Source organism: Panicum virgatum, chromosome 3N (genome assembly GCF_016808335.1).
Source record: "Panicum virgatum strain AP13 chromosome 3N, P.virgatum_v5, whole genome shotgun sequence".
In the NCBI taxonomy this organism is placed as follows: Eukaryota; Viridiplantae; Streptophyta; class Magnoliopsida; order Poales; family Poaceae; genus Panicum; species Panicum virgatum.
This window is the reverse complement of record NC_053147.1, coordinates 21,110,809-21,182,086: the sequence shown is the minus strand read 5'-3', so window position 1 is coordinate 21,182,086 and position 71,278 is coordinate 21,110,809. Positions and strand designations below refer to the sequence as shown.

The following is a 71,278-nucleotide window of genomic DNA, read 5'->3' as shown; positions in this document are numbered from 1 at the left end:
CGCAACTGGGAAGCCGAGGGTAGAATTGCCAAATGGTCTGTGGAGCTGATGGGAGAAACACTCACTTACGCCCCTCGCAAGGCAATCAAGTCCCAAATCTTGGCTGACTTCATGGCTGAGTGGACGGACACTCAGCTACCCCCATCGCAAATCCAGGGCGAATGCTGGACTATGTACTTCGACGGGTCGGTGATGAAAACCGGCGCCGGTGCCGGCCTCCTCTTCATCTCACCCCTCGGAGAACACATGCGGTACGTGATCCGCCTGCATTTCCCTGCTTCGAACAACATGGCGGAGTATGAGGCCCTCCTCGGTGGCCTCCGCATTGCCGTCGAACTTGGCGTCAAGCGCCTCGACATACGCGGGGACTCTCAACTCGTCGTCGATCAAGTCATGAAGGAGTCTAACTGTCACGACCCAAAGATGGAGGCGTACTGCAACGCAGTACGCCGCCTCGAGGACAAATTCGACGGCCTTGAGCTCAATCATGTCTCGCGCAAGTATAACGAGGACGCCGACGAACTGGCCAAGATAGCTTCGGGGCGGACCACCGTCCCCCCGAACATCTTCGCTCGCGACATCTCCAAGCCCTCCGTCGAGTTCAATCAACCGACGGAGCCAGGCCCCTCGTCCGCCGGGCCCTCCGGTGGGAACCCCCCGGCGGACGGGGTCGAGCCCATGGACTTTGACCTCGGGACCACCTCCGCGGACGAGGCCGAAGCAATGGAAGTTGACGAGGCCCCCACTCCGCAAGACTGGCGCGTCCAGTACCTTGACTGGATAGTTCAAGGGATCTTACCCTCGGACCACGCTCAGGCGCGACGCCTCGCCAGGCGGGCCAAGTCCTTCGTCCTAATCGACAATGAGCTACACAAGCGTAGCCCCTCGGGTGTCCTGCAACGATGCATCCCCATCCCCGAGGGCAAGGAGCTGATCCGCGACATCCATGCCGGCGTCTGCGGCCATCATGCCGCGCCACGCACTCTCGTGGGTAATGCGTTTCGACAAGGCTTTTACTGGCCCACCGTGGTCGCCGACGCCACTGACGTTGTGCGGACCTGCGAGGGGTGCCAGTTCTATGCTCGAAAAACACATCTTCCGGCCCATGCTCTGCAGACCATCCCCATCACGTGGCCGTTCGCCGTGTGGGGGCTGGACCTCGTCGATCCATTGAAGAAGGCGCCGGGGGGCTTCACCCACTTGCTGGTAGCGGTCGACAAGTTCTCCAAATGGATCGAGGCTCGACCCATCGGCAAGATCAAATCCGAGCAAGCAGTCCAATTCTTCACTGACATCGTCTTCAGGTTCGGGGTCTCGAACTCGATCATCACCGACAACGGCACCCAGTTCACAGGCAAGAAGTTCTTGGCGTTCTGCGACAGCTTCCACATACGTGTGGACTGGTCGGCTGTGGCACACCCACAGACGAACGGGCAAGTGTAGCGTGCCAACGGCATGATCCTCCAAGGACTAAAGCCAAGAATCTTCAACAAGCTGAACAAGTTCGGCCGGAGGTGGCTCACGGAGCTACCCTCGGTCATCTGGAGCCTGAGGACGACCCCAAGCAGAGCTACAGGTTTTTCTCCGTTCTTCCTCGTCTATGGCGTCGAGGCCATCCTCCCCACCGACTTGGAATACGGATCGCCAAGGCTCAAGGCATATCAAGAACAACGAAACCAGCGAGTTCACGAAGACTTGCTGGACCAAGTGGACGAGGCTCGAGACATGGCACTCCTTGACTCTGCGCGCTACCAGCAGTCTTTGCGAAGGTATCAAGCGCAGAGAGTCCGGCGTCGAGACCTCAACGAAGGGGACTTGGTGCTAAGGCTTCGACAGGACAACAAGGGCCGCCACAAGCTCTCACCTCCATGGGAAGGACCGTACATAATCGCCGAGGTGCTCAAACCCGGCACGTACAAGCTGGCCAACGAAAAAGGCGAAGTCCTCACCGACGCTTGGAATATACAACAGCTACGTCGTTTCTATCCCTAGAAATTTCAAGTTTTTTGTACATTTGCCTGTACTCGCATCTTCAATTTCCCGATATAATAAAGTACACTTTAACTGGTTTATTTTTGGGAACCATCCGAGCCCTCGAAGGCTAGGATGCGCGTGAACTCTGAGGTACGCTCGGCTTTACCCTTGGCAAAGCCGAGCCTCCCTCGGGGGCTACCACGGGGGGAACCCCCGAACGTCCCCAAAAAGTCGCCACTGTTTTTCGAAATATTTCCGTCTCGACCCTAAGTTTCTCGTATCCTTGGAAAAAAACGGACGCGAGGCGTAAGCAACTACGGTACGGGGTCGGCCGAGTCGTGGGGCCGCCTACGCCTCCGGGATACGGCACCCCCCTCACCACCCTACGCCTACGTTGCTTATGAACGCAAGCTTCCCCGCAGACGTTCGTCCAAGTCGCATACAAGAACACGGGAATAAAGGAAAGGAACACAGGCTCTAACACGCGAGGCCTTGACGGGCCACACATTCAAATTATGAAAATAAAATCTCTTATACTCATATACTCATAGGATGCGATTACAAAGTGCGACTATGACATAAACACTAATCTATTTACATGGGCTTCGAGGCCCAACTGTCCTACAGGCTACCATCCCCCCCTTGCGGGTCTTCAGGGGCGTCGAATTCGGCGATGGGAGGGATGTCCGCCTCGAGCTTCTCGGTGAGGACGGTGGCGAACTCCTCCGCGGCCGCGTCGGCTTCATCCATGATGGCCGATGCGGCGTCCGCGTCAGCATCATCGGGCACGACGTACCCCGACGACACCCTCTGGAGATCCATGAGGTAATGCATCGAGGCCACGGCGAGAGCCCACAGGACACCGAGGTGGAAGGTACTGTTGGCGTGTTCGGCAATCCGGCCGCCTAGCGCGCGCAGGCGGCTGATCACCGAACTGCCCGAGACGGCACCTTCCCCCTCGAGCTCTTGACACACACTCACGGCGGTCTGCTCCAGCTCAGCAAACTCCATCTGTGCCGCCGTGAGTGCGGTGTGGACCGCTTCCTTCGCCGCGGTCTCGTCCGCCACCTTTTGCCTCAGCTCTGAGTAAAGGAAATCAACATTAGCTACGAAAAGAAACAAATCGACGGAAAATCGAAGGTACTCACCCGACATGTTCTTCTGCGCCTCCTCCCTCTGGGTACGGGCGGCCTCCTCGAGCGAGGACAAGGAGGCTTCTTTTTACTTAAGGCTAGCCCCCATGTTCTGGAGGGCCACCTCCCTCTCTTCGAGGGCCACACCCTGTTCCTGGAGGGTCCCGGCGAGCGCAACCACGGCCACCTCTTTGTGGAGGAGCTCGGCCTTCTGCTGCTCGAGAGTGGCGCTGAGGCATTACAGCTCGGCGCTCTGCGCCTCAGCCTCCCGAGCTCTTCCCTCGAGCGCCGTCCGAAGGCGCTGCAGCTCGGCGGCTTGCGCCTCGGCCTCCTGGGCCTTCTGCTCCGCTGCCGCCCTCTGGGCGTTCCGCTCATCGGTGACCCGGGCCAGTTCCTCCTCCAGCGCCTACTGACGCGCCCCCAGATCGGCCATTTTTGTGTTGGCATCGATATTTTTGAGCACCAGCTCGGCGTTGTGTTGCCCGAGCTGGCTCATCTGGGAGTACAGCCTGTTCATCTCGGCGCTCTTCTCGCGCGAGATTTCCCTCAGCTGCTGCAAAGGGGGACGGCGTGGGTGAAGACGCGCAAAAACTAAAACCAAATCCGATCAATTTTCGGCGGGAAATATTTACCTGGCTGACCTGGTAATCCACGTTCTGATGAAGCTGATAAGCGCGGTCGAGGGCTTGCAAGATCTCGTGCCCAACGCCCATCTGCTTGTTCCAGGCCTCCTCCTCCTCCTGCTCCTTGCGAAGGAACTTTGAGGGGACACCGGACGGGACGATAACCCCGAGGTGGCTCCCCTCCGACGCCCCCGCTTCGAGCATGCCCGCGCTGGCCGACGCGAACTCGGCAATGTGTGCGGCGGCGCTCGCCGCAGCAATGGGGTCGATATCCATCGAGTCCCCGTACTCCTCGCTGCTGTCCGGCAGCTCCACCACCGCCGTCGCGCCCTACTGCGCCATTGGCACGGGCACTATCGCGACGGTACCCTCGTCCCGGGCCTCGGTGGGCTGCGAGATGGGGGCTCCTTCTATCTCTGGCGCCTCTTGTGCCATGCCCTCTGCGAGGCCCTCGCCCTCGGCCCTCGAGGGCTCGAAGACGAGGGCCTCCTCCGCAGCTTGGCCGGCAGGGCGCTCCTGCGCGCCCCCGCCAGTTTCTCCTTCTATGTCCGGTCGGGCGGCACTGTCCGCGTCGCCCTGACCGACCTCAACATCAATGGCCACTTGGGCGGCGCCACCGGCACCGCCCTGGCCGGTCTCCTCGGCGTTGGCCGCCTGAGCAGCCGCCTCGGCGCCACGCTGGCTGGCGTCGCTCTGACCGGCGTCACCCTCCTTCTCCCGGGCTTGTTGCGCCGCCTGGGCCCCTCGGGCCACGGCCTCCCATAGCCTAGCGGCCGCCGCCTCGAGATCCACGGCAGGCGGGGGCTGCGGCGCCGTGTGCGGAGTGCTGCGAGCCCCGGTCTTGAGAGCCTTGGCCGGGGCAAGCCGCACTGCATCCTTGGGAACGGCCCCGGGGCTGGAAATCAAGAGACGCGAGTTGAGCAGGATCGAGATATCCGCCAAATACGTAACAAAAACGAGATCCGAAATACTTACCCAGATCGAGCACTCATACTCCGCTTCCTCGTGGCGGTCTTTCGGGCTCGGGGCATCGTGCTGTCCCTCGAAGACTGCCCCGAAGCCGCCCCCCTCGTGTCGGCCCGGTGGCTCGAGGCTGCCAGCACGGGCGACTCCTCTCCCGCCGCGGCCTCGTGGCCATGGATCAGCACTTGAGGCGCAGGCGACTCCTCGCCGGCCACCGGCAAGGATGACCCCCGCGCCGCACCCTCGAGGGAGAGATTCGCCAATGACCCCCCTGCGGCCCTCGGCTCCTCTGGCGCCACGGTCGCTCCCTCCTCTTCGTCCCACAGGTAGAACGGTGGGGGGCTCACGCCCTCCCCGTCCCCCCCTCGGAGCGTGGTCCTCGGCATCTGAGGCCTCCTCCTCGTCCTCCTCTGAGGACTCGGGCGTGGCAGGCTGTGCCTTCCCCTCCGCTCGAGCGAGCTTGCACGCCTTGTCGTGCCTCGCCTTTCTTTTCCTTTTCCTCTCGGCCTTCGTCTCCGCCGCATCCTTCCGCCTCTTCATCTTCTCCGCATGGAGGCGATTGATCAGGCGCTATTCTGGGACCGGGGGCCTCGAGGTGCCGCATCTCAAACCCTGTACAACGCACCCGGATGGGGTCAGGAAAAAGGAACTACACGACGCCCGACGAGTTCGAAGCCAAAACTTACCAAGGAAATATACCCCGGCTCGGGGCGCATCTTGATCCTCCAAAGATCCGTGGGATCTTGGGGAAACTCCGCCACCGCGCACTTCACCCTCCGGGCGGCGTTGGTGTGGGAGAGAAGCTTGCTCGACGTCCTCGAGCCCTCAACCTTGCTCCCGGGGAAGAGCTCGAAAATCGGCAGGGCCCTTTCCACGAGAGGGATAACCCTCTGCCGGTGGAAGTTCGCGATGACGGCCGCCGTTGTCAGCCCCTTCCTCGCCAAGCGCACCAGCGCGTCGGTGAGATCCTCGAGCCTGGCCTGTTGCGCTGGGGGCGACACCCCCCAGTCCCACTTCGGCAGTCACTCCCGGAGAACTTTGTTGGTGAACTCCGGAAGTGCGCCCTTGTGGTTCCGAAGGTAGAACCACCCTCGGCTCCACCCGGAGTTGTTCGTCGTCATCTTGCTTGTGATGTAAAAGTTCCTCCGGGTCGGGCGGACGTGGAACGTCAGGCCACCGGCGCGCGCGTACCGCCTCGGCTGGTTCCGCGCGTTCTCGACGAAGAGCTTGCCGCGGAACAGATGGATCCAGAGGTCCCAATGGACCTCGATGCCGAGGTACCCCTCGCAGACGGCGACGAAGACCGCCGCCTGCGAGATGGAGTTGGGGCTGAAATTATGCAGCTCCACCTCGTAGTAGTCGCACAAGGCCCGCATGAACCTGCTGGCGGGAACGCCGAAGCCTCGCTCGTGGAGGCGCACGAAGCTCACGACATAGCCTTGTGGGGGCTTCGGCTCGATCTCGTCCGGGCGCGGGGAAATCCACGCCGGCGCCCCCAAGTCCGGGTTCTGTGGCAGCAGCCTGTCGGCGACCAGCTGCTCCAGCACCGCCACGGTGGCGGAGGACTTCCCCCATGGCAAGGGCTCCTGGATGTCCGACATCTCCGAGAGTCGAGGGGGGATGCGGAAAGGAAGGCTCCGAAATGGCTAAGTCTCTCTCTCTCTCTCTTTCTCCTTTCTCCTTCTCGCTCTTGGCTATGGGTTCAGGAGGCGACGGAGGCGGAGAAGGCGAAGCAGGATGGACTCAAATGGCCAGGTGAACCCAAAGCGTCCCCTTTCTCTTCATATTTATTCACCTAGTCGGGCGCATCCGTAGCCACAGCCTAAATCTACCTTATTGAATGCGGTAGATTTTGCTATCGCTGACGGATAGGCCCCACGACCGCGGAGTCTCCCACGCGCGCACGCCGTAATAAATGCGGCACGGTAACCGGCGGGCGCGGCGCGACTGTTGCGCTATCCCATCCGTCAGCCGCCGCCCACGCCGCTTCGTCTGCCCGAGGCTGTCGCCTGAAAAGGCGCGCCCACACCGCGCCGCACAAATCGGGCCACACCGCCCGCTACCGGCGGAAGACCCGCGCACGCGCGTGGCTCGCGACTCTGCGACGTTTTCAGATCACGACGGAATATTCCTTCATGGGGTCTCTTTACCCTCGAAGAAGTCGCGTTTCGAGGCCTTACTGATCAGGGGGTCGAAGCCTGGCCCTTCAGGGGGTTCGACAGGCGCCCCAGATCACCGGAGTCAGGGACTGCAGGGATGTGCCGTACAAGCTACCCTCGAACGCGGAGTTCGAGACATCCTACGCAGTGTTCAGGGCCAGTCGACGGTGCCTAGAAGGGGGATCCCATCGAGGGAGAGCATCGAGCCCTCGAACCCTACCGAATGGGTTCGAGCCCCGCCTAGCGAACCCTCGCGAGCGCTTTATGAGACGTGTCCATGGACCACGAGCCGACCCTTATCGAACAGGGCACGGACGTCCGCTTGAACAACCCGCTAATAGCTCACAGAAGCAGCCATGGCTCGCGGCCCGGGCATGGGTAGCATGGTGCGCTTCACCCCTCCTCCCTGCGGAAGGGCGACGAGGGTCGTAATCGAAGTCGAGGGTTCCCCTAAATGCCTTCACACGGGCCTGGGCTCGGGGGGGCTCCCCGCACACCACGTTTCAAACCACACCCTCGAATAAGTCGACGACCGTCAATCGTGAAGACTCCACGTGTCTAAACCAAACCCTCCGCTGTTGACGTGCGCTCTTCTGATGGTTAAGCTAAGCACCGGGCCGCTGTACCAGCACTGAGAGTGCCGAGGCCGGCTGAAAGTGTGCCGATGCCGGCTGAAAAAGTCGCTGGACAGCCGCCCCAGTAAAGCTACCCAGTGGGACAACGTTCATAGTCCTTGGACGAGCACAAGCTCTCCTCCAAGGCCTCGGGGGCTACACCCGCGGGTGCGCTGACGCGCCCCCGCGAATGAGACTTCACACATATTCGAGGGTCGTAACTCTATGTACACCCCTATACCCTCGGTAATCCTCCCCGCAGAGGAGAAAGGGGACTTTATTGCTCAATGCGAATAAAGATTACAAACGATTACCGGCGCGAAGCCATCGAAAGATACAAACACGTTGCCACCTACGTGGCAATTTTCCCTGTCTTGGGGAGGAGCGAGCGGCGAAGAAAGGCACCGAGCCCCTAGCTGACGCAACAGCGAGGCTGCTAGGGATGCGAGGACCAGCCCCCAGACCACACGGGTCCAGCGGGATGCTTTCCTCGCAAGCCTTCTTCTAGCGTCTCCTCCACCGAAGACCATGCGGGGGGTCGAGCTGGCGGACAGCGCCCTCCGCACCGTCTCCCCGAGAGCAACCTTGTCGCCTGGGGGGACGATGCAAAGGACAGCCGCCCAACCTGGCACGAGCGCCATGGTCAGGCGTCTCCATCCCCCTTCAGGCTAGGGGACATCGCAGAAGCAGGACCCCACGGGCCCAATGCTCTTCTGCTGATCCCACTGAACCTAAGGGATGGAGCGCACGCCCACTCCGGTCTTCCCCAACCGCTCGCAAGCATTCCTCTAGCACCAAAGTCCTAAAAAAGCCAGGCCACCCCGTCTGGGGGCCGGTCAGAAAAAGGCAAAGGAAACATTACAAGAGTTGGGCGACGCTGGAAGAAAAAGCTGGGAGGTTGGAGAGGAAAGGGAACCTCACGGTCCCTATTTATAGCTGCGCCGGGCACAAAGCTTCAAGCTTGGCGAAGAGCGGAGGCTTGTGTTGCCCGTGACGGCGCGACAATCCACAAGCAAAGGATGCCCTCGGTCACCGCACCGAGACACGACCGAACGAAATAAAGAGGAGCTGAGCCCTTGGATGCTAAGCGGTGCAGCGTCGGCTCTGGCCGGCTGCCCTCGAACGGCGCGCTGCAAAGCGACCAGGAACGCTGGGGCCAAGGCTCTGCGTGCGGGACAGCGTGATGAAAGCTCCAGCTGCCAAGCAGCGGGCGCCGCCGTCGCCCTGGCCCCCCCTCAGCACGCGGACACGTCTTGTCCTTCAAACAAACAAACAAAAGGGCACGTGCCTCGAAGCACTCTGCCCGCAGGCGCACTACCCTGTCTGACGAGTTGTCACATCCGCCGGGCCGGCGCCCAGGCGCGCCTGGCGGGGGCACGGCAGTCTCCGATCACGTCAAGGGAGAAATCGCCGAAATACCCTTTGGCCGAATCCCTTGACTCGACCAAAGCCTCGGGGGCTACTGTCGGGTACCACAATTAGGGACACCCTAATTGGGGTACTAAGATCGCTTTGAAAACACAAACACCTGCTAGGGCAACTGGGCCCACGAAGGCCCACGGCCTACTTCTCATTCGGAAGAAAGGAAAGGACTCAAAGAAGCCCAGCGTGCGGCCCATTTACATTCCCCTCGAACCCGCGGAACAATCTCCGCCTCGTTCGAGGGTCCCTCTCGGGTCCGCTGGGCAATCTACGCCTCGCTCGAGGGTAGCGGAACTACCCTCGAGCAGGTGACCAATCTCCGCCTCGCTCGAGGGTAGCGGATATACCCTCGAGCGGGTAACTCATTCCCTGCCTCGCTCAAGGGTCCCTCTCGGGACCCTCGATCACGCAACACACCTCCACCTCGCTCGAGGGTAGCGGATCTACCCTCAAGCGGTGACTCATCTCCGCCTCACTCGAGGCCGTCTCTCGGCACAAGGGACAAACGGCTCCGCCGCCCAACCGCTCGCCGTACGAAGGCATTAAAAGCCAGCCACTCCACCACGGCTCAAAGGACGGGCGGCATCAGGCCGCCACTCCCACAGTAGATATGACCGGGGTCCCATCCGCTGACTCTGGTCACCACTCCGCCATCCCGGACGCTGTAGCAGCGCCTTGGGACCTGCGACGCGGGACAAGACAGGCTCGGTACTGCTCCCGCCGACCTCCCGGACTCGCCTCCCACTGGGGAAGGGGTCCGGCGATGTCACGTGTCCTTCCGGAAGGGGCGCTCATCACACACGGTCGGAGTCCCGGACCTCCCCCCTCCTCTCAGAGGTCCGGGACCTCCACGTGTCCCCCGGGCCTTCTAGTATGCACGCCTGCACTCCGACCAGGGGGTCCGGGGCCATCCCGCGCCATTACTACCGCCGGAACACTGCAGGACGTGCGGCGCAATCCTCACAGGACGAAGGACGAAATCCAGGACGACAGCGACGCACGCCGCCTTCCCACAGTGTACTTACTACAGTATCCGACCACTGTACCCCGCGATTCAGGGGAAAACGACGACTTCCATGTCCCACTCATGTACGCCGCCCCTCCTTGTTACTATAAAAGGAGGAGGCGGGCTTCCTTTAGCGGGGGCGGGCTGGTTTTTCTGGTCTGGACGCTCGTCTGGACTCTAGTCTGCTTGGTCTCTCGGTTCTGGTTTCTTTCGCTTCTCTCTCAGAGAACGCTCAGGACTGCTGAACACTCATCTCAACCGACTCCACTTCTAGCAGAGACTTGGGAGCTTCCCTCCCTCTCTCGCCTCGCTTGTATCCCCTACAACAAGCACTCCGGATGCGAGATAATACAGTGCCCTCGCACACCCCCTTTGCTGGACGTACGGCCCCGCGGCCGGAACCAGGATAAACCGTGCGTTACTGTGATTGCCTCTTGCATCATCATCTGGGACGAGAAAACACGCGGCATTCACTAGTTGGGATCCGGGCCCCCGGGTCGGGACACCGACAGGTACCATAGTTGTGGAGGTTGTTTTATAATTAGACTTCATTTAATACCTCTAATTAGTGATCAAAATGACAGAAAAATTTTCATGAAATTTTGCTCAAGGACAACCAAACACGGCCCAAACACAATTCGGTCTTGAGATTTTGACTCCACACCTAGTGATTCATCTAGCTTCTGCAGACGCCATGCGCTGATACGAAGCTGGGATATGCTAGAGCTTTACTAACCAAACAGTGGAAAGCGAAAACCCAAAACAGACAAATACATGAGTATCAGACTAGCTGGGGCGTCGTCCCTGCGCCAGCGGTTCTTTCTTCGATAAGATCATCAATCAGGCGCTGCAGGTCGCAGTGCGAGGATCCACCTTCCGCCATGGCCGCATGGGCCTTCACGGAGAGCTCCTTGACCCTGCTCCTCGCGGCATCCCCTGCCCCTCCGGGCTCCATGAACCTAGCCACAGCTCGTGCCACTGCCTCGCCCGGGACCAGCTCGTGCTCTTGGAACGTCGTGCTCCTCACCCCGGCACCCTCCGGCCACAGCCGATCGCCGATCTCCAGCACCTCTGTCAGGAAGCTCTCAGTGATGAACTGCTCGTATACCATCGGCCACGTCAGCACCGGCACGCCGGCCACGACGGTCTCCAGGACCGAGTTCCACCCGCACTGCGTCACGAACGCCCCCACAGCCGGGTGCGCAAGGATCGCCGTCTGTTGGGCCCACCCCGTGACGAGCATTCCCCTGTCCCCGACGCGCTCTTTCCACCCCTCCGGCGGCGCCCAGGCCTCCGACCTGACCACCCACAGGAACGGCTTCCCGGAGGCTTCTAACCCGAGGGCGAGCTCGTGGAGTTGAAGCTCGGATATGTGAGTCAAGCTGCCGAAGCATAAGTACACGACCGATCGGGCTGGCTTCCTGTCCAGCCAGTCGATGCACCGTGAGCCGGCTTCGCCGGCGGCCAGCTGCGATGGTGGCGGCAGCGACAGGGGCCCGACGAAGTAGGCCCGCTTCGCGTACCCATGGCGCACATACATGTCGCAGTACCTGTCCTCCAAATCGAAGAAAGTGTTCACGACGAGTCCGTTGTACACTACCCGAGCTGCTCCTGTGGCAAGGGCGTCATCCGGTCGCTGGTTCCTCACAATCTCAGGCAGCTCGGTAACTGGGACCCGTACTTTAGGGCCTGGAAGCCCAGGAAGAGCCACCACGCCGCCGCCGGCGGCGGCGGCGGCCACCGTCGCGTGAGCACCTAGTAAATTGAAGATGGCCAGCATCGGGAACGCCCCTATAACGTGGAAGGTGACGCACGGCACGCCGAGACCAGCAGCGACCTCAGCATTCCAGATGAACTGGACGTCGGAGACGACCGCGTCGGGCAAACGGTCCCTTATGAGACTCTCATGCCCCGGCCGCATCAGCCGCTCGTCGCTGCCGGCGGCGTCGATGCGCCACGCGTCCGCGGCCCTGGCGGTGGAGTGGTTCTCCACCCCCGGTGGGAGGCCGTCCACATGCGGGAACGCGTACGTTGTGACTTCGACTGCGGCATGGCCGCGCCGCCGCGCGAGAGCTGATTGGACGACTGGGACATTTGCCGGGGTGACGGCGATAGTGGCCTCGACGACGCCCGGGCGGGCCGCGGCGAGGTGGAAGGCGAGCTCGGTGAAGGGGCGGATGTGGCTGGTGGCGAAGAAGGGGATAAGAAGGATGCGGAACTTCTCGTGCTGCGGCGAAGGGGAAGCCATGGTTCCCTGCGATTCTTGGTGGTGGGAATCGTTTGGTGCTTTGGGCTAGGGGTGGGCAAAATATAACCGAAACCGATTAACCGAACCGAACCGCTTTAACCGTAAAAGTCGGTTAATTCGGTTAACGGTTAATTTTGCGGTTAAATTTTTTGAGATATTCTTTAACCACATATTATTTCGGTTTTGATGTGCCACTAACCGATTTAACCGAATTAACCGATTTAGCAAGTTGAGTGTAATATGTATTTATTTTATGTCTTAAATATATGTATAATCATGTGAGATATCAAGAATTCTTGGTTTTCATAATTAAGATATCTAAGTGAGGCTACATTAATTGTTTTTCTAGCTTTCTAAGCTTATTTTAGTGGCCAATAGCTTGTAGTTGATGTCATAATTTCATTCTAATTTGCTTGTTATTTATGTATTGTATACATTACGGTTAACCGCAAAACCGAACCGATTTAACCGCAACCGAATTTACGTGGTTAAAAGATTTCTAGCTACAATTTCGGTTAAGAGTTTGTCATAACCGAAATATTTCAAAATCGAATTAACCGAACCGATTTAACCGCACTAACCGAATGCCCAGCCCTACTTTGGGCTTGGCTGTGGGGAGCCGGATGGGAGCCATCATGTTACTTTAAACACACGGATCTATCGTTTTAATTTATTATGGGTTGTAAACAATGCAACGCGTGCATCACGTGGCAGATATAAAAACGGGGTGTCTATTCTGCGCACTGCTCAATCACAATGCGCACAACCACCTCACGTACGTGGCTACTTATCACCCACCAAACTAGACATCCAGTGGCAATTTTAGCTGAAGCTCAGTTACAACCTGATGTATAACGTAATTACTTTAAACAGACTGATCTATCGGTTTATTTAAGAAAAAATCCATTTTTCGACCTCAAACTATCACGTTCGCTCTCAAACTACAAAACCAGATAGCCCATGTCAGTAAACTATCCAAACCGGACACTTTACTCCCCCGAGGCAATACCACCCTGGTTTTGGTACAGATCACAGTCGCACGTGGCAAAGCTTGCACAGTCAGCAGCCGACGTGGTACTCTGCATCCGATGAGCCTTAATAAGCCTAGTTCCAGCCCACACCATCCCCATCTCTCTCCCCGTGATCTCCTCTGAAACCCATCCAAAACCTTAGGGGAGGCGGGAGGCGACACACCCGGCGGCGTTCCTGTTGGAGAAATAGACAACTATAAGTTTAAATTCCGGACTAGATTTATCGTGACCAGAATTAAACCTAGCATGTATGACTCTAACATACTAGACAATACGTATATCATAAACATGATCTCAGAAAACATGATTATGGAACAGATCTGATCACAAAATACGTACTGTGCGGGAGCCGCCGGGAAGACGAAAGGCGCAGACGAGACGAAGACGGTCCTTCGAATGGAGCGCAGCAACCGACGTTGCAGACGACGGTACGCCGCAGCTCCTGACTTGGACGGAGGACGAGCCATGGCGAAGAAGATGAGCAGTCGCGTTTAGCGCTTCCCAAAAACCTTATTCGCCCTCTCCCGGTGCAGGATCACAAGAGCGAGCGGTTCCGGAGACCTGCTCTCCCATTCGCCGGTGCACGCAGGCGTTCGGGATGGAGCAACTACGAAGGCGGCGCAGCAGCGAGGAGAGGAAAAACCCTAACTCGATTAGATCGTCTTATGAATTCCCAAACCTAGGGGACTCCACGTATAACGATCTATGGTGCGCTTTTTCCATGAGGGAGGTGGTCCGTATTTAAAGGGAGAAAAACCCCTACACCCTTGTCCATTAGCAATACGGGACTAATAGATTGTGTACCTCCTCTTAGCGCGAATGGGCATTTGAGATTTATTAGGATTATTTATATGGTCGAAGTCCATAAATCTAACAATCCCCCATCAGATCTCAAATGTCCATAAGAGATTTTGCCTGTTTCTCACTACTGTTTATATACCAGTGTTTCAGCAAGGACTGTTAAGTTGAACTCTCGCTTAGAGCTTCAAGTTACACTCATTCACAACTTAAACAATGGACTAAGCCTTGAATTGCAAGTTTTGTGCGAACAAGATTCACTCAAAGCCCACACCAGTACAAGGCAGCCAGTAGTCTGCTCCGCGGTTGGAGCATATACGTCGTACTCCCTGGTCTCTTCCTGAGTTTACTAGAGATTACCTAAATCTCACAGACTGCGACGTTAGACAGTCAGACTCATATAGGTGTGTTCTTTCAAGAATGCTCTGTAGGACATCACCTTTGCTCATTAGAGCCAACAGAAACACATTAAGACAAATAGCCAACCTGCCTTATAGCAATTGAGAGTATTGCATCTTTTCTTAGAGAAGGTTTAACCATTACTCTCCTCAGTTCACCATCAGTGTAACATCCCAGTTTTCATCACGATTAAGGGGGAGCGTTGAAATTTATAATGCAAACTTCTAGAAGGTTCTATAAAAATAAGGATAAACCATGGCATAATTTTGTTCACCATGACAAGGTTCTAGAATGTTCCACAAGAATCATAAGAAGACAAGAAGTTTGGATATTTTCTTGTCATGGTAAAATTTAGAATTTTCTAGAATTAGATATTTGTAGGGAACTTAGATATTTGTATGGAACTTTCTAGATTGTGACAAGTGTCACTCATCCAAGAGGGTATGGGTGCCTATATAAGGAGGGTGCCACCCCTTGCCATGCCATACTACTCCACTCCATCCCACACACATCCAAGGGCATGGTAGAAGAGAGCATAGGTAGAGTGTGCTAGGTGTGTGTTCCTTTGTTCCTTCAATAAGGTAAGCGTCTTATAAGTGTTAGTCTTCCGGTTAAATTTAAGTACTTAGTGTATAAGTTGTGATCCATCGAAGGTTGGCTCTGCCACCCGGGATCACAAAAGGGTCTGGGCTTCATCGAAGGTTGGCTCTGCCACCCGGAAGCCAGCTTCATCTGTTGGTAGGCTCTGCCTCCCGGAAGCTAAAGGCGGCTCTGCCGTCAAAAGGACCCGGTACACTAAGTAACTAGAAGCTGACCGACTCTGAAGTGAGTTGGTGTAGATCCTCAACTTAGTAGGGCCACCTAAATTTCCAACAATCACTAAAATAAAACTTATGTTGCAATTAAACTAGTAACGTAAAATAATACTAACGTTATTTGAGGTGTTACATAACTACTAGGTAAACTATTTTATACTCTTGCTTTGCGATAGTACATTCGTTCCCTCCAGTAACCAGCATACGCATGCTTGCACCCACGACAAAAATCATTTCGTTTCCATAAAAGTCTCTCAAGTCACCGTACCATGCCATAATTCCTAGACAATCATGACAGCGCTTACCTCCTTTGCCATAACTTCATCATTCCCTGGAAACCACATAGTACCCACACCATTGACCTTGAAAAGTCCCGTCATGGCAGCACCCACCTCCCTAAAAATCGGGGTCGCCACGCACAGTGCCGGCCGAGATTTTTTCCGCCGAACCGCCTCACCCGCTCGCTCTCGCTCGCGCACGCGCGACATGCCGGCCCCACGACGGGACCGCGCACTGCTGCCGGCATCACGCCGTGCCGCCCACTCTCGCGTCCCCACCTCGCCCACGCCGCTGCAGCGCCCTCGCCGGCTTTGCCGCCTCGGCGCTCGCACCTTCAGCGCTGCCACTGTTCGCGTTGACGACAAGCTGCCACAGCCCACGCCGTCGTCGTCCTTGCGCAACACCGCTGCTGCTCTCCTCGCCTATAAAAGGAGCAAGGCCGTGATGAGCCCCGTCACCAGCCGAAGCACACCGAGCCGCTTCGCTCCGTTAGCTGAACCACTCCTCCTGAGCCCAGCTCACTCACGAAACGAAGCTCCAACAATTGATCCTCTTCCTCGAGCTGTTCCGCGCCAAGGTGAGATGGCAGGCAGCTCCCCCGACCATTAACTCCACTAATAAAGGCCCAAAACACCCCCAGGCCGTGAGCACTTAATCCAAATCATTCTACCAACTCAATATCTCCTTCATATCAACTCCTTTTCACGTAACTCTTTTTCCTCATATTTTCATCTCCATTTGAGCTTATTTTATTGCTTGCTTGTGTTTGTTTGCCGGTTGTGCCGTTCTCGCCCGTAGATCACGGAGTGACCGAGGAGGAGCCTGCCAAGGAGCCAGAAGACCCGTACCACGAGCAGGAAGCCGCCGCCGCCGACGCGTACGAAAGCGAAGGCAAGTTTCATCGACCCCTACGTGAGCGGTTGCATCCATGTGAGGACGTTTTGCTGTAGCCTGGGTCTAGGATCGATTACATATACTATTACTTGAGTGATTGAGTGTGCTCATGCATGCATCTGAGTAGTCATGCATATCCAGAGCTGAGAATAGGATAAGAAGGGATCTGGCTGAGACCAGGGCAGCTGGGTATGCTGGAGCCGGCGCTACCGTGGTGGTAGACTGGCAGGTGAGTGCTACCGTGGTGGTAGGCTCGAGTTGACATGTTGAGGGATGGTTGCTGCCCTGGTGAACCATAAGGACCGAGTTGTTTTGACATCTCACCTAGCTTACTTTCAGTACGACCACATGAGTTTGTATGGGCAAACCTTAGCCTAATCCCACTGGCTAACCTGGTAGTCGTCCGAGGTGGATATGTTTTGGGGAGAGACCTGGAATGGTCCAGACCCGAGGGTTTGGGGGCGACTAGTCGGGGTTGAGCCACGGCTGGGTGTCGGCTATGACGGAGCCGTCTCTGGATGGTGAAGTGCGTGTGGGTAAAGCGTACAACCTCTGCAGAGTGTATAATCCATTCGAATGGTCCGTGTCCACGATTTGGACAGGCTACGGTGTGGTCCTGACAACTAGTGAGCTACCTATTATGGGTTGTGTCGGGAAGGATTGCATATCATTAGTTGCATTGTTAGTAGAATGTGCTTATTATGTGTCGTGCATGTCAGTCCCCTCCCGTAGGGTGAGGTGGAGCTTGCTGAGTACTTTTGTACTCACCCCCGTTGATTTTTCTCCAGAGGATCCTGACTTTGTGCCAGAAGACTACGAGTAGATCGTGTCCGCACCCAAGCTGATCGAGTGGAGCCGTGATGGATGAAGAGCTAGTCCTGTATGTCGCTATGCTAGTTGTTATCCTATGGTTGTTCTGTGTAGCTTTGTGTTGTCATTTTACTCCTCATGTACGTGTTAAATAAAGCTCTGTATGACTCTGGACTCCACTTGATGTAACATGTATTATGCCAGAGACCTTATTCGGTAATTAATACATGGTTTAGCCTTGATCTTCGGGTCGGGGCGCTTCAATCAGCTTGTTCTCCCCATGTCCTAATTCACGGGATCTCCGATCACATAGGTTGGGTTACCACTGTGGCAACTTATACGGGTCTCATACCCATCTCCCTTGATGCACTATCTATCACATTCTGTGATAATCCTTTTGTAAAGGGATCTGCCAGTTTTTTGTCTGTTTGAATATAAGTCACACTTATCACTCAGGAGTTTCTCAACTTCCTGATAGACTTCAGGCGTCTTTTAACATGTCTTGATGACTTTGCATTATCCTTAGCACTGTTCACTTTGACTATCACCGTTTGATTGTCACAGTTCATAAGGATGGCTGTCACTGGTTTCTCAACCACAGGCAAGTCCATCAAGAGCTCACGCAGCCACTCTGCCACAACAGTGGCTGTGTCCAAAGCAGTAAGTTCTTCTTCCATGGTTGACCGCGTCAAAATGGTCTGTTTGCAAGACCTCCATGATATCGCACCACCTCCAAGGGTAAACACATACCCACTCGTGCCATATAGGTCATTAGCGTCAGATATCCAGTTTGAGTCACTATATCCCTCAAGCACAGCAGGGTGCCTAGAATAGTGAATCCCATAACTCATAGTACCTGCTAGATAGCGCATAACCCTTTCAAGTGCATGCCAATGATCAGTACCCGGGTTTGACATGAACCTGCTCAATTTGCTCACAGCAAAAGATATATCGGGTCTCGTTGCGCTAGCTAAGTACATGAGTGAACCAATAATCTGCGAATATCTCAGTTGATCTTTGGCAATTTTCCTGTTCTTTCTCAACATCACACTGGGGTCATAAGGTGTTGGAGAAGGCTTGCTGTCGATATAGTCAAAACAGCTCAAGACCTTTTCCACATAATGGGATTGTGAAAGAGTAATCTCATTCTCAACCTTAATAAGCTTGATGTTAAGGATAACATCAGCTTCTCCTAGATCCTTCGTATCAAAGCTCTTTGAAAGAAAGGACATGACCTCATTAATCACATCAATGTTTGTGCCAAAGATCAGTATGTCGTCCACATACAAGCATAATATCACTCATCCACCCCCACCATAGCGATAGTACACACATCTATCAGCCTCATTAATGACAAAGCCTGCAGAAGTTAAAGTTCCGTCGAACTTCTCATGCCATTGCTTAGGTGCTTGTTTCAACCCATACAAAGACTTCAAAAGCTTACACACCTTGTTTTCTTGACCTTTCATTACAAATCCATCGGGCTGATCCATGTAGATCTCCTTATCCAACTCTCCATTTAGGAAAGATGTCTTAACATCCATCTGATGAATGATAAGACCATATGAGGCAGCCAAGGAAATTAATGCTCGAATAGTGGTCAATCTAGCGACAGGTGAATAAGTATCAAAGAAGTCTTCGCCTTCCTTTTGTGTGTACCCTTTAGCAACAAACCGAGCCTTGTACTTGTCAATAGTACCGTCAGGCTTAAGCTTCTTCTTAAATATACACTTACATCCTACTGGCTTGCAACCATATGGTCGTTCAGTGAGCTCCCATGTTCCATTAGAAAGAATTGAGTCCATCTCACTTTGGACTGCTTCTTTCCAATCATCTGCATCTGAAGATGCATATGCCTCTGCAATGGATGTGGGACTATTGTCCACAAGGTACACAGTGAAATCGTCACCAAAGGATTTTACAATCCTTTGTCTCTTGCTCCTTCTAGGAGCTTCACTGTCATCCTTCTCTAGGACATGCTCATGTTCATCGGATTGTTCAGAAGACTCGATAGGTACTACAAGTTGAGGAGTTATCTCTGTCGAAAATCTAGAATTGCTATGCATATCTTTCATAGGAAAAATATTCTCAAAAAATGTTGCATCACGAGATTCCATAATAGTATCAACATGCACATCTGGTATCTCAGATTTAACCACTAAGAATCTATAAGCAATGCTCCTCTGAGTATATCCTAGAAAGACACAATCCACTGTCTTAGGTCCCAACTTGCGCTTCTTTGGAATAGGCACATTAACTTTCGCTAAGCACCCCCACGTGCGCAGTTAAGAAAGTGATGGTTTTCTCCCATTCCACATCTCATATGGAGTTTGATCTTGATTCTTGTTTGGAACTTTATTCAAGACATGACACGAAGTCAATACAGCCTCCTCCCACCATGCCTTAGAAAGACCAGCTGTGTCTAACATGGAGTTAGCCAAGTTAGTCACCGTGCGGTTTTTCCTCTCGGCAATCCCGTTTGATTCGGGAGAATAGGGAGGCGTCCTCTCATGAATAATTCCATGCTCCTCACAGAATTCATCAAATATTTTGGGAAAATACTCGCCACCATGATCTGACCTTAGACGCTTGATCTTTCTCTCTAGTTGATTCTCAACTTCAGCTTTATAGATTTTAAAGTAGTCTAACGCTTCGTCCTTAGTTCGCAACAAATAAACATAGCAAAATCTAGTCGCATCGTCAATTAACCATGTTGACATCCTTGGACTCACTTGCTTTCTTGGCCCTGCGGTCTGCCCGATCTGGGCACTCCTTGGAGAAGTGTCCAAGCTTACCACATGCATAGCACTTTTCCAAAGCCTTGTTCTTCTTCTTCTTGTTGAAGGTAGTGGTCTTGTTAGGCTTATTGTTCCCTTTGTTCTTGCCACGTGGGAACTTCTGGACCAGGTTGGCTCTGGACTGACCTTGATCTCCTTCCTCAGGCACGTCCTTCTTCCGAGCCTTCTCCTCAACATCAAGAGTCGCTATCAGATTTTCAACTGATATCTCCTGTCTCTTGTGTTTCAGAGTTGTGGCGAAATTCCTCCACTGGGAAGGCAACTTTGCAATAATGCAACCAGCAACAAACTTGTCGGGAATAGGACACTTAAGGAGATCAATATCCTTGACAATGTACTGCACCTCATGCGCCTGTTCCACCACAGAACGGTTATTCACCATCCTGTAGTCATGGAAACTCTCCATGAGGTAAAGTTCATTGCCCGCATCTGTTGCATCATACTTTGCAACCAGAGCATCCCACAGCGTCTTCGCATCTGTCTCATCAATGTACACACGGACTAATCCGTCTGACAGATTGCTAATGATACATCCGACAAAGAGATTATTGGCCTCATCGTACTTCTTCTGCTCTTCAGCAGTAAGTACGCCCTCAGGCTTGCCAAGTCTCATGTCCCAGATGTGCATAGCAGTAAACCAGAGGCGAACCTTGGACTTCCAGATCTTAAAGTTCACGCCAGTAAACTTTTCTTACCTCAGTGACTCAGCGAAACCAACCATTGTTAAATCAACAGATTGCCTATAATAAGGTTTTTGGATTGTTGGAGAAATAGACAACTGTAAGTTTAAATTCCGAACTAGATTTATCATGATGAGAATTAAACCTAGCATGAATGACTCTAACATACTAGACAATACGTATATCATAAACATGATCTCAGAAAATATGATTATGAAACAGATCTGATCACAAAATACGTACTGTGCGGGAGCCGCCGGGAAGACGAAAGGCGCAGACGAGACGAAGACGGTCCTTCGAACAGAGCGCAGCAACCGGCATTGCAGACGACGGTACGCCGCAGCTCTTGACTTGGACGGATGTCGAGCTGTGGCGAAGAAGATGAGCAGTTGCGCTTAGCGCTTCCCAAAAACCTTATTCGCACTCTCCCGGTGCAGGATCACAAGAGCGAGCGGTTCCGGAGACCTACTCTCCCGTTCGCCGGTGCACGCCGGCGTTCGGGATGGAGCAACTACAAAGGCGGCGCAACAGCGAGGAGAGGCAAAACCCTAACTCGATTATATCGTCTTATGAATTCCCAAACCTAGGGGACTCCACGTATAACGATCTATGGTGCGCTTTTTCCATGAGGGAGGTGGTCCATATTTAAAGGGAGAAAAACCCCCTACACCCTCGTCCATTAGCAATAAGGGACTAATAGATGGTGTACCTCCTCCTAGCGCTAATTAGCCTTTGAGATTTATTAGGATTATTTATATGGGCCAAGCCCATAAATCTAACAGTTCCTCGGCCGGTGCCCCAGGTTGATGGTGAACGAGGCTTGAACGTTCCACAGTAGAGGTGAGTGCTGAACGAGATCTCGCGAAAAAGATGGCGTAGGTCTTAGGGATTTGATTATTTAGGGTTAGCTTGATTTCGGGTTTGTTTTTTTCCTCCAATTTTATTAGCCCCTATCACATGAAAATGAATCTTACCAATTCACGAGACGAATCTAATGAACCAAATTAATCCATAATTTGCTACAATGATGCTACAGTAACCATTTGCTAATCATGAATTAATATATATCATTAGATTCATCTCGTATTTTTGCCCCGGGGTTTTGGAATTAGTTTTGTAAGTAGACTTCATTTAATACTTCTAAATACTAAGATTCTCTTTAATGTGACATAGTCTAAAGTCTAGTCCCTAGATCCAAACAACCCCTTCATCAATTTGGGTGCGATTCATTTGTTTAAGCTTACAGATTGCATGGAATAGGATGTGCTGAGTTGTTTATATCTAGGGATTAGGAGGATTAGCTGTTTATGTGTACAGACTGGGCGGATTAGGATGCGCTCTGCTGTTTAGGCATAGGGATTGTATCCCTTGTATTTTTGTTGGAATGGGATATCTTTTTATTCAGCTTTAGCAATTGTTTATGCCAGGCATTGTCCTTGGGTCAATTATTTATGTCGGTTGCTTTGCTTTGCTTGCACAGCTACGACATGGATATGTTGGGGATTATGCCAGTTAAATTCCATTACAATGGGGAGTTTATTCATGCTGAGAAGAAGCTGCACTATTGTTGTGGAAGTGAGGCAATGTCATATATTGACCGTGACAAGGCGTCGCTTCCAGAGGTTGTTGGTCATTTGAAGGACCACTGTGTGGTCATGGATGGAACATTTTTGCATTGGCTTGTCTTTGAGAAGGATCTTACAACTGGACTATGAGCAATGGTGGATGATAAGACTTGCTTAGAGATGGAGAGTACAACTGAAGAAGGTTGTGTGGCAGAGATATGTGTTGAGGCAGCAACAACGCAAGATTTGTCAGATGATGAGCGTGCAGCATGTGAAGGTGATGACGAAGACACAACTGAAGAAGGTTGTGTGGCAGAGATATGTGTTGAGGCAGCAACAACGCAAGATTTGTCAGATGATGAGCGTGCAGCGTGTGAAGGTGATGACGAAGACAATGACTATGAGAACAAGTTTGAGGCAGAAATGGAAGAGGAGGATGAGGAAGAAGAAGAAGAAGTGGGTCTTGAAGATGTAGACATTGGATTAGGGAAGGCATTGCAGCCAAGTATTAGTGAACCTAGAGAGAAAGAAGAGAAGCAGATTCGGTTGTTACAAGAGTTCTATAGCCCTAGCAAGGGGAAGGCACAGTTGGGTCATCATGGTGGAAGTGAACAATTTGATGCAGATATTGTTGAGAAAACAAGGTCTGATAGTGAATATTTGCCTGGTGATAGATGCACATCAGAAGAAGATGAAGAAGCCAAGGAGATTCTAAAGAACTTCATGCAATTCAAGAAGAAGGTGAGGTCACAAACATGAACACTACCCTTTCTTTCTCTAACTTGTTCACCCTACCAACCAGTTCAGCATTTTGACCATAAAGGACAAAAACTTGGTTCCTCAGCTGGGCTTCCATTGCTACCTGCGCATCCATCCTTGCTGCAGCATTACCAAGCAGTGCTTTGAGTTCCTTGTTCTCTTTCTTCAGCGCCCTCACAGCATCACACAAGTCCACTAGCAGCTCAGCTATGAACTACAACTCGGCTATGAACGACGTTGCCATTTTAGCTTCATACCACTGCCAGAAATCACACCCACCCGACCGAAAGTGAAGCAAATTAGAGCACAAAAAAACTTGATGGAACAATTTTTCCTAATCAGTACATCCAATGCTGACTCACCCATGCAAAGAAGCACTTCAGATACCTTTTACCTAGGTTGTCGTCGATCCAAGAGATCCACCATGCGGCCTTCCTGCCGCATTTACAATTAACCACGGGCTCATAGTTTAGAGGCCGAACACGGTAGCGGATGGGCGACGAGTACTCCTCGCCATTGTCGTCGTCGCTCCATGGCCTAGAGCTACTCGAGCTCTTTGTCCTAGAGCTGCTCAAGCTCCTCGATGTGGCCATCTCGACCACCGCCTCCACCCACGTTGCCCGCCGCTGCAGTCGCCCGCGGCCATCGCCGATGCGCAGGTCACCAAACATCGGCACCCTGGTAGCCTCACTCGATGTACAGTTGGAGTCCTACCTGGCGCGCCAGCTGTCGGTGTTTACCGCCAAGCCTGCTCAGGGATACCCTTAGCAGTAGAGTTTGTAGGTTGTTAGCGAGGCACTGGCGCCTGAACGCCCTTTTCTGGTTGAGCTGGCGACGACACTCATAGAGGTCTTCTGCTGGATGCTGCTCTTCTAGTTGGACAGTGACAGTCACTGCCGGGGGAGGAGCAGGCGAGTCTTGCTTGGTAGTAGCATGGGGCTCTGTGATTGTGGGAGGAGTAATTTCCATGTTGTCGGAAAGGTACTCGTCGAAATCATCAGAGTTGTAGTCGTCGAGGTTGAGACGCTCCGAGGGGTCACCCTCAGGTTCTTCGGAGATACAAACCATGAGGATTTCATGGCAGAGATCTTGGACTTCTTGGTCATGTTTGCTTGAGGACGGGTCTAGAGGAGTGCTCTGTTGGTAAGGCAGATCCGCTTGTTGTGAGCCGGAGGTGTTGGGATCTTGAGTCTTCCTTAGATGCACTGTCCGTCCTTGCGGCGTTGTATATATGACCAAGTTAGGGAGTGAGTCCTGATCGGACTTAGAGTTCTTAGCCGAGTTGGACTCAACTTGCTTACTGTACTTGATTAGGTGATCCAGCTTATCCTCCGAGTCAGAGGAATACTCGGATTCGGAATCGGTTAGCCCCCCAATTTTACAGTATGTATGTTTTGGGTGAGCGAGAAGCGGCATGCCCATCGCTACACGGAGGACGTTCTCGTTCATCCAGTACAGCCATGATTGAGTGGGAGTTAACCCCTCAGGCTCCTTAGTCTTGGGTTTGTCAAAAATTGAATCACTGGATTGTTCTGGAGCTTTGGCTTTTTCTTTTTTATGCTTGGCCAGTTCCCCAAGGGCCTCAGCGTGTTTGGGTGGGCTGGCCATAGCATCTATGAACAGCTCTATGTTGTCTTACCATTCTTCGAGATCGTCGAATGGTTCAAAGTTCTCGAGACCGTTCATGAAACGATCAAAGTCCTGATCGAACATGGACTCGACTGGTCCTAGAATCTGAGTGTGAGCAGGTTTCGGTGAAGGACTCTGAGGTATCCTGGAGATAGACGGTCCCATCCGAACAAGCCGGGGGTCTGTCTCACCAGATCCCCCGCAGATTCCTCCTCCCGATTTCTGCTCTTTGTTTTGCAGAGTGTTTTTAGCTATCTTGATGCAGTCGATGAGCTTCGAATTCACCTGATCAATCCATGAGAGCATATCTCCCGACCTTTTCTGTGGTGGGTTCAATGCTTCGGGGTTCTGTTGTGATGTAGATGAGCTGAGAGCAGTTTCTGCTAGTTTGATGCAGCCCTCAATTGACCGTGAAACTTGATCTACTCTGGCGAGTAGTTCGGAATTTTTGATCTTGGGGCGTTTGATCATCTTGTGATGAGTCAAGTATTTTCCAAGAGTTTTGGAAAAGTAAGGCTTTTCGGAGTCTGGATTTGTGTCGAACTCGACTGATCCTAGAGTCCGGGTCGGAGTTGACATGTTTCTTGAGTTGTCCGAGTCGAGTTCGAGTAGAACTCTTTTTTCTCCGAGGTCCGCGGACTTGCGGGTGTCGGCGAGTTGGGAGCAGGTTTTCGGTTTAGGCGATCTAGGCGTGACAAGGTGGCCGGAGAAGCCTCTCGTTCCGTCAGCCGTGCATGCCCAGGAAACGAAAACGAGGGTTGTGCCTTTCGGCACCTTGTTGGCGTCGCTTGATCCGGCCATCGAATTCGCTGATGAACTCGTTGAATCCCCTACCTGGCGTGCCAGCTGTCAGAGTTTACCGCCAAGCCTGCTCAGGGATACCCTTAGCAGTAGGGTTTGTAGGTAGGGATCAACTGCTCTAGAACTCGATGGTACAAGGAACACAAAGATTTAGACAGGTCGGGCCGCGAGTTTGCGTAATACTCTACGTCCTGTGTGGTTTGTATTGCCTTAGGTGTTATGATTTTTTGGAGGGGGTCTCTGCCCGCCCTTATATATCCGGGGGGACAGGGTTACATGGAAAGTCCTAACCGAGTATAGTTGGAGTCCTACTACAACACAATCGGGAAGTTTCCTTTGTACTGCAGCTAGTTCTACGCCTATGCGAGTAATTACAAAAAGAGGTAAGGTACATCCATGAGCTATCCCTTACTCTAGAACGTTCTATGTCTATAAGCAGTCCCGCTGCCCCGGGTCAGAGAGAGAGAGAGAGAGAGAGAGAGAGAGAGAGAGAGAGAGAGAGAGATGGGGAAGGTGTGGACTGGAACTAGGCTTATTAAGGCCCATCGGATGCAGAGTGCCACGTCGGCTGCTGACTGTGCAAGCTTTGCCACGTGCGATTGTGATCTGTACCAAAAACCTGGGTGGTATTGCCTCAGGGGGGAGGGGGGTAAAGTGTCTGGTTTTGATAGTTGACTGACATGGGCTGTCTGGTTTTATAGTTCGAGGGCAAAAATCGGATGACCATGATAGTTGGAGGTTGAAAAATGGACTTTCCTCTTTTATCTATTATCTATTGTAAACAATGTGACGCGCGCATCTTATACCAGATATAAAACAGCCTCGATCATCGCCTTCAGAAGCGGCTGACTGCCACTAGTGCGGACGGTGGCACGCTTGTGCCACACTGTGGATCCCGTAATGGCAACCTCTTCGAGATGTGCGAAACTGCCGCAATGCTGAGTCTACGGTTGACCGCAGACTCAGCAACTTACGGTCGACTGAGCACGCCATCCCTGTCTACCCCTTCCGCTTTCCTCCCTCCTCTTCTCATTTCCTTCCCTTTTTCCTCTCGCTGAGCACACCTTTTTCCTCCCCCCGTTCCCCCTTCCTCTCCCCACCCTTTCCTCTCGATAGATCTAGCGGGATCCTGACCAACGGCTTCCTTTTTTCCGGCTTCCTTTTTTCCTCTCGATGGATCTAGATGGAAGCTCCGCTCCAGGGGCACGCGGTGGCGGCGGCGGGGGACCTCCGTCCCCCCAGGCGAGCGGTGCGGCGGCGGGGGACCTCGCGGCGGCGCTGGGGAGCTCCACCCCCTGGGCGAGCGGCACGGCGACAGCACTGGGGAGCTGCAGCCCCAGGGCGAGCGGTGCGGCGGCGGCGCTGGGGAGCTCCGCCCCCAGGGCGACCGGCGACGGCGGTGGCGGCGAGGAGCGGAGGCGGCGCAGCAAGCCGGTGGTGGGGAGGAGGCGCCGCCGCTCGTCGCCGGGTTGTTTTTTTTTCTTTATTTTTTATAATTTGAATTAAAAAATTCTACCTTTAATTTTTTTGATGTAATTTTTTCAATTGATTTTTGCACAAATTTTTTCTCGTTAATTTTTTTCATATCTCTTCAGATTTTTTCTCATCTCTCTCAATTTTTTTTATCTATCTAAAATTTTTCTTGAAATTTTTCCTCTCCCCCTAAAATTCCCCTTGAAATTTTTTCTATCTCTCCGAAAATGTTTTCTAAAATTTTTTTCTAAACCTTTTTTATCACAAAACGACAAAAACATACTAAAAAAAGAAAAAAACGGTCGGGAGATCGACCGTAGGAAGCCTCTCCCTACGGTTGACCGTAAACTAGCGAGACCCGAAACTGCTTATTCACTCGTGCCAACCCCTCTAATCTACTTCTCACCTTAATTTTTCTCTATCCTTATAAATCTATCAGTTTTATCTTTCTTAGGTCCACCCCATTCAATTGAGATGTCATTCCTCCATCCACCTCGTTTCATACACCCAACAAAATAACTCCATCAAAATCGAGCGTCAAGATTGATTTTCATATCTTCTCTCTCTTCCTCACTCAAATCCAACAACTGTTGTTATTTGGATCATCGCACAGCTTCGTTTGTCGGCGCATCCCACGCCCCCGTAGACCCGCACACCTAGCGGCCAGCGCACATGCCCCTGGCCCCGACTCCTCGACTCCTCGCTCCTCACCCGTCCTCGCATTTCTCTCGCGTACCTCACTCTCCTCTCCAGTCTCCCCTTCAAATCTGGCGACTGGAGAGGCGAGAGCACGGTCGGCGGTGGCCGGTTCTGGTGGCTGGTGGCGTTGCTAGGACGCGGCCATTGCCACGCGGATCTGCCTTGGGGCGGGCTCACCGGTGGCATGACAATGAGCACAGGCCCCACGATTACGACTAGCAGGAGGCTCGCCTCGCTCGACTCTACAGTGCGGTGCGGCCGACGAGGGGGCTAAAGCCGTGGATGGGCGCGGCAGGACTCGCCTCGCTTAACTCAACGACGCGACATGGGCAACGAGCACGTAAGCCTGATGCGGTGCGGGGCCAGGGTGAGGGTGCGGAGGCGGCGGTAGAGGAGACGATGATTAGGTCCGGGCCGCCTCCATTGGGGTCCGGCGCGACGATGCCGCGGTCGCGAAGCACGAGGTTCGAGCCGCCGCTATCATTGTCGACCATCAAGCCGTCACCGTCTACCTCTCTTCTCCGCCATTCACCTTCTGCCCTTCCCTTGATGCGGCAACACCCGAGGATGTGCGCGCCTCACCGATTCAGAGAAGCGTCAGTTGGGTTTGCGATGCACTGCTGGCGGGAACATCACCTTGTAGAAGCGGCCGACTGCTAGCGAGGATGGCGGCTTGCGTGTGCCACACCAGGGATCCCTTAATAGCAACCTCTTCGAGATGTGCGGAACCGCTTCACCCGTGCGACCTCTGATTAACTTCTCACCTGAATTTTTCTCTGCTCCTATAAAAATCCACCATTTTTATCTTTCTTAGGTCCACCCCATTCAATAACCCCAGTGAGATGTCATTCCTCCATCCACCCCATTTCTTACACCCAACAAAACAACTCCATCGATTCTTAGATCTTCTGTCTCTTCCTCACTAAAACCCAACGGCTACTGTTATTTGGATCATCCCACCGTTTCTGGCGCTGTTTGGATCCCAACTTTTTTCAGAAGTCCCTATCACATCAAAAGGAATCTTACTATTTTATAGTATTAAATAAAATCTGTTTATAAATGTTTTTTGACAGCTGAGTGCTTTTTCGCGAGACGAATCTAATGAGTCTAATTAATTCATAATTTGATATAGTGATGCTACAGTAACTATTCGCTAATCATGGATTAAGATACCTCATTAGATTCGTCTCGCAGTTTAGCCCCAGGGTTCTGCAGTTAGTTTTATAATTAACATTTATTTAATACTTCTAAATACTAAAAAGTCCCTGAGACTTTTTTTAAGTCCCTATTCCAAAACACCCCCTCTTTCACTTGCGCATCCCTCGCCCCCGCAAGCCCGCACACTCGGTGGCCAGCGCACGCGCCCTTGCCCTCGACTCCTCAACTCCTTGCCCATCCACCCATTTCCCTTCGTCCCTCCCTTTCCTCTCCCGTCTCCCCGTCTCCTCTCCCTCAAATATGGCGACTAGCAAGGTGAGAGCACTGCCGGTGGTGACCGTTTCCAGCGTCCATCGGCATGCGGATATGCCTCGGGAGGGGGGGGGGTGGCGGCTCTGGCGGCATGACAAGGACCACATCGTCTTCCACTGCCCAGTGGCGGTGGCCTTCTGGCGACAAGTTGGTTTTGAGCTAAATGCACATGCAACCGTCGAAGCACTACAATCTCTCACAGCATCAAGCCCCGCCCCGAATCCCCACGGGTCGGTTTTCCTCTTCCTATGCTGTTGGAACATCTGGAAGCACCGCAACCGGGTTGTGTTCGACGGCGCCGAGCCTTGCCTACAACGACTCTTGCGCAACTGCAACGAAGATGTGCGCCTCTGGTCATGGCGCCTGCCTAGGGCGGACGCTGGAGTAATCGAGTCCTGGTGTAACCTGTGTTTCCCCCATGTAACAAACTGTAATAGATTTCACCCCCCCCCCCCCCCCCCCGATGCCCCATTTCTGCTGTACAATCTGACTCATGAGTCAAATGAATGAAATATGAAAATCAGGTGGGGAACCCCCCCCCCCGTTTGGCTGTCAAAAAAAACAATGAGCATAGGCCCCGCGACGACGGCTAGCGGGAAGCTCGCCTTGCTAGACTCTATGGCGCGGTGCGGCCGATGAGGGGGCTGAAGCCGTGGGCGGGCGCACCAGGACTTGCCTTGCAAAACTCGATATCTTGACGTGGGCAACGAGGGAGCCCACAACGGTCGTGAAAGCCTAATGCTGTGCGGGGCCAGGGTAAGGGTGCAGAGGCGGCAGTAGAGGAGATGGTCATTAGGGCCCCGCCGCCTCCGTTGGGATCCGGCGCGACGACACCGAGGACGAAAAACACGAGGTACGCGCCGCCGCTATCTCGTCGACCATGAAGCTGTCACTGTCTACCTCTCTTCTCCCCCATTCACCTTCTGCCCTTCCCTCGATACGGCAACACCCGAGGATGTGTGCACCTCACCGATTCAAAGGAGCGTCAGCTGGATCCGTGGTGTACGAGCGGGAGCATCGCCTTGCGGAAGCGGCCTTCAAGATGTGTTCTTCCTGTTGTATGGCACTAAGAGTGCCTACAAGCATTGCTTTTAAACCGTTTGGAAAACACATTTGCAATATATTATTTGGTTGTTTTGAAAACACATTTGCAGACGCCATGCACTGATGCCAAGCTCGGATATGCTTAGGGGTGGTAATGGGCCATGGCCCTAATGGCCTCTTCACAGCCCAATAAAGCCCTTAAAATTTTTAGTTCAAAAATACATATGTTTAGAGCCCGGCCCTTTTAGGACCCGATCCTTAGATTTTCTAGTTCAAAATGTTGGGCCCTTTACCACCCCTAGATATGCTAGAGCTTACTAACCAAACAGTGGAAAACGAAAAACGAAAATAGATAAAAAGCTACGGTGCCATGCATGAAGGTATACAAGCAGTTGCTGCCATGACGTCTCATCAGTCCGACTCGTGACTACCCACCTCTACGTACGTTCGAGATCGAAGAGACTGGACGACTCACGCGGATGCTGTTGATATCCCAGCTGCGCTACACCCGTCCCATGAACTGACGAAGCTATGGATGACGATGATGCCATCTACACCACCACCACCACACATGGAGAACGAGAAGGCCGAAGTTGACGATCACAGTGATAGAATTGTAGGTACTCTAGCAAGTTAGACTTGCGGAGATAATTAATCGGGAGCTTTTTGAGGCTCTACAAATCAGAAGACCACATCGCCCAAATCAGATCACCACCGGCACCAGGCAACCTGTGGAGCGCATATATATCGGGAACCTTATTTGTATTTTTCTAAAATATGAGTAAAATCTGTATTCCTGTCTCTTTGTTTAATTTCTGTTGTGTACTTTGTACACAGCCATGCCCGCATGTATTCAACCGAGCACAGAAAATTGGTATATGCTCGAATTTTGTCCCTAAAAAATGGGATGGTTAGCAGTACTCCGTAAGTTGCTGGCATAAGGGTACCCATTGATTGCACAATGGCAAGCAACTGTTGGTCACCAGAGATCAATAAAATCTCATTTTAGAAAATCTATTGCATATTATTCCGTGACATTACATTCCATAGTCTAAAAAGAAGATGTGATAGCTGTTTAAACCCGTGCTGGTACGTTACCTGATGCCAAGCTTAGATGTACTGGACCTTACTAACCAAACAGTGGAAAATCCAAACCGAAAACAGACAAATAAACGAGACACACTTATTCTTAAAAAAAAATGAGACGCTTCATGAGCTAAAACCAGAATATCATACTGTCGTCCCTGCGCCAGCCGTTCTTTCTTGGATGAGATCATCAATCAGGCGGCGCAGGTCGCCGTGCGAGGACCCACCCTCCTCCATGGCCGCGTGAGCCTTCGCGGAGAGCTCCTTGACCCTGCTCCTCGCGGCGTCCCCTACCCCTCCGGGCTCCATGAACCTGCCCACCGCTTGTGCCACTGCCTCGCTCGGGATCAGCTCGTGCTCTTCGTACCTCGTGCTCCTCACGCCGGCACCCTCCGGCCACAGACGTTCGCCTATCTTCAGCACCTTCGTCACGAACCTCTCAGTGATGAACTGCTCGAACACCATCGGCCACGTCAGCACCGGCACGCCGGCCACGACCGTCTCCAAGACCGAGTTCCACCCGCAGTGCGTCACGAACGCACCCACCGCCGGGTGTGCAAGGATCGCCGTCTGTGGGGCCCACCTTGTGACGACCATCCCTCTGTCCCCGACGCGCTCCTCCCACCCCTCTGGCGGCACCCATGCCTCCGACCTGACCACCCACAAGAACGGCTTCCCGGAGGCTTCTAACCCGAGGGCGAGCTCGCGAAGCTGAGGCTTGGATACGTGAGCCAAGCTGCCGAAGCACAAGTACACGACCGACCGGGCTGGCTTCCTATCCAGCCACTCGATGCACCCTGAGCCATCGTCGCCGGCGGCTAGCTGCGATGGTGGCGGCAGTGACACAGGCCCGACAAAGTAGGTGCGTTTCATGTGACGCACGTACATGTCACAGTACCTGTCCTCCAAATCGAAGAAAGTGTTCACGACGAGACCGAAGCAGCTATTGTGAGCTGAACTTAATTTGGCTCCCTCGGCGCGGACGTCCTCTGGTCGACGCCGGCTCCTCACCTCCTCAGGCAGCTCGGTTACTGGGATCTGAATGTCCGGTCCCATATACTCGGGAAGAGTCAGCACCCCGTCAGTCGCGCCAGCACCTATCAAACTGAACAGGGCTAGCATCGGGAACGCCCCGATGACGTGGAACGTGACGCACGGCACGCCGACACTATCGGCGATGCTGGCGTTCCAGTGGAAGAGTATGTCGGAGACGACCACGTCGGGCGAGCAGTCCCTAATGAGGCCCTCGTGCCCCGGGCGCATCAGCCGCTCGTCGCCGCCGACGGCGTCGATGCGCCACGCGTCCGCAGCACTGACGGTGGAGTGGTTCTCCACCCCCGGTGGGAGGCCGTCCACGGACGGGAACGGGTACGTCGCGACCTGGACCTCGGCGTGGCGGCCGGGGCCGCGCCGGGCGAGCGCTGACCGGAGGACCGGAACGTTCGCCGGGGTGACAGCGACGGTGGCCTCGACGGCGCCCGGCCGGGCCGCGGCGAGGTGGAAGGCGAGGTCCGCGAAGGGGCCGATGTGGCTGTTGGTGAAGAAGGGGATGAGAAGGACCCGCAGCTTCTCGCTCCGCGGCGGAGGGGAGGCCATGATGGTTCCTTGCAATCTTCCGCCGGTGGTTTGGCTGGCTGGGGCAGCCGGAGTAGAGCATCTCGTTGCTTTAAGATGCCCGATCATCCGACCGATCGTCTATGGAGAACACAATCAATACCACGTGCATCACGTGGTAGATGTAGGACATTAAGCATGTACGGAGTAGACGACAAAATCGCGTTTAATTCTTGGTTTGACAGATCTCGTGCATGGCCTTATCCACTGCAAATTAAAGCGAGCTTTCTGCAAAGGATGATGCAGGACAGCACATGTGAGCTGTGTGGTGGTGAGCCAGAAACGGCTTCGCACTTGATCTTCCACCGTGCGTTGGACGCCGGAAGTCCCTCGATCGGGTTCGATACTCCATCAGACTTTGCTGTCCATGGCATTCAACGGCTTCCTCGACCTGCGGCCAATTCCCGCGCTCATCGTGAAGGGCCCCACTGCCATGCTCAATTTCTCGGAGATGGCGTGATCCGCTGCCATGGAACCGCCTCCGGTGCCGGGCGCCTCTCCCGCGGCCGTTGCCGCATTGCCCACCTTGGTGCCGGCGCCCCTGGTGGCGGGGCAGGAGGAGGACGAGCTCGAGGTGATCCTTGAGCTCCCGCCGCTTGACGAGCTCGGCGCCACATCGAGCTCCCGCCGTTCGGCGGGCTCGTTCGAAAACTCAGGCCGGACGACAACCAAAGCTGGCCAATCGGTAGGTGCTCTCATGCGGAACTTGTAATAATTTATGGTTGGTCTGCTAATCAATTAGTGTGTAATTAACTCTTCTCCTAATAATGATGCCACCCGTTATGTTGTTCCTTTAGCTCGGTTTCAGACCTTCTTCTCCTCCTCATACGTGAATTGGATTGATTGGACGGATAATTATGTGTATGTGGTTGGATTGGACAGGATTGGACGGTGAGAACTGAGAATTATCTATAGGATTGGATTGGATGTTAACATGACTTCAATTGGATGTTAATTAGATATTACTAGTTGGATTTTAGATGATGACCCATTCCTAGGAGTACTTGCAACCATTGATTGGAGCACAAACATTTAGGGATCAAATGGGACGGGAACAGCGGGAAAAATTGTTGGAAATATGTGTTCAAATAGATCAAGTTTTAATCTGAGAGAAATTGCATAAAACAATGCTATTGCTATGTATTTTATATTGGAAAACAAACAGCAAAAGTATCTGAAATAGACCTATGTAAAAATCTATTACACTTACATATAAGCACTTCGTCCTCGTGTAGATATGATGCAAGTGCAGATTGTAGTTGAGTCGGCACAAAAAAAAGTCGACCGGTCTCGAGAAGTTGCGTAGTTGTGCTGTCTAAAAACCTTATTGCCGTCCCTCATGCAGGCTTCATGATGGCAAAGGCTTGGAGATACCTCACCCTTCTCCTCGGTGCACGTCAAGAAGTGCCGGCGAGACTCACAGTTCACCAGTTGAGAAAAGAGAAAGAAGGATTGTTGGCGCCTACCAACGTCACCAGCGATGACGCCCGCAGACGCCAATTTGGGGTGACAGTATTTCATGAACCACGAATGAATTCGCAAGCGCACGGAATACCGCTGCAGCATTTTACCCGGGAGTATACCGGGGTGTCATTTATATTTCCGCAGGGAAGGCGGTGAGTGAGAGAATATATAGATTAGTGGGTAAACTCTATCTAGATTGGATATTCTCATACATAAACAGGGGTAAGATAATAACATGGTAGGAGGTAGTGTGACACACACAAACTACCCTCTTGGATAAATAAATAAAAGAAAGATAAAAGAAAGATAAAAAATGTTTTAGGCCGGGAGCAAGATACAAGTCAGAGCTTGAGTCAGCTGTGCTAGGCTAGCTATATCTATACTTTCTCATTGGTTAGCTCGTCAGAGATTAAACTACAAAACAGGGAGAAGGGTTACCTAACGCGGCCCCGTTTTGCCCGCCCACCCCAGCTCCAAGCTGTCGTGGCGCCGCCACTCCTGCGAGGGCCATGCAACACGCACATCTTATGCCACATATAAAACAGTCTCGAGCATCTTATGGCAGATAAACTGGCTCCGTTTGTGACTCTCGCTTCCCGAGAAGTCAAATAATTTAAAATTTAGTCAAATTTATACAAAATAGTATTAATATTTCTCGGCTAGGATTCATTAATCAATTCCAGCCTGCGTTCATTAATCGCACGTGACCCGAGCGCAAGATCCAGCGTCGCTGATGCAACCTCATCGACCATGCACGTTGATTCCAGATCTGTCGACACGGAACTCGAGTGTTTAGAATCCTCATCACTCGGGTGATTTGATTGCCCAAAATGCACATTTGTCCATGAATGAAAAAATTGAGTGCGAATCCAGATGTAGCACTCTTTACACACCCGGCCTCAAATTAAAATCCCACATATGGGACGCCACCGGGGGCCTCCACCACCTCGGGCGGTCGGATCGCTCGGAGAACGGGCGCGTGCAGCCAGGTGGAGCCGGCGACGGATTGGAGTCAACGCATGCACTGGCGCGGGTGATTTTAGTCGTACGATGGGGCGCGGCTTAGGATGGTGGATAGGGCGTCTGATATTCTTAGCATTACCGATCGTTCTATATGTTATAAACAATGTGATGCACGTACAACACCTTCAAAGGTTAGCTACAAGTTCTAGCTAATAAAAAGGGAAAATACTAGATTGAAAAAAATAAAAAGCTTCTCCAAAAGCAGGGGAACTAACGGCCTTTCTAAATTAACTCTCCAAACCACCTAAGGGCACCCGCAACAGTTATAGAGAGCAGCTCTTTATAGCATCATCCACATCAGCTATAGAGAGTAATAATATAGATGATTCATCCAGAAAATTATCTATGGCACACTATAAAATTTTATAGACCACATATGTCAGACATTTTTAGTGTTAGATTCTACCCGGTCCCTTGTGGTTGCAATGCGTTCTGCGTTTGAAACCATGAGGGATACCCATCACTCGGCACTTCAGATACCTTTTACCCATGTTGTCGTCGCTCCATGAGATCCACCGTGCGGCCTTCCTGCCGCATTTACAATTAACCGCGGGCTCATAGTTTAGAGGCCGAACACGGTAGCGGATGGGCGACGAGTACTCCTCGCCATTGTCGTCGTCGCTCCATGGCCTAGAGCTACTCGAGCTCTTTGTCCTGGAGCTGCTCAAGCTCCTGGATGTGGCTATCTCGACCACCGCCTCCACCCACGTTGCCCGCCGCTGCAGTCGCCCGCGGCCATCGCCGATGATCAAGTCACCAAACATTGGCACCCTGGTAGCCTCACTCGATGTACAGTTGGAGTCCTACCTGGTGCGCTAGCTGTCGGTGTTTACCGCCAAGCCTGCTCAGGGATACCCTTAGCAGTAGAGTTTGTAGGTTGTTAGCGAGGCACTGGCGCCTGAACGCCCTTTTCTGGTTGAGCTGGCGACGACGCTCATAGAGGTCTTCTGCTGGATGCTGCTCTTCTAGTTGGACAGTGACAGTCACTGCCGGGGGAGGAGCAGGCGAGTCTTGCTTGGTAGTAGCATGGGGCTCTGTGATTGTGGGAGGAGTAATTTCCATGTTGTCGGAAAGGTACTCGTCGAAATCATCAGAGTTGTAGTCGTCGAGGTTGAGATGCTCCGAGGGGTCACCCTCAGGTTCTTCGGAGATACAAACCATGAGGATTTCACGGCAGAGATCTTGGACTTCTTGGTCATGTTTGCTTGAGGACGGGTCTAGAGGAGTGCTCTGTTGGTAAGGCAGATCCGCTTGTTGTGAGCCGGAGGTGTTGGGATCTTGAGTCTTCCTTAGATGCACTGTCCGTCCCTTGCGGTGTTGTATATATGACCAAGTTAGGGAGGGAGTCCTGATTGGACTTAGAGTTCTTAGCCGAGTTGGACTCGACTTGCTTACTGTACTGGATTAGGTGATCCAGCTTATCCTCCAAGTCAGAGGAATACTCGGATTCGGAATCGGTTAGCCCCCCAATTTTACAGTATGTATGTTTTGGGTGAGCGAGAAGCGGCATGCCCATCTCTACACGGAGGACGTTCTCGTTCATCCAGTACAGCCATGATTGAGTGGGAGTTAACCCCTTAGGCTCCTTAGTCTTGGGTTTGTCAAAAATTGAATCACTGGATTGTTCTGGAGCTTTGGCTTTTTCTTTTTTATGCTTGGCCAGTTCCCCAAGGGCCTCAGCGTGTTTGGGCGGGCTGGCCATAGCATCTATGAATAGCTCGACGTTGTCTAACCATTCTTCGACATCGTCGAATGGTTCAAAGTTCTCGAGACCGTTCATGAAACGATCAAAGTCCTGATCGAACATGGACTCGACTGGTCCTAGAATCTGAGTGTGAGCAGGTTTTGGTGAAGGACTCTGAGGTATCCTGGAGATAGACGGTCCCATCCGAACAAGCCGGGGGTTTGTCTCACCAGATCCCCCGCAGATTCCTCCTCCCGATTTCTGCTCTTTATTTTGCAGAGTGTTTTTAGCTATCTTGATGCAGTCGATGAGCTTTGAATTCACCTGATCAATCCCTGAGAGCATATCTCCCGACCTTTTCTGTTGTGGGTTCAATGCTTCGGGGTTCTGTTGTGATGTAGATGAGCTGAGTGCAGTTTCTGCTAGTTTGATGCAGCCCTCAATTGACCGTGAAACTTGATCTACTCTGGCGAGTAGTTGAGAATTTTTGATCTTGGGGCATTTGATCATCTTGTGATGAGTCAAGTATTTTCCAAGAGTTTTGGAAAAGTAAGGCTTTTCGGAGTCTGGATTTGTGTCGAACTCGACTGATCCTAGAGTCCGAGTCGGAGTTGACATGTTTCTTGAGTTGTCCGAGTTGAGTTCGAGTAGAACTCTTTTTTCGCCGAGGTCCGCAGACTTGCGGGTGTCGGCGAGTTGGGAGCAGGTTTTCGGTTTAGGCGATCTAGGCGTGACAAGGTGGCCGGAGAAGCCTCCCGTTCCGTCAGCCGTGCAAGCCCAGGAACCGAAAACGAGGGTTGTGCCTTTCGGTACCTTGTTGGCGTCGCTTGATCTGGCCATCGAATTCGCTGATGAACTCGTCGAATCCCCTACCTGGCGTGCCAGCTGTCAGTGTTTACCGCCAAGCCTGCTCAGGGATACCCTTAACAGTAGGGTTTGTAGGTAGGGATCGACTGCTCTAGAACTCGATGGTACAAGGAACACAAAGATTTAGACAGGTTCGGGCCGCGAGTTTGCGTAATACTCTACGTCCTGTGTGGTTTGTATTGCCTTAGGTGTTGATGATTTTTTGGAGGGGGTCTCTGCCCGCCCTTATATATTCTGGGGGACAGGGTTACATGGAAAGTCCTAACCGAGTATAGTTGGAGTCCTACTACAACACAATCGGGTAGTTTCCTTTGTACTGCAGCTAGTTCTACGCCTATGCGAGTAATTACAAAAAGAGGTAAGGTACATCCATGAGCTATCCTTTACTCTAAAACGTTCTATGTCTATAAGCAGTCCCGCTACCCCGGGTCTGAGAGAGAGAGAGAGAGAGAGAGAGTGAGAGAGATGGGGAAGGTGTGGACTGGAACTAGGCTTATTAAGGCCCATCGGATGCAGAGTGCCACGTCGGCTGCTGACTGTGCAAGCTTTGCCTCGTGCGACTGTGATCTATACCAAAACCTGGGTGGTATTGCCTCAGGGGGAGGGGGGGGGGGGTAAAGTGTCTGGTTTTGATAGTTGACTGACGTGGGATGTCTGGTTTTATAGTTCGAGGGCAAAAATCGGATGACCATGATAGTTGGAGGTTGAAAAATGGACTTTTCTCTTTTATCTATTATCTATTGTAAACAATGTGACGCACGCATCTTATACCAGATATAAAACAGCCTCGATCATCGCCTTCAGAAGCGGCTGACTGCCGCTAGCGCGGACGGTGGCACGCTTGTGCCACACTGTGGATCCCGCAATGGCAACCTCTTCGAGATGTGCGAAACTGCCGAAATGCTGAGTCTACGGTTGACCGCAGACTCAGCAACTTACGGTCGACTGAGCACGCCATCCCTGTCTACCCCTTCCGCTTTCCTCCCTCCTCTTCTCATTTCCTTCCCTTTTTCCTCTCGCTGAGCACACCTTTTTCCTCCCCCCCGTTCCCCCTTCCTCTCCCCACCCTTTCCTCTCAATAGATCTAGCGGGATCCTGACCAGCGGCTTCCTTTTTTCCGGCTTCCTTTTTTCCTCTCGATGGATCTAGATGGAAGCTCCGCTCCAGGGGCACGCGGTGGCGGCGGCGGGGGACCTCCGCCCCCAGGCGAGCGGTGCGGCGGCGGGGGACCTCGCGGCGGCGCTGGGGAGCTCCACCCCCAGGGCGAGCGGCACGGCGACAGCACTGGGGAGCGGCGGCCCCAGGGCGAGCGGTGCGGCGGCGGCGCTGGGGAGCTCTGCCCCCAGGGCGACCGGCGTAGCGGGCCGGCGACGGCGGTGGCGGCGAGGAGCGGAGGCGGCGCAGCAAGCCGGTGGTAGGGAGGAGGCGCCGCCGCCCGCCGCCGGGTTGTTTTTTTCTTTTTTTCTTTATTTTTTATAATCTGAATAAAAAATTTCTACCTTCAATTTTTTTGATGTAATTTTTTCAATTGATTTTTGCACAAATTTTTTCTCGTTAATTTTTTTCCTATCTCTTCAGATTTTTTTTCCATCTCTCTCAATTTTTTTATCTATCTAAAATTTTTCTTGAAATTTTTCCTCTCCCCCTAAAATTCCCCTTGAAATTTTTTCTATCTCTCCGAAAATGTTTTCTGAAATTTTTTTCTAAACCTTTTTTTATCAAAAAACGACAAAAACTTACTAAAAAAACGGTCGGGAGATCGACCGTAGGGAGCCTCTCCCTACGGTCGACCGTAAACTAGCGAGACCCGAAACTGCTTATTCACTCGTGCCAACCCCTCTAATCTACTTCTCACCTTAATTTTTCTCTATCCTTATAAATCTATCAGTTTTATCTTTCTTAGGTCCACCCCATTCAATTGAGATGTCATTCCTCCATCCACCTCGTTTCATCCACCCAACAAAATAACTCCATCAAAATCGAGCGTCAAGATTGATTTTCATATCTTCTCTCTCTTCCTCACTCAAATCCAACAACTGTTGTTATTTGGATCATCGCACAGCTTCGTTTGTCGGCGCATCCCACGCCCCCTAGACCCGCACACCTAGCGGCCAGCGCACATGCCCCTGGCCCCGACTCCTCGACTCCTCGCTCCTCACCCGTCCTCCCATTTCTCTCGCGTACCTCACTCTCCTCTCCAGTCTCCCCTTCAAATCTGGCGACTGGAGAGGCGAGAGCACGGTCGGCGGTGGCCGGTTCTAGTGGCTGGTGGCGTTGCTAGGACGCGGCCGTTGCCACGCGGATCTGCCTCGGGGCGGGCTCACCGGTGGCATGACAATGAGCACAGGCCCCACGATTACGACTAGCAGGAGGCTCGCCTCGCTCGACTCTACAGTGCGGTGCGGCCGACGAGGGGGCTAAAGCCGTGGATGGGCGCGGCAGGACTCGCCTCGCTTAACTCAACGACGCGACATGGGCAACGAGGGGGCTAACAACGGCCGCGTAAGCCTGATGCGGTGCGGGGCCAGGGTGAGGGTGCGGAGGCGGCGGTAGAGGAGACGATGATTAGGTCCGTGCCGCCTCCATTGGGGTCCGGCGCGACGATGCCGTGGTCGCGAAGCACGAGGTTCGAGCCGCCGCTATCATTGTCGACCATCAAGCCGTCACCGTCTACCTCTCTTCTCCGCCATTCACCTTCTGCCCTTCCCTTGATGCGGCAACACTCGAGGATGTGTGCGCCTCACCGATTCAGAGAAGCGTCAGTTGGGTTTGCGGTGCACTGCTGGCCGGAACATCACCTTGTAGAAGCGGCCGACTGCTAGCGAGGATGGCGGCTTGCGTGTGCCACACCAGGGATCCCCTAATAGCAACCTCTTCGAGATGTGCGGAACCGCTTCACCCGTGCTCTCCCTCTGATTAGCTTCTCACCTGAATTTTTCTCTGCCCCTATAAAAATCCACCATTTTTATCTTTCTTAGGTCCACCCCATTCAATAACCCCAGTGAGATGTCATTCCTCCATCCACCCCATTTCTTACACCCAACAAAACAACTCCATCGATTCTTAGATCTTCTGTCTCTTCATCACTAAAACCCAACGGCTGCTGTTATTTGGATCATCCCACCGTTTCTTTCACTTGCGCATCCCTCGCCCCGCAAGCCCGCACACTCGGTGGCCAGCGCACGCGCCCTTGCCTTCGACTCCTCAACTCCTTGCCCATCCACCCATTTCCCTTCGTCCCTCCCTTTCCTCTCCCGTCTCCCCTTCTCCTCTCCCTCAAATATGGCGACTAGCAAGGTGAGAGCACTGCCGGTGGTGACCGTTTCCAGCGTCCATCGGCATGCGGATATGCCTGGGGTGGGGTGGCTCTGGCGGCATGACAATGAGCAGGCCCGTTGAAGGGCAAGTGCGAGGTGGGCGACCGCACTGGGCCTCTAGAATTGGAGGGCCCCCAAATTATTCTGTTAAGGTCCATAGCAGATGGCAGTTTAGAATAGCAATGGCCCATGACCGTGTTTGGATGCAAGAGTTAGAGCTATTTGGGCTAGAACTAGTTAGGTCAAGTAAATAGCCCTCCAATAAAATAGACCTTGACATGTTTGGATCCAAAACCTATTTAGAATTTAAAGCACTTTTTTTATTGGAGCCCTATTATCATTTTTTTGCTACAGTGAGCCCCATCCGAAATAGCCCAAATATGGGTGGGATAGTTTTTTGAGGTTGGCTATTTGCAAATATCCAAGAACTATCACTCATGTTTAGGAATTTTGAGCTATTTTAGGCTAAAAATATCTCTAGCCTTTGGATCCTAACACACCCATGTCTGCTGGGACTAGAGGGAAATGAAACCAGTGGCCCATTGCCAATTCCTTCCACGCGAAGATACCGTCGCCGTCGCCAATGATTTCGTTCAACCGATCGACGTGAATATTGACACCGTAACCGTGTCGCTCGTCGTTCGATAGCGGACGCCCATTCATCGGCCGCACCGTCATCGGCCGCACCGTCATGGGCCGCACCGTCGCCGACTTGCCGCGCTGCGCCAGCGCCGCCGCGACACACCGTCGCTGGCTCACCGCATCGCGCCATCGCCGCGGGCCTCCATTTACATTTCGCACACGGGCCTCCAAATCCTGGAGACCGCCCTGACAATGAGCATAGGCCCCGCGACAACGGCTAGCGGGAAGCTCGCCTTGCTGGACTCTATGGCGCGGTGCGGCCGACGAGGGGGCTGAAGCCGTGGGCGGGCGCACCAGGACTTGCCTTGCAAAACTCGATATCTTGACGTGGGCGACAAGGGAGCCCACAACAGTCGTGAAAGTCTAATGCTGTGCGGGGCCAGGGTAAGGCTACCTCCAACGGTGCCCTCTATACGTCCCCCACCCCACGTAGGCGAGGTTTGGGGGGAAATCCGATCCAACGATTCCCCCCAAAGCTCCCCCTGTATACGGGGGGAGTTGAAACTCTCCCCACATATAGGGTGAGTTCCAACTCCCCCTATATCTCTAATCACATCGTTTCTTCGCGATATTAATCCTGTTTGAGCCCCGCAACATGATGATAATGCGTATTATGATAGTATAAATACTGTATGATTTTTTTAAAATTCAAAAACATTAAATAAATAGTTAGTTAATGAGTGATAGTATATAGGGGGGATAGATATGGGGGAAATGGTTGAAGAGAAGGAGTTATAGGGGAAGAATTTTTTGGAAGGAGGTAGTAAAATATAGTAGAAAATACATATAAGGGGAGTTGGACGAGGGAATGGTTGTAAATAGCCTAAGGTGCGGAGGCGGCGGTAGAGGAGATGGTCATTAGGCCCCGCCGCCTCGGTTGGGATCCGGCGCGACGACACCGCGGTCGCAAAGCACGAGGTACGCGCCGCCGCTATCTCGTCGACCATGAAGCTGTCACTGTCTACCTCTCTTCTCCCCCAATCACCTTCTGACCTTCCCTCGATACGGCAACACCCGAGGATGTGTGCACCTCACCGATTCAAAGGAGCGTCAGCTGGATCCGTGGTGTACGAGCGGGAGCATCGCCTTGCGGGAGCGGCCTTCGAGATGTGTTCTTCGTGTTGTATGGCACTAAGAGTACCTACAAATATTGCTTTTAAACTGTTTGGAAAACACATTTGCAATATATTATTTGGTTGTTTTGTAAACACATTTGCAGACGCCATGCACTGATGCCAATCTCGGATATGCTAGAGCTTACTAACCAAACAGTGGAAAACGAAAAACGAAAATAGATAAGAAGCTACGGTGCCATGTATGAAGGTATACAAACAGTTGCTGCCATGACGTCTCATCAGTCCGAGTCGTGACTACCCACCTCTACGTACGTTCGAGACCGAAGAGACTGGACGACTCACGCGGATGTGTTGATATCCCAGCTGCGCTACACCCGTCCCATGAACCGACGAAGCTATGGATGACGACGATGCCATCTACGCCACCACCACCACCACACATGGAGAACGAGAAGGCCGAAGATGACGATCACAGTAAAAGAATTGTAAGTACTCTAGCAAGTTAGACTTGCGGAGGTAATTAATTGGAAGCTTTTCGAGGCTCTAGAAATCAGAAGACCACATCGCCCAAGTCAGATCGCCACCGGCACCAGGCAACCTGTGGAGCGCATATATATCGGGAACCTTATTTGTATTTTTCTAAAATATGAGTAAAATCTGTATTCCTGTCTCTTTGTTTAATTTCTGTTGTGTACTTTGTACACAGCCATGCCCGCATGTATTCAACCGAGCACAGAAAATTGGTATATGCTCGAATTTTGTCCCTAAAAAATGGGATGGTTAGCAGTACTCCGTAAGTTGCTGGCATAAGGGTACCCATTGATTGCACAATGGCAAGCAACTGTTGGTCACCAGAGATCAATAAAATCTCATTTTAGAAAATCTATTGCATATTATTCCGTGACATTACATTCCATAGTCTAAAAAGAAGATGTGATAGCTGTTTAAACCCGTGCTGGTACGTTACCTGATGCCAAGCTTAGATGTACTGGACCTTACTAACCAAACAGTGGAAAATCCAAACCGAAAACAGACAAATAAACGAGACACACTTATTCTTAAAAAAAAATGAGACACGCTTCATGAGCTAAAACCAGAATATCATACTGTCGTCCCTGCGCCAGCCGTTCTTTCTTGGATGAGATCATCAATCAGGCGGCGCAGGTCGCCGTGCGAGGACCCACCCTCCTCCATGGCCGCGTGAGCCTTCGCGGAGAGCTCCTTGACCCTGCTCCTCGCGGCGTCCCCTACCCCTCCGGGCTCCATGAACCTGCCCACCGCTTGTGCCACTGCCTCGCTCGGGATCAGCTCGTGCTCTTCGTACCTCGTGCTCCTCACGCCGGCACCCTCCGGCCACAGACGTTCGCCTATCTTCAGCACCTTCGTCACGAACCTCTCAGTGATGAACTGCTCGAACACCATCGGCCACGTCAGCACCGGCACGCCGGCCACGACCGTCTCCAAGACCGAGTTCCACCCGCAGTGCGTCACGAACGCACCCACCGCCGGGTGTGCAAGGATCGCCGTCTGTGGGGCCCACCTTGTGACGACCATCCCTCTGTCCCCGACGCGCTCCTCCCACCCCTCTGGCGGCACCCATGCCTCCGACCTGACCACCCACAAGAACGGCTTCCCGGAGGCTTCTAACCCGAGGGCGAGCTCGCGAAGCTGAGGCTTGGATACGTGAGCCAAGCTGCCGAAGCACAAGTACACGACCGACCGGGCTGGCTTCCTATCCAGCCACTCGATGCACCCTGAGCCATCGTCGCCGGCGGCTAGCTGCGATGGTGGCGGCAGTGACACAGGCCCGACAAAGTAGGTGCGTTTCATGTGACGCACGTACATGTCACAGTACCTGTCCTCCAAATCGAAGAAAGTGTTCACGACGAGACCGAAGCAGCTATTGTGAGCTGAACTTAATTTGGCTCCCTCGGCGCGGACGTCCTCTGGTCGACGCCGGCTCCTCACCTCCTCAGGCAGCTCGGTTACTGGGATCTGAATGTCCGGTCCCATATACTCGGGAAGAGTCAGCACCCCGTCAGTCGCGCCAGCACCTATCAAACTGAACAGGGCTAGCATCGGGAACGCCCCGATGACGTGGAACGTGACGCACGGCACGCCGACACTATCGGCGATGCTGGCGTTCCAGTGGAAGAGTATGTCGGAGACGACCACGTCGGGCGAGCAGTCCCTAATGAGGCCCTCGTGCCCCGGGCGCATCAGCCGCTCGTCGCCGCCGACGGCGTCGATGCGCCACGCGTCCGCAGCACTGACGGTGGAGTGGTTCTCCACCCCCGGTGGGAGGCCGTCCACGGACGGGAACGGGTACGTCGCGACCTGGACCTCGGCGTGGCGGCCGGGGCCGCGCCGGGCGAGCGCTGACCGGAGGACCGGAACGTTCGCCGGGGTGACAGCGACGGTGGCCTCGACGGCGCCCGGCCGGGCCGCGGCGAGGTGGAAGGCGAGGTCCGCGAAGGGGCCGATGTGGCTGTTGGTGAAGAAGGGGATGAGAAGGACCCGCAGCTTCTCGCTCCGCGGCGGAGGGGAGGCCATGATGGTTCCTTGCAATCTTCCGCCGGTGGTTTGGCTGGCTGGGGCAGCCGGAGTAGAGCATCTCGTTGCTTTAAGATGCCCGATCATCCGACCGATCGTCTATGGAGAACACAATCAATACCACGTGCATCACGTGGTAGATGTAGGACATTAAGCATGTACGGAGTAGACGACAAAATCGCGTTTAATTCTTGGTTTGACAGATCTCGTGCATGGCCTTATCCACTGCAAATTAAAGCGAGCTTTCTGCAAAGGATGATGCAGGACAGCACATGTGAGCTGTGTGGTGGTGAGCCAGAAACGGCTTCGCACTTGATCTTCCACCGTGCGTTGGACGCCGGAAGTCCCTCGATCGGGTTCGATACTCCATCAGACTTTGCTGTCCATGGCATTCCACGGCTTCCTCGACCTGCGGCCAATTCCCGCGCTCATCGTGAAGGGCCCCACTGCCATGCTCAATTTCTCGGAGATGGCGTGATCCGCTGCCATGGAACCGCCTCCGGTGCCGGGCGCCTCTCCCGCGGCCGTTGCCGCATTGCCCACCTTGGTGCCGGCGCCCCTGGTGGCGGGGCAGGAGGAGGACGAGCTCGAGGCGATCCTTGAGCTCCCGCCGCTTGACGAGCTCGGCGCCACATCGAGCTCCCGCCGTTCGGCGGGCTCGTTCGAAAACTCAGGCCGGACGACAACCACAGCTGGCCAATCGGTAGGTGCTCTCATGCGGAACTTGTAATAATTTATGGTCGGTCTGCTAATCAATTAGTGTGTAATTAACTCTTCTCCTAATAATGATGCCACCCGTTATGTTGTTCCTTTAGCTCGGTTTCAGACCTTCTTCTCCTCCTCCTCATACGTGAATTGGATTGATTGGACGGATAATTATGTGTATGTGGTTGGATTGGACAGGATTGGACGGTGAGAACTGAGAATTATCTATAGGATTGGATTGGATGTTAACATGACTTCAATTGGATGTTAATTAGATATTACTAGTTGGATTTTAGATGATGACCCATTCCTAGGAGTACTTGCAACCATTGATTGGAGCACAAACATTTAGGGATCAAATGGGACGGGAACAGCGGGAAAAATTGTTGGAAATATGTGTTCAAATAGATCAAGTTTTAATCTGAGAGAAATTGCATAAAACAATGCTATTGCTATGTATTTTATATTGGAAAACAAACAGCAAAAGTATCTGAAATAGACCTATGTAAAAATCTATTACACTTACATATAAGCACTTCGTCCTCGTGTAGATATGATGCAAGTGCAGATTGTAGTTGAGTCGGCACAAAAAAAAAGTCGACCGGTCTCGAGAAGTTGCGTAGTTGTGCTGTCTAAAAACATTATTGCCGTCCCTCATGCAGGCTTCATGACGGCAAAGGCTTGGAGATACCTCACCCTTCTCCTCGGTGCACGTCAAGAAGAGCTGGCGAGACTCACAGTTCACCAGTTGAGAAAAGAGAAAGAAGGATTGTTGGCGCCTACCAACGTCACCAGCGATGACGCCCGCAGACGCCAATTTGGGGTGACAGTATTTCATGAACCACGAATGAATTCGTAAGCGCACGGAATACCGCTGCAGCATTTTACCCGGGAGTATACCGGGGTGTCATTTATATTTCCGCAGGGAAGGCGGTGAGTGAGAGAATATATAGATTAGTGGGTAAACTCTATCTAGATTGGATATTCTCATACATAAACAGGGGTAAGATAATAACATGGTAGGAGGTAGTGTGACACACACACAAACTACCCTCTTGGATAAATAAATAAAAGAAAGATAAAAGAAAGATAAAAAATGTTTTAGGTCGGGAGCAAGATACAAGTCAGAGCTTGAGTCAGCTGTGCTAGGCTAGCTATATCTATACTTTCTCATTGGTTAGCTCGTCAGAGATTAAACTACAAAACAGGGAGAAGGGTTACCTAACGCGGCCCCGTTTTGCCCGCCCCACCCCAGCTCCAAGCTGTCGTGGCGCCGCCACTCCTGCGAGGGCCATGCAACACGCACATCTTATGCCACATATAAAACAGTCTCGAGCATCTTATGGCAGATAAACTGGCTCCGTTTGTGACTCTCGCTTCCCGAGAAGTCAAATAATTTAAAATTTAGTCAAATTTATACAAAATAGTATTAATATTTCTCGGCTAGGATTCATTAATCAATTCCAGCCTGCGTTCATTAATCGCACGTGACCCGAGCGCAAGATCCAGCGTCGCTGATGCAACCTCATCGACCATGCACGTTGATTCCAGATCTGTCGACACGGAACTCGAGTGTGCGAATCCAGATGTAGCACTCGATTTACACACCCGGCCTCAAATTAAAATCCCACATATGGGACGCCACCGGGGGCCTCCACCACCTCGGGCAGTCGGATCGCTCGGAGAACGGGTGCGTGCAGCCAGGCGGAGCCGGCGACGGATTGGAGTCAACGCATGCACTAGCGCGGGTGATTTTAGTCGTAGGATGGGGCGCGACTTAGGATGGTGGATAGGGCGTCTGATATTCTTAGCATTACCGATCGTTCTATATGTTATAAACAATGTGATGCACGTACAACACCTTCAAAGGTTAGCTACAAGTTCTAGCTAATAAAAAGGGAAAATACTAGATTGAAAAAAATAAAAAGCTTCTCCAAAAGCAGGGGAACTAACGGCCTTTCTAAATTAACTCTCCAAACCACCTAAGGGCACCCGCAACAGTTATAGAGAGCAGCTCTTTATAGCATCATCCACATCAGCTATAGAGAGTAATAATATAGATGATTCATCCAGAAAATTATCTATGGCACACTATAAAATTTTATAGACCACATATGTCAGACATTTTTAGTGTTAGATTCTACCCGGTCCCTTGTGGTTGCAATGCGTTCTGCGTTTGAAACCATGAGGGATACCCATCACTCGGCATGAAACCACGCGCTAGTGACTCTCGCTAGGTGAAGCGATGTTCTCTCCCTCTCTCCTGCTTTTTCTTGAAATAGTTATGAATGTTTTAATGGATGAAGAGGATCACTAGGATATATAAGGGCTTACAATGATTTGTTGGCAAATTACTGTAATGAGAGGAGACAAATTTAATTTAGATTACGAATTTACGATGATCTGAATGGTTTTGGGATGAGATTAAAGAGCATCACTGGAATTCATATGCATGCATAGTGCACTATGCAATCGGAGGTGTCATAATTTACGACAACCTGTATTGACTATAATATAGAATTTGAGTTGCCGCAATCTGGCATTTTGATCTCTATGTTATTCAGATGATGAGACACAAATGCAATATTACCATATAATATACAGAAATGCTAGGGATAGGACGTCCGACGAATCAGACGCCCTTATCCACTCATCCATGCAGCTCGTTGGCCTCTCCTCCCCTCCAGCGTCCTCCTCCCTCACATCGGTGGCACCGTCACCAACCCCGGTGACCTCCTCGTTGCGTGGGTGCGGGTGGAACTCGTGCGGCCGGCAGGGCCGTACCGGCAAATCTAGAGGCCCTATGCGAAAATATGAACTGGGGCTCTAGTGGCCTAGTAATAACTACTATAAAAATGACACATATGTTATAACATAGTACATGTAAACAAAATATTTCAAGAATTATCATACCTATTCCTTAGTCAACTCTTGGTAACATATTTTCTAGAAGACATGACTAACAATAGAAACAACAAAATTAATAGATGTATTTGGAACTTGTAATCATCGATATAAAAAACAACATTGGCCTTGTTTAGATGCATAAAAGTGGATCTGTAAAGTACTGTAATACTTTTATTTATATTTGGTAATTATTGTCCCACTATGGGTTAACTATGCTCAAAAGATTCGTCTCGCAAATTACAGACAAACTGTGTACTTAGTTATTTTATTTAGCTATATTTAATACTTCATACATGAGTTCAAAGATTTGATGTGATGTGGAATCTTGTAAAGTTTTAAAATTTTGAAGGGAACTAAACAAGACGATTGTGTGAGACTCAGAAATGGAGATTACCTTCGACAGCTTCAATCCAACTGCAGGGCGCCTTGCTGCTTGCCTTCTTGGCTTCTCATGTTCTTGGCTTCTCAATCTAAGTCCAATTGACGCAAGACCGTACTTTTTGCATTTTAACCTTTTTTAATAAATGATTTCCACCTTTGAACCTTGTGTAAAACAAATTGTATTTCTGGACCCTAGGAGTCAGCGCTATGACTCACGACGCCGAGCTAATACTATTTGGCGCCATGAATCATGGCGCAGAGCTACTTTTCATTGCATCAGACGTGGCGGTGATGTGACGCTGATATGTACATTACCTCGGCGCCACAGATCTTGGCGCCGAGCTCAGCGCCGTAGATCTCAGTGCCGTGTTCAGATCCATATATGGATCTTAGAGTATAGATGGTACCCTACAAATTTTGGCATAGATACAAGAAAAAAAGTTTCTAAGCTTTGTAAAAAACACGTCTGTGGCGCAGCTGGTTAAGGTACTCTCCTCTCCCCTGTCAGGGCTGGGTTTGATACCTAGTTTGAAGATGTTTTTTGAATCATTTTTAGATGATTTTTTCGTTTGCCGTGAAGCGTAAGGAAACCAGATAAAAATGCAAAATCAGAATTTGAACCTGGTTCAGCAAGGAGAAAACCAAAGAACTTTACCACTTGAGCTACAAAGCAAGTTGTGTATATTTTAGAGAGCAGTTTTACTTATATAATTATTAAGCCATTTTTTTCAAGGCAGAACGATTAAGATCCACAGCACCGAGCTCGGCGTCACAGATCTTGGCGCTGAGGATCTGTGGCGCCGAGGTGGTGCCACATCGGATCCACATCAACTGCCACGCTAAATAGGGTCGCAAAGCTCGGCGCCATGACTTATGACGCCGAGACGTGTTATCTTAGCGCCGTAGAACATGGCGCCAATCTCTAGAGTCCAAAAACACAATTTGTTTTTCAAAAGATTCAAATGTGCAAATCTTTCATTGGAAAGGTTAAAATACAAAAAGTACGGGACGCATGCAGGCACTCGCACTTAGCAGACACACACAGGGGCACACAGCCACCACCATGCCCGTTTTGAAATGCAGAGGCGGAGCGGCCAGGCGCAGGCGCCTGGGCGGCAGGGCCAGGCCACACGAGCGCCGAGCGGGAGGGTCAGGGGGATGCCTGGGCGGCGGGCGCTGCTGCCTGCTTCGCTATTCGCTGGATGCCTCGATCGCCTGGGCGGAAGTGCAGAGATCGCTCGATTGTGGTGACAACAGAAGCGGAAGCATCAGGATGGCTGGATTGAGTTACACAGTTTCCTCTTTGGTATATTTGGGGCCACAATTTGTATTGTATTTGACCAAAGTATAGCTAAAATAAAGTCTACTATATAAATTTAGCTAGTAAACTTATTGTATTTTGGGGCTCTTGAAATTTAGAGGCCCTGTGCGGTCGCACGGGCCTAAAAATGGGCCTGGCGGCCGGCATGGTGCTCGGGCGGAACTCCTCCAGGTGCAGGTGCAGAGTGCGGGTGGAGCTCGCCGACGGTGCAAGTGCAGGCAGAGCTCACCGGTGGGGTGGCCAGCTGCAAGCCGCCACTCCCCGCGACTTCCGCCATGCCGATCGATGGAGGAACTCTGGGCGACGTCCATGGCAGGCAGGTAGCTCCTGGAGGTTGAAGATGAGCGAAGGTTGTGGCGAGCACTGAGTGGTTATGTTGCAATATGTATGGTGTTGCAGTAGAGATTTTTGGAATGTTGCATGTGCTTGATGTAAATGTTGCAAAAGCAGATCAAACGTTGCATTGTTGTATTTGTTGCAAGTGTTTTATCTGGATGTTGGAAGTGTTTAATCTAGATGTTGCACCTTTAATGAGAGATTTGAATGTCCCATGCAACATGAAATAGATGTTGCGGCGAGTTTTTTTTGTCATCATCAACAAATGGCTAACAACTTTTTTCAATATTTTTTTGATGTTGCAAATGATGGTTTTTCATGTTGCAGATGTTTTTCTTTTATGTTGCGAGCGTTTGATGTTGCGCTGGACCGATAGAGCGTTCGATGAAAAAAATTTCCATGAGACATCCGGGCGCTAACAACTCTGGATAATAGCAGTTCGGAGGAGCTAGATTGAGGCACATTTTGCTGCATGCATTCATCATCATCCTCAATTTTGTTGGGATTCTTCGGATAGCCTCTTGATCAAACTGGTAGATCGTCCGGTGCTCTTGGGTTCTCTATAGAGTACTCCATGGTTTTAACCACCAATCAATACAGTGTTCCGGCCAGGGCGCGCAAACGCACCTCGCCGCCGCCGCGCCGTGGGCACGTCCACGCCGCGACATCGCGGCCATGGCGCCAGAGCCTTGGGGTTTTTCCCCAAGCAGCTTGCGTGCGATTGACACACACACACACCCTGGAACACACACACACGCATACGATGGAGCCACACCGGATCGGAGGAGCACCGCACCAGATCCAAGCCATTGATGGGCGGCGCCCGGTGGTCAGAGAGAAGCAGACGACGCCGACACGTGGGATCGAGCTGCAGCGTGAGGAGGCGGGAGAAGAAAAGAAAAGGAGAGAGAAAGAGTTGCGCCGGATTTGGCCCAAACGACCCAGGAGCGGATCAAGCCCCAGGCTACTTTTAGGCTACTAACCTGTTAGCGTTCTTCTTTTCCATTTTCTTTTTCTGAGCAATGACACGTGGGTCCCACCAGTCGGTGAGACCCAGCTGCTGACACGCAGGTCCGGCTGACCCGCGACCACGGACCCGTTGACCGGTTGGAGATCTCCTAGATTTTGATGCGCCAGCCAATAGATAGCTTATTTTACAATTAATTAACCAAATAAGATGCAATCATCTTAGATTTCTAGCCGGCGTTCATTAATTACATGTCACTCGAGCGCAGGATCCAGCGTTGCAGATGCAGCCCATCGATCATGGCCTGTTTGGTTTGTGCTAGGACTCCTAGCGCTAGAAGAGAATTTTGTATGTATGTAGTACTAAATAAAGTCTGTTTGCAAAACATTTTCACGGATGTGTGTAACTTCGCACGACGAATCTAATAACGTTAATTAATTCATGATTGACTACAATAACCATCCTCTAATCATGCAGTCAAATATCTTATTAGATTCGTCTCGCGAGTTAGCGTAGGGGTTGTGGAGTTAGTTTTATAAGAAAGTACAACAAGGGGTTTATAGCCCTTTGTTTGCTTACATGGCAGAGAGAGAAAACCAAAAAATTGGAGAAGAGGCTCTTATGTAAAAGACGTCTCTTTACATGCTCCTAGACAGTGAGAGTAAATGAAATGGAGAGTAAAAGAAAGAGAAAATAATTATGGACCCATTGGAAGAGACAACCTATTGTATGAGACATTTTATAGGTGTCTCTTATAAACTTAAGAGACAATAATGAAGTCTATTATTGACATGCTCTAAACTAACTTTATTTAATAACTCTAATTAGCTGTTAAACTTGTGCTAAATTTTAGCATAGCACAAACCAAACAAAATCCCATGCACCCTGATTCCAACCAGCGTTCATTAATTGCACGTGACAGGCTCCTCTCTCCCGCAAGACCTCTCTCTCCCGCCGAACCCCCCCCCCCCCCGACCACCCCGGTGGCCGCCGCCGCTGCATGGCCGACCGGCCGGCGGCGGCGGCGGCCCGCAGCTGCGCCGAAGTCGGCCAGCCGTCTCTCGCTCAGTCTCTTTTACCTTGGTCGCCCCTCCTCAGTTCTGGTCGTCGGTGGCCGGATCCGCCCGCTCCTCTACTTTGTTCGGACGGATGCTTTGCCGTCGGGATTTGAGCTGGTCGTACCTTTTGGTGGATGCTTTGCCACCTATCTTGGTTTGGGCGGACACTTTGCCGCCGTGGTTCTTCTTCATCTCTAGCAGATGCTTTGCCGCTGGGGATCTCGGTGCTGCGATGAAGGCTGTGCAACCATAGTGTTTTGCGTTTCTTTTTGCAGGTTCGGGTGTAGCTATGATGTGGGTTCCTTTGGTTTGTGGGCTGAGCGCGTTGTTCTCCCCGTGTTGCTTGTTGTTGTATGTGTTGTCGTTGTGTCTCGTTTGTGTGTGTTTTTTCAGCGTTTCTCTATTTTCATTCCTTTGTGCTCTTGTGTTAGTCAAACTCGGTTTGGCCGCATCAAAATTATGTCTGTAATTACTTTCTTCTTAATGAAAAAGGTGTTTAAGCACGGTCGCGAAAAAAAATTAATTGCACGTGACCCCTAGCGCAGGATTCTGTGTTGCCCATGCAACCCCATTAACCATGCACGTTGATTCCAGATCTTCTACACAGAACTCGAGTGTTTTAGAACTCCTCATAACTCAGGTGATTTGATTTTCCAAAATGCACATTTGTCCGTGAAAAAAAATGAGTGCGAATCCGGATGTTGCACTGGATTTACACACCCTCAAATTAAAGCCCAGTTTGGTTTCCATAAGTCAGATGACTTATTAAGTCATGTGACTGATAACCAATGACTTATTAAGTCATGTCTGTTTGGTTGTAGATGACTTATAAGTAGGGAAAATGTGTGAGCCCATACAAAAAGGGTTGACTTATAAGTTTTAAGCAGGGGTGAATCAACTTATGGCTTATAAGTTGGAGTGACTTATAAGTTGGGAGTGTTTGACAAAATAAGTCATTTTTTTTTACTTTTTGACTTATAAATAGATGACTTATTTAGAACTAAACAGGACCTAAAGTCTCACATATGGCATCTACCAACAGAGTCAAATTGTTGTAATGCTGTAGCCGTACTATCTCAGAACAATTCTTTTGGCACCAGATTAATCCCATACCTCATGTTGCAGGCTCGTATAAGAACCCGACCAGCCTGCATCTTGAGGTACAAGATTCAAATCTTATTTGTCTACAAATCAAAATACTTTTAACAAAATCTCTGCACAAAGCATTATACGGTCAAATCATTATACCAAATTTTGAAAAAAATGGACATTTCTCAATCCAAATATAGGTTGTGTGTGTATATATATATATATATATATATATATATATATATATATATATATATATATATATATATATATATATATATATATATAAATATATATATATAAGCAGTATTCTGTAAGTTGCTGGCATAAGACTGTCTCCATGGGTCTCCTCTAAAACCCACCCCTAAAAGGAATATTCTCCTCCTCTAAACAGATTCCGCACTCCATATCAAAATCCTCTCCAGCAATGCACCCCATACCACACCCCTATACCCCACCATCCAATATTATATTTATTTTTTCCTTAACACTCCGCAACCAACACGCCGGCAGCGAAGGATACCGGCCGGCACGAAAGATGGCCATTGGCCTTCGTTAGCGTCGGGCAGGATACCGGCCGGCCGTACGCCCCCAGGAATAGCGTTTCTCTGTCCTCGCCCCATGTTTGCCGGACCCTTTCCAGTTTGCCGCTGGAGCACATCCCAGGTGCTCCCACCCCCTAAAACGGGATACCGGGCCGTGTCCAGTTCACCGCTGGAGAGAGTCTAAGGGTACCCATTGATTGCATAATGGTAAGCAATTGTTGGCCACCAGAGATTTATAAAATCTCATTTTAAAGAAATCTATCTATTGCATATTGTTTCGTGACGTTACATTCCATCGTCTAAAAAGAAAATGTGATAGCTGTTTAAACCCGTTCTCGTAGTACCACGACTGCGCGGGGGAAACAATATACGTACTCCCTTCGTCCCATGAAAATTGCAATTCTTGATTTTTTTTAGATATATTAGTGGCGGTGTGCAAAGACTCTCATGCAGTTATTTATTTGCCACATACGGTTAGTTTTGGCATGCATTCAAATCTGACCACTTAATTAGACAGGTAATTGAGATCCAATCTATAGAAATACAGTCTTGTAGCATTTTTTCAAATGCAGAATTGCACTTTTTATTGGGACGGAGGAAGTAGACGGTACATGATGCCAAGCTCAGATGTACTGGAGCTTTACAAACCAAACATTGGAAAATCTAAACCGAAAACAGACAAATAAATGAGACACGCTTATTCTTAGAAAAAAAATGAGACACGCTTCTTGAGCTCAAACTAGAGTATCAGACCTCGTCCCTGCACCAGCCGTTCTTTCTTGGATGAGATCATCAATCAGGCGGCGCAGGTCGCCGTGCGAGGACCCACCTTCCGCCATGGCCGCGTGAGCCTTCGCGGAGAGCTCCTTGACCCTGCTCCTCGCGGCGTCCCCTGCCCCTTCGGCTCCATAAACCTGGCCACCGCTCGTGCCACTGCCTCGCACGGGATCAGCTCGTGCTCTTCGTACCTCGTGCTCCTCACCCCGGCACCCTCCGGCCACAGACGTTCGCCAATCTTCAGCACCTCCGTCACAAACCTCTCTGTGATGAACTGCTCGAACACCATCGGCCACGTCACACCGGCACGCCGGCCACGACGGTCTCCAGGACCGAGTTCCACCCGCAGTGCGTCACGAACGCCCCCACCGCCGGGTGTGCAAGGATAGCCGTCTGTGGGGCCCACCTTGTGACGACCATCCCTCTGTCCCCGACGCGCTCCTTCCATCCCTCCGGCAGCACCAAAGCCTCCGACCTGACCACCCACAGGAACGGCTTCCCGGAGGCTTCTAACCCAAGGGCGAGCTCGCGGAGCTGAGGCTTAGATACGTGACTCAAGCTGCCGAAGCACAAGTATACAACCGACCGGGCTGGCTTCCTATCCAGCCAGTCGATGCACCGTGAGCCGTCGTCGCCGGCGGCCAGCTGCGATGGTGGCGGCAGTGACACGGGCCCGACGAAGTAGGCGCGTTTCATGCCTCGCACGTACATGTCGCAAAACCTGTCCTCCAAATCGAAGAAAGTGTTCACGACGAGTCCGAAGCAGCTACTGTGAGCTGAACTTAATTTGGCTCCCGCGGCGCGGACGACGTCTGGTTGCTGGCTCCTCGCCTCCGCAGGCAGCTCGGTAACTGGGATCCGTACGTCCGGTCCCAGAAACTCGGGAAGAGTCACCACCCCACCAGAGGCCTTCGTCGTGTCAGCATATATCAAAGTGGCCAGGGCCTGCATCGGGAACGCCCCTATGGCGTGGAACGTGACGCACGGCACGCCGACACTTGCGGCGATGTCGGCGTTCCAGTAGAAGAGTATGTCGGAGACGACCGCATTGGGGGAGCAATCCCTGATGAGGCCCTCGTGCCCCGGTCGCATCAGCCGCTCGTCGCCGCCGCCGGCGTCGATGTGCCATGCGTCCGCAGGCTCGACGGTGGAGTGGTTCTCCACCCCCGGTGGGAGGCCGTCCACGGATGGGAACGGGTACGTCGCGATCTGGACCGCGGCGTGGCGGCCGGGGTCGCGCCGGGCAAGCGCCGACCGGAGGACCGGGACGTTTGCCGGGGTGACGGCTACAGTGGCCTCGACGACGCCCGGTCGGGCCGCGGCGAGGTGGAAGGCGAGGTCAGCGAAGGGGCCGATGTGGCTCGTGGCGAAGAAGGGGATGAGAAGGATGCGGAGTTTCTCGCGCTGCGGCGAAGGGGAAGCCATGGTCCCCTGCAATTCTTGCTGGTTTGAATCGTTTGGTGCTTTGGGCTTGGCTTGGGGGAGCCGGATTGGAGCTATCATCTTACTTTAAACACACAGATCTATCGTTGTATATCTTGTAAACAATGCAACGTCGTGCATCTCATGGCGGATATAAAAACGGGGTGTCTTTCTGCATGCGCACAGCTCAGTCCAATGCGCGCAACCATGTGACGCGCCTGGCAGCTTGTCTCCCACCAAACTAGATGTGAGTTGCAATTCTTGCTAAAGCTCAGTTCAACCTGATGTATAACGTTATTGGAGCATACTAGATGTCCGGAGCATCTCCGAGAGTCTCCGTAAAATAAGTTAACTAGCTAAAAGTATCAAATTTTGGATGAAAATTGGATCGAACATTCTATCAAAAATTCTCTACTCGCTATCTAGCTCGTTATCCAGCCCCCTCCTTTGGCCATTTTTCACGAGCTCCCTCCGCTCGCCATCTCCTCGTCCCACGCACTTCGTCTTTCTCCTGGGATAAATTTCAGAATTTGGGATTCACTCCGCACGTCTCACGGGATTTAACACCCAATTCGGACGTCTTTCAGAATTTGATATCGAGCACGCAAATTTTCCTTCAGTTTGGATATTTCTATTTATTTTTCTCAAATTTCTCTCATTCCCCTTTTCTTTCCTCGCGAAGAACAGGGTTGCGCCGCCGTGGAGACTCTTCGGAAGGACTGCACCTTGTGGGCGTCGAGGCGGTCGAGCTACGAGATTAGGGACGTCAACGATGGGAGCTCGCAGACGCCGGCCGCGGCCGCGAAGCCTAGCGCGCCCCATTTTGCCCGCCCCACCCCAGCTCCAAGCTGTCGTGGCGCCGCCACTCCTGCGAGGGCCATGCAACACGTACATCTTATGCCACATATAAAACAGTCTCGAGCATCTTATGGTAGATAAACTGGCTCCGTTTGTGACTCTCGCTTCCCGAGAAGTCAAATAATTTAAAATTTAGTCAAATTTATACAAAATAGTATTAATATTTCTCGGCTAGGATGGCTAGGATTCATTAATCAATTCCAGCCTGCGTTCATTAATCGCACGTGACCCGAGCGCAAGACCCTGCGTCGCTGATGCAACCTCATCGACCATGCACGTTGATTCCAGATCTGTCGACACGCAACTCGAGTGTTTAGAATCCTCATCACTCGGGTGATTTGATTGCCCAAAATGCACATTTGTCCATGAATGAAAAAATTGAGTGCGAATCCAGATGTAGCACTCGATTTACACACCCGGCCTCAAATTAAAATCCCACATATGGGACGCCACCGGGGGCCTCCACCACCTCGGGCGGTCGGATCGCTCGGAGAACGGGTGCGTGCAGCCAGGCGGAGCCGGCGACGGATTGGAGTCAACGCATGCACTGGCGTGGGTGATTTTAGTCGTAGGATGGGGCGCGGCTTAGGATGGTGGATAGGGCGTCTGATATTCTTAGCATTACCGATCGTTTTATATGTTATAAACAATGTGATGCACGTACAACACCTTCAAAGGTTAGCTACAAGTTCTAGCTAATAAAAAGGGAAAAGACTAGATTGAAAAAATAAAAAGCTTCTCCAAAAGCAGGGGAACTAACGGCCTTTCTAAATTAACTCTCCAAACCACCTAAGGGCACCCGCAACAGTTATAGAGAGCAGCTCTTTATAGCATCATCCACATCAGCTATAGAGAGTAATAATATAGATGATTCATCCAGAAAATTATCTATGACACACTATAAAATTTTATAGACCACATATGTCAGAAATTTTTAGTGTTAGATTCTACCCGGTCCCTCGTGGTTGCAATGCGTTCTGCATTTGAAACCATGAGGGATACCTATCACTCGGCACGAAACCACGCGCTAGTGACTCTCGCTAGATGAAGCGATGTTCTCTCCCTCTCTCCTGTTTTTTCTCTAACAGGTTGTGCTGTAGAGAGCACTAACGGTCCGTTGCGGGGGCCTAACCTCTCTCTCACTCCTCCTTGGCATCCCCTCCGCCTGCAGCCCCTCCTACGGTGTCCCTTTCGCAGCGAGGGTACGAAACTAGAGAATCTGTTGGATCCGATTTTGACTCCACTTTTGCTATTTTTATCTAATCAATTAACTTTATAGAGTTTTTTAGTGCACTTTTATATCAGTATAAAACAACCTCGAGCATCTTATATCTGCACTGTTTGGATACCTTATGTTAGTGTTAGTTTGTGTTAGATCAGAGTAAACTAACACCAAAATATCCAAACAGCTGTGTTAGTTTGTGTTAGATGCAACTAACACCCAAAAAAAACTAGCAGCTCTAAGAGGTGTTTTTTGTGTTAGTTTTGGTGGAGTCCACAGAAAAAAGGGAAGTCCCACTCTCTCTCTCCTCCCTCGGATCTCCCTACGCCCAGACCCGTTCGCGTCCTTCTCCTGTCCTCCATGCCGTGAGCAAAAGCGCCGCCCCAACCGGCCATGGTGTGACCGCCGCCGCACCGCCCCAACCCCGCCGCCGGCGCCCGCATCCCCGACGCCGGCCGCATACCCAACGCAGCCCCCAACCGCGGCGGCGCTCGCTGCCACCGCACTACCGCACACGCCACTCCTCCGCCGCCATGCCACGCACCCCTCAGACTCCGCACGCGTCGTGCTCTGTCCGTCAGGAGCCGCCTCTGACGCGAGCGGAGGGGGAGTTGGCCGCCATGGCCCCGCGCGGACCCGCCGCCGCGGCCGCACGCCGCCGCGAGACCCGCTATCGCTCGCCAAGGCCACCCACGCCGCGTGCGAGAGAGACGACTCCGCGGGGAAGTTGAATCCTGGCCGCCGCCTGCCGGAGCACGCGCTCGGCCGTCCGCTCCCGACCGCGAGCCTGTCCGGACCCGCATCCCATCCGGCCACGTGGATGTGGGACTCGACGTGGAGGAGCTGGCGGCGGCCATGGTGGCCGTCGGTGCCGCTCGGGCGCAAGCAGGGGAGGCCAGCCGGCAGCGTGGCGCAGGGGAACCCCTCGACGGGCGCGCAGCCGCGGCGGAGGCGCGGCGTGCTGCGCGCCGTGGAGGCGAGCACCGGCAGAGGTGCCCGTGGCACGGCGAGCTACGCGGCGGGGGGCCTGCGCGGTGGCGGCGGGGCAGCTCGGGTCTGCTTGAGCCAGGGCGCCCTCCCTCCGGCAGCTAGTAGCGGGGTTTGATTTTTTTTCCTTGTCTTCTTTAAATCAGTCACAAAAGTGGCCGGCCACAACAAATCCAGTTGCAAAGTGAGTTAAATGAGTCAAATAATTAGAAAAGTGTTTTTATTGTTAAACTAACACTAGCATCCAAACACCCCAAATGTTAGTGTTAATTCTGTATTAGTTCTGTGTGTTAGAAACCAACACTAACATCTAATAGTGTTAGTGTATCCAAACAGACCCATCATACAAGAAGAGTGGATAAGTGATTCTATAGCCAGCCCATCTGACTAGCCACCCATCGAACCGGCAACCTGCATGGGCGCTCCGATCCAGCCATCCCACCTCGGCCTTCCTGCCAGCATTCATTAATTGCACGCGAGCCGAGCGCAGGGATCTAGCGCAGCCAATGCAATCCCATCGGCCGTGCACGCAGCATTCATTAATTGCACGCGAGCCGAGCGCAGGGATCTAGCGCAGCCAATGCAATCCCATCGGCCATGCACGTTGATGACTAGAAAATCAACGCATCCGTTTAAATGACGTTGATTAGCTCACGACGTGATTTGGGGATTCGGAACTCGCGTTTCAGGGTGCATGCAAAGAATTGATTTGTGTATTGGTTGGTAATACTCCTTCCATTTTTCTTGCTTCATGTGTCGAAGCTTGCTGCAAGCTTTACAACTTATTTCTCCTCTCTCTATCTTTTTCTCTCTCCACCTCAGCATTTATTGCATGCAGCCTGTTAGGGCACTCCCAATGGAGTATTAATGATAGTTTCTATCTCTATTAAATAGCTTGTCAAATAAGTAAAATGGTGATGTGGCAGCCTAGTTAATGAGGAAAGATAGCACAAATCATAGAAATGGTTTCCTCATGGAGAAACCATGTCTACTTTTGACCCAATGCACAAGAAACCATGATTTTGCCATTGGGGAGAAACCACTAATTTTTATGGGGTTAATGTAATGCTCCCCATTGGTGGAATTGGGAGAGAGAAACAGAAAACAATTATTACTCGAAGGCACTACCACTGTGAAGAATGATTTCTATAGATGATTTCTTTTGCTATGAAACCGTGTTAGTTTCTACCATTGGGACTGCCCTTATAATATTTGCTCTTATAATTTATGTGAAGTTGTACCATGGAACCAGTTACTACAATGATGAAACCTATTTATTGTGGATTAGTTATGATAATATGAATGAATTATATGTCAATACTCCGTCTATTTTTATTTACATATCAAATTTGGGTTGTCTTAAGTCAAACTTAATCAACTTTAACCAAATTTATAGAAAAAGTAATAACATTTACAATACCAAATTTGTTTCATTGTGCTTATGTTGGGTAGTATATTTGTTGCTATAATTTTTATAGATTTTATCAAAGTTAGCTAAGTTTGATTTAGGATAAATCTAATACGATATATAAATAAAAAACGGACGAAGTAGTTAGAATAGGAGTTACCACATTTCCGTGTGGAGTGCTTCCGAGGAACCCAATGCATAATGAGACTAATTTTTCTTGAAATAGTTATGACAGTTTGAATGGATGAAGAGGATCACTATGATATATAAGGGCTTACAATGATTTGTTGGCAAATTACTGTAATGAGAGGAGACAAATTTAATTTAGATTACGAATTTACGATGATCTGAATGGTTTTGGGATGAGATTAAAGAACATCACTGGAATTCATATGCATGCATAGTGCACTATGCAATCGGAGGTGTCATAATTTACGACAACCTGTATTGACTATAATATAGAATTTGAGTTGCCGCAATCTGGCATTTTGATCTCTATGTTATTCAGATGATGAGACACAAATGCAATATTACCATATAATATACAGAAATGCTAGGGATAGGACATCCGACGAATCAGACGCCCTTATCCACTCATCCATGCAGCTCGTTGGCCTCCCCTCCCCTCCAGCGTCCTCCTCCCTCACATCGGTGGCACCCTTACCAACCCCGGTGACCTCCTCGTTGCGTGGGTGCGGGCGGAACTCATGCGGCCGGCAGGGCCGTGCGGCAAATCCAGAGGCCCTGTGCAAAACTATGAACTGGGGCTCTAGTGGCCTAGTAATAACTACTATAAAAATGACACATATGTTACAACATAATACATGTAAACAAAATATTTCAAGAATTATCATACCTATTCATTATTCAACTCTTCGTAACATATTTTCTAGAAGACATGACTAACAATAGAAACAATAAAATTAATAGATGTATTTGGAACTAGTAATCATCGATATAAAAAACAACATTGGCCTTGTTTAGATGCATAAAAGTGGATCTGTAAAGCACTGTAATACTTTTATTTGTATTTGGTAATTATTGTCCCGCTATGGGTTAACTATGCTCAAAAGATTAGTCTCGCAAATTATAGACAAACTGTGTACTTAGTTATTTTGTTTAGCTACATTTAATACTTCATACATGAGTTCAAAGATTTGATGTGATGTGAAATCTTGTAAAGTTTTAGAATTTTGAAGAGAACTAAACAAGATGATTGTGTGAGACTCAGAAATGGAGATTACCTTCGACAGCTTCAATCCAACTGCAGGGCGCCTTGCTGCTTGCCTTCTTGGCTTCTCATGTTCTTGGCTTCTCAATCTAAGTCCAATTGACGCAAGACCGTACTTTTTGCATTTTAACCTTTTTTAATAAAAGATTTCCACCTTTGAACCTTGTGTAAAACAAATTGTATTTTTGGACCCTAGGAGTCAGCGCTATGACTCACGACGCCGAGCTAATACTATTCGGCGCCATGAATCATGGCGCAGAGCTATTTTTCATTGCATCAGACGTGGCGGTGATGTGACGCTGATATGTACATTACCTCGGCGCCCGTGTTCAGATCCATGGATCTTAGAGTATAGATGGTACCCTACAAATTTTGGCATAGATACAAGAAAAAAAAAGTTTCTAAGCTTTGTAAAAAACACGTTTGTGGCGCAGCTGGTTAAGGTACTCTCCTCTCCCCTGTCAGGGCTGGGTTTGATACCTAGTTTGAAGATGTTTTTTGCATCATTTTTAGATGATTTTTTAGTTTGCCGTGAAGCGTAAGGAAACCAGATAAAAATGCAAACTAGAATTTGAACCTGGGTCTGCAAGGAGAAAACCAAAGAACTTCACCACTTGAGCTACAAAGCAAGTTGTGTATATTTTAGAGAGCAGTTTTACTTATATAATTATTAAGCCATTTTTTCAGGACAGAACGATTAAGATCCACAGCACCGAACTCGGCGCCACAGATCTTGGCGCTGAGGATCTGTGGCGCCGAGGTGGTGCCACATCGGATCCACATCAGCTGTCACGCTAAATAGGGTTGCAAAGTTCGGCGCCATGACTTATGACGCCGAGACGTGTTATCTTAGCGCCCTAGAACATGGCGCCAATCTCTAGAGTCCAAAAACGCAATTCGTTTTTCAAAAGATTCAAATGTGCAAATATTTCACTGAAAAGGTTAAAATACAAAAAGTACGGGACGCAAGACGCATGCAGGCACTCGCACTTAGCAGACACACACAGGGGCACACAGCCACCACCAGGCCCGTTTTGAAATGCAGAGGCGGAGCGGCCAGGCGCAGGCGCCAGGGCGGCGGGCGCTGCTGCCTGCTTCGCTATTCGCTGGATGCCTCGATTGCCTGGGCGGAAGTGCAGAGATCGCTCGATTGTGGTGACGACAGAAGCGGAAGCATCAGGATGGCTGGATTGAGTTACACAGTTTCCTCTTTGGTATATTTGGGGCCACAATTTGTATTGTATTTGACCAAAATATAGTTAAAATAAAATCTACTATATAAATTTAGCTAGTAAACTTATTGTATTTTGGTGCGGTCGCACGGGCCTAAAAATGGGCCTGGCGGCCGGCATGGTGCTCGGGCGGAACTCCTCCAGGTGCAGGTGCAGGGTGCGGGTGGAGCTCGCCGACGGTGCAAGTGCACGCAGAGCTCACCGGTGGGGTGGCCAGCTGCAGGCTGCCACTCCCGGCGGCTTCCGCCACGCCGGTCGATGGAGGAACTACGGGCGACGTCCATGGCAGGTAGGTAGCTCCTGGAGGTTGAAGATGAGCGAAGGTTGTGGCGAGCACTGAGTGGTTATGTTGCAATATGTATGGTGTTGCAGTAGAGATTTTTAGAATGTTACTATTTTCTTGATGTAAATGTTGCAAAAGCAGATCTAACGTTGCATTGTTGTATTTGTTTCAAGTGTTTTATCTAGATGTTGGAAGTGTTTAATCTAGATGTTGCACCTTCAATGAGAGATTTGAATGTCCCATGCAACATGAAACAGATGTTGCGGCGAGTTTTTTTTTCTCATCATCAACAAATGGCTAACAACTTTTTTCAATATTTTTTTGATGTTGCAAATGATGGTTTTTATGTTGCAGATGTTTTTCTTTTATGTTGCGAGCGTTTGATGTTGCGCTGGACCGATAGAGCGTTCGATGAAAAAAATTTCCATGAGACATCCGGGCGCTAACAAATCTGGATAATAGCAGTTCGGAGGAGCTAGATTGAGGCACGTTTTGCTGCATGCATTCGTCATCATCCTCAATTTTGTTGGGCTTCTTCGGATAGCCTCTTGATCTCCATGATTTTAACCTCCAATCAATACAGTGTTCCGGCCAGGGCGCGCGAACACACCTCGCCGCCGCCGCGCCGTGGGCACGTCCACGCCACGACATCGCAGCCATGGCGCGCAGAGCCTTGGGGTTTTTCCCCAAGCACCTTGTGTGCGATTGACACACACACACCCTGGAACACACACGCATACGATGGAGCCACACCGGATCGGAGGAGCACCGCACCGGATCCAAGCCACTGATGGGCGGGGCCCGGTGGTCAGAGAGAAGGAGACGACGCCGACACGTGGGATCGAGCTGCAGCGCGAGGAGGCGGGAGAAGAAAAGAAAAAGAGAGAGAAAGAGTTGCGCCGGATTTGACCCAAACGACCCAGGAGCGGATCAAGCCCCAGGCTACTTTTAGCCTACTAACCCGTTAGTGTTCTTCTTTTCCATTTTCTTTTTCTGAGCACTGACGCATGGGTCCCACCAATCGGTGAGACCCAGCTGCTGACACGCAGGTCCGACTGACCCGCGACCCTGGACCCGTTGACCGGTTGGAGATTTCCTAGATTTTGATGCGCCAGCCAATAGCTAGCTTATCTTACAATTAATTAACCAAATAAGATGCAATCATCTTAGATTTCTAGCCGGCGTTCATTAATTACATGTCACTCGAGCGCAGGATCCAGCGTTGCAGATGCAGCCCATCGATCATGGCCTGTTTGGTTTGTGCTAGGACTCCTAGCTCTAGAAGAGAATCTTGTATGTATATAGTACTAAATAAAGTCTATTTGCAAAATCTTTTCACGGATATGTGTAACTTTGCACGACGAATCTAATAACGTTAATTAATTCATGATTGACTACAGTAACCATTTTCTAATCATGCAGTCAAATATATTATTAGATTCGTCTCGCGAGTTAGCGTAGGGGTTGTGGAGTTTGTTTTATAAGAGCAAGTACAACAAGGAGTTTATAGCCCTTTGTTTGCTAACATGGCAGAGAGAGAAAACCAAAAAATTGGAGAAGATGCTCTTATGTAAAAGACTTATGTAAAAGACGCCTCTTTATATGCTCCTAGGTAGTGAGAGTAAATGAAATGGAGAGTAAAAGAAAGAGAAAGTAATTATGGACCCATTGGAAGAGACAACCTATTGTATGAGATATTTTATAGGTGTCTCTTATAAACTTAAGAGACAATAACGAAGTCTATTATTGACATGCTCTAAACTAACTTTATTTAATAACTCTAATTAGCTGTTAAACTTGTGCTAAATTTTAGCGTAGCACAAACCAAACAAGTCCCATGCACCCTGATTCCAACCAGCGTTCATTAATTGCACGTGATAGGCTCCTCTCTCCCGCAAGACCTCTCTCTCCCGCCGAACCCCCCACCGCGACCACCCCGGTGGCCGCCGCCGCTGCCCGGCCAGCCGGCCGGCGGCGGCGGCCCGCAGCTGCGCCGAAGTTGGCCAGCCGTCTCTCGCTCAGTCTCTTTTACCTAGGTCGCCCCTCCTCCGTTCTGGTCGTCAGTGGCCGGATCCGCCCGCTCCTCTACTTTGTTTTGACGGATGCTTTGCCGTCGGGATTTGAGCTCGGGATTTGAGCTGGTCGTACCTTTTGGTGGATGCTTTGCCATCTCTCTTGGTTTGGGTGGACACTTTGCCGCCGTGGTTCTTCTTCATCTCTAGCAGATGCTTTGCGGCTGGGGATCTCGGTGCTGCGACGAAGGCTGTGCAACCATAGTGTTTTGCGTTTCTTTTTGCAGGTTCGGGTGTAGCTATGATGTGGGTTCCTTTGGTTTGTGGGCTGAGCACGTTGTTCTCCCCGTGTTGCTTGTTGTTGTATGTGTTGTCGTTGTGTCTTGTTTGTGTGTGTTTTTTCAGCGTTTCTCTATTTTCATTTCTTTGTGCTCTTGTGTTGGTCAAACTTGGTTTGGCCGCATCAAAACTATGTCCGTAATTGATTTCTTCTTAATGAAAAATGTGTTTAAGCACGGTTGCGAAAAAAATTAATTGCACGTGACCCCGAGAGCAGGATCCTGTGTTGCCCATGCAACCCCATTAACCATGCACGTTGATTCCAGATCTTCTACACAGAACTCGAGTGTTTTAGAACTCCTCATAACTCAGGTGATTTGATTTTCCAAAATGCACATTTGTCCGTGAAAAAAAATGGAGTGCGAATCCGGATGTAGCACTGGATTTACACACCCTCAAATTAAAGCCCAGTTTGGTTTCCATAAGTCAGATGACTTATTAAGTCATGTGACTGATAACCAATGACTTATTAAGTCATGTCTGTTTGGTTGTAGATGACTTATAAGCAGGGAAAAGGTATGAGCCCATACTAAAAGGGTTGACTTATAAGTTTTAAGCAGGGGTGAATCAACTTATGGCTTATAAGTTGGAGTGACTTATAAGTTGGGAGTGTTTGGTAAAATAAGTCATTTTTTTCACTTTTTGACTTATAAATAGATGACTTATTTAGAACCAAACAGGACCTAAAGTCTCACATATCGCCTTGTACCAACAGAGTCAAATTGTTGTAATGCTGTAGCCGTACTATCTCAGAACAATTCTTTTGGCACCAGATTAATCCCATACGTCATGTTGCAGGCTCGTATAAGAACCCGACCATCCTGCATCTTGAGGTACAAGATTCAAATCTTATTTGTCTACAAATCAAAATACTTTTAACAAAATCTCTGCACAAAGCATTATACGGTCAAATCATTATACCAAATTTTGAAAAAAATGGACATTTCTCAATCCAAATATAGGTTGTATATATATATAAAATATAATATATAAGCAGTATTCTGTAAGTTGCTAGCATAAGGGTACCCATTGATTGCATAATGGTAAGCAATTGTTGGCCACCAGAGATTTATAAAATCTCATTTTAAAGAAATCTATCTACTGCATATTGTTTCGTGACGTTACATTCCATCGTCTAAAAAGAAAATGTGATAGCTGTTTAAATCCGTTCTCGTAGTACCACGACTGCGCGAGGGAAACAATATACGTACTCCCTTCGTCCCATGAAATTTACAATTCTTGATTTTTTTTATAGATATATTAGTGGCGGTGTGCAAAGACTCTCATGCTCTTATTTATTTGCCACATACAATTAGTTTTGGCATGCATTCAAATCTGACCACTTAATTAGGCAGGTAATTGAGATCCAATCTAGAGAAATACAGTCTTGTAGCATTTTTTCAAATGCAGAATTGCACTTTTTATTGGGACGGAGGGAGTAGACGGTACATGATGCCAAGCTCAGATGTACTGGAGCTTTACAAACCAAACATTGGAAAATCTAAACCGAAAACAGACAAATAAATGAGACACGCTTATTCTTAGAAAATAAATGAGACACGCTTCTTGAGCTCAAACTAGAGTATCAGACCTCGTCCCTGCACCAGCCGTTCTTTCTTAGATGAGATCATCAATCAGGCGGCGCAGGTCGCCGTGCGAGGACCCACCTTCCGCCATGGCCGCGTGAGCCTTCGCGGAGAGCTCCTTGACCCTGCTCCTCGCGGCGTCCCCTGCCCCTTCGGGCTCCATAAACCTGGCCACCGCTCGTGCCACTGCCTCGCTCGGGATCAGCTCGTGCTCTTCGTACCTCGTGCTCCTCACCCCGGCACCCTCTGGCCACAGACGTTCGCCAATCTTCAGCACCTCCGTCACAAACCTCTCAGTGATGAACTGCTCGAACACCATCGGCCACGTCAACACCGGCACGCCGGCCACGACGGTCTCCAAGACCGAGTTCCACCCGCAGTGCGTCACGAACGCACCCACCGCCGGGTGTGCAAGGATCGCCGTCTGTGGGGCCCACCTTGTGACGACCATCCCTCTGTCCCCGACGCGCTCCTCCCACCCCTCTGGCGGCACCCATGCCTCCGACCTGACCACCCACAAGAACGGCTTCCCGGAGGCTTCTAACCCGAGGGCGAGCTCGCGAAGCTGAGGCTTGGATACGTGAGCCAAGCTGCCGAAGCACAAGTACACGACCGACCGGGCTGGCTTCCTATCCAGCCACTCGATGCACCCTGAGCCATCGTCGCCGGCGGCTAGCTGCGATGGTGGCGGCAGTGACACAGGCCCGACAAAGTAGGTGCGTTTCATGTGACGCACGTACATGTCACAGTACCTGTCCTCCAAATCGAAGAAAGTGTTCACGACGAGACCGAAGCAGCTATTGTGAGCTGAACTTAATTTGGCTCCCTCGGCGCGGACGTCCTCTGGTCGACGCCGGCTCCTCACCTCCTCAGGCAGCTCGGTTACTGGGATCTGAATGTCCGGTCCCATATACTCGGGAAGAGTCAGCACCCCGTCAGTCGCGCCAGCACCTATCAAACTGAACAGGGCTAGCATCGGGAACGCCCCGATGACGTGGAACGTGACGCACGGCACGCCGACACTATCGGCGATGCTGGCGTTCCAGTGGAAGAGTATGTCGGAGACGACCACGTCGGGCGAGCAGTCCCTAATGAGGCCCTCGTGCCCCGGGCGCATCAGCCGCTCGTCGCCGCCGACGGCGTCGATGCGCCACGCGTCCGCAGCACTGACGGTGGAGTGGTTCTCCACCCCCGGTGGGAGGCCGTCCACGGACGGGAACGGGTACGTCGCGACCTGGACCTCGGCGTGGCGGCCGGGGCCGCGCCGGGCGAGCGCTGACCGGAGGACCGGAACGTTCGCCGGGGTGACAGCGACGGTGGCCTCGACGGCGCCCGGCCGGGCCGCGGCGAGGTGGAAGGCGAGGTCCGCGAAGGGGCCGATGTGGCTGTTGGTGAAGAAGGGGATGAGAAGGACCCGCAGCTTCTCGCTCCGCGGCGGAGGGGAGGCCATGATGGTTCCTTGCAATCTTCCGCCGGTGGTTTGGCTGGCTGGGGCAGCCGGAGTAGAGCATCTCGTTGCTTTAAGATGCCCGATCATCCGACCGATCGTCTATGGAGAACACAATCAATACCACGTGCATCACGTGGTAGATGTAGGACATTAAGCATGTACGGAGTAGACGACAAAATCGCGTTTAATTCTTGGTTTGACAGATCTCGTGCATGGCCTTATCCACTGCAAATTAAAGCGAGCTTTCTGCAAAGGATGATGCAGGACAGCACATGTGAGCTGTGTGGTGGTGAGCCAGAAACGGCTTCGCACTTGATCTTCCACCGTGCGTTGGACGCCGGAAGTCCCTCGATCGGGTTCGATACTCCATCAGACTTTGCTGTCCATGGCATTCCACGGCTTCCTCGACCTGCGGCCAATTCCCGCGCTCATCGTGAAGGGCCCCACTGCCATGCTCAATTTCTCGGAGATGGCGTGATCCGCTGCCATGGAACCGCCTCCGGTGCCGGGCGCCTCTCCCGCGGCCGTTGCCGCATTGCCCACCTTGGTGCCGGCGCCCCTGGTGGCGGGGCAGGAGGAGGACGAGCTCGAGGCGATCCTTGAGCTCCCGCCGCTTGACGAGCTCGGCGCCACATCGAGCTCCCGCCGTTCGGCGGGCTCGTTCGAAAACTCAGGCCGGACGACAACCACAGCTGGCCAATCGGTAGGTGCTCTCATGCGGAACTTGTAATAATTTATGGTCGGTCTGCTAATCAATTAGTGTGTAATTAACTCTTCTCCTAATAATGATGCCACCCGTTATGTTGTTCCTTTAGCTCGGTTTCAGACCTTCTTCTCCTCCTCCTCATACGTGAATTGGATTGATTGGACGGATAATTATGTGTATGTGGTTGGATTGGACAGGATTGGACGGTGAGAACTGAGAATTATCTATAGGATTGGATTGGATGTTAACATGACTTCAATTGGATGTTAATTAGATATTACTAGTTGGATTTTAGATGATGACCCATTCCTAGGAGTACTTGCAACCATTGATTGGAGCACAAACATTTAGGGATCAAATGGGACGGGAACAGCGGGAAAAATTGTTGGAAATATGTGTTCAAATAGATCAAGTTTTAATCTGAGAGAAATTGCATAAAACAATGCTATTGCTATGTATTTTATATTGGAAAACAAACAGCAAAAGTATCTGAAATAGACCTATGTAAAAATCTATTACACTTACATATAAGCACTTCGTCCTCGTGTAGATATGATGCAGTGCAGATTGTAGTTGAGTCGGCACAAAAAAAAGTCGACCGGTCTCGAGAAGTTGCGTAGTTGTGCTGTCTAAAAACCTTATTGCCGTCCCTCATGCAGACTACATGACGGCAAAGGCTTGGAGATACCTCACCCTTCTCCTCGGTGCACGTCAAGAAGAAGAGACGGCGAGACTCACAGTTCACCAGTTGAGAAAAGAGAAAGAAGGATTGTTGGCGCCTACCAACGTCACCAGCGATGACGCCCGCAGACGCCAATTTGGGGTGACAGTATTTCATGAACCACGAATGAATTCGCAAGCGCACGGAATACCGCTGAAGCATTTTACCCGGGAGTATACCGGGGTGTCATTTATATTTCCGCAGGGAAGGCGGTGAGTGAGAGAATATATAGATTAGTGGGTAAACTCTATCTAGATTGGATATTCTCATACATAAAAGGGGTAAGATAATAACATGGTAGGAGGTAGTGTGACACACACAAA

At 51.2% G+C, this 71,278-nt stretch overlaps 4 protein-coding genes and 2 pseudogenes across 4 annotated transcripts; 1 reads left to right on the top strand and 5 right to left on the bottom strand.

The window, feature by feature from the left end:
• The first annotated feature begins 423 nt into the window (after positions 1 to 423).
• LOC120665029 lies at positions 424 to 1,560 on the top strand (annotated as a pseudogene).
• An 8,899-nt stretch (positions 1,561 to 10,459) lies between these two features.
• On the bottom strand, positions 10,460 to 12,192 carry LOC120665027 (UDP-glycosyltransferase 73C4-like). The gene has a single exon (XM_039944441.1). The coding sequence runs from the start codon at positions 12,140 to 12,142 to the stop codon at positions 10,676 to 10,678; it is 1,467 nt and encodes a 488-aa protein (XP_039800375.1). The 5' UTR covers positions 12,143 to 12,192; the 3' UTR covers positions 10,460 to 10,675.
• Positions 12,193 to 31,061: 18,869 nt separating this feature from the next.
• On the bottom strand, positions 31,062 to 32,824 carry LOC120665028 (UDP-glycosyltransferase 73C4-like). Its single transcript, XM_039944442.1, has one exon. It carries the CDS (start codon positions 32,766 to 32,768, stop codon positions 31,317 to 31,319), a length of 1,452 nt encoding a protein of 483 aa, XP_039800376.1. The 5' UTR covers positions 32,769 to 32,824; the 3' UTR covers positions 31,062 to 31,316.
• A 10,879-nt stretch (positions 32,825 to 43,703) lies between these two features.
• LOC120665026 (UDP-glycosyltransferase 73C4-like) lies at positions 43,704 to 45,468 on the bottom strand. Its single transcript, XM_039944440.1, has one exon. The coding sequence runs from the start codon at positions 45,410 to 45,412 to the stop codon at positions 43,961 to 43,963; it is 1,452 nt and encodes a 483-aa protein (XP_039800374.1). The 5' UTR covers positions 45,413 to 45,468; the 3' UTR covers positions 43,704 to 43,960.
• Positions 45,469 to 55,316: 9,848 nt separating this feature from the next.
• LOC120665024 lies at positions 55,317 to 56,972 on the bottom strand (annotated as a pseudogene).
• A 10,900-nt stretch (positions 56,973 to 67,872) lies between these two features.
• On the bottom strand, positions 67,873 to 69,591 carry LOC120665025 (UDP-glycosyltransferase 73C4-like). Its single transcript, XM_039944439.1, has one exon. The coding sequence runs from the start codon at positions 69,526 to 69,528 to the stop codon at positions 68,110 to 68,112; it is 1,419 nt and encodes a 472-aa protein (XP_039800373.1). The 5' UTR covers positions 69,529 to 69,591; the 3' UTR covers positions 67,873 to 68,109.
• Between the last annotated feature and the right edge of the window lie 1,687 nt (positions 69,592 to 71,278).

Bases quoted from the DNA above. Each gene is read 5' to 3' on its own strand.
- LOC120665027 (XM_039944441.1), bottom strand. From the start codon at position 12,142: ATGGCTTCCCCTTCGCCGCAGCACGAGAAGTTCCGCATCCTTCTTATC.
- LOC120665028 (XM_039944442.1), bottom strand. From the start codon at position 32,768: ATGGCCTCCCCTCCGCCGCGGAGCGAGAAGCTGCGGGTCCTTCTCATC.
- LOC120665026 (XM_039944440.1), bottom strand. From the start codon at position 45,412: ATGGCCTCCCCTCCGCCGCGGAGCGAGAAGCTGCGGGTCCTTCTCATC.
- LOC120665025 (XM_039944439.1), bottom strand. From the start codon at position 69,528: ATGGCCTCCCCTCCGCCGCGGAGCGAGAAGCTGCGGGTCCTTCTCATC.